The 72,089-nt window shown below is 41.1% G+C and overlaps 1 protein-coding gene and 1 long non-coding RNA gene across 4 annotated transcripts; one reads left to right on the top strand and one right to left on the bottom strand.

Moving 5' to 3' along the window:
• Positions 1–18,394: 18,394 nt before the first annotated feature.
• Positions 18,395–29,727, bottom strand: UCHL1 (ubiquitin C-terminal hydrolase L1). 3 transcript variants are annotated; one of them, XM_025384977.1, is made up of 9 exons: positions 29,571–29,727; positions 29,454–29,465; positions 28,847–28,975; positions 25,785–25,935; positions 24,781–24,866; positions 24,658–24,705; positions 23,298–23,364; positions 22,308–22,366; positions 18,395–18,836 (listed from the first exon to the last, which is right to left on the bottom strand). In XM_025384977.1, the coding sequence occupies exons 1-9, from the start codon at positions 29,601–29,603 to the stop codon at positions 18,750–18,752; spliced, it is 672 nt and encodes a 223-aa protein (XP_025240762.1). In that variant the 5' UTR covers positions 29,604–29,727; the 3' UTR covers positions 18,395–18,749. The 3 variants fall into 3 exon arrangements, with proteins under 3 accessions (XP_025240762.1, XP_025240763.1, XP_025240764.1); XM_025384978.1 differs by having other exon boundaries at positions 18,398–18,836; positions 24,781–24,827; XM_025384979.1 differs by lacking the exon at positions 24,658–24,705 and having other exon boundaries at positions 18,685–18,836.
• A 125-nt stretch (positions 29,728–29,852) lies between these two features.
• On the top strand, positions 29,853–68,620 carry LOC112625514. The gene is made up of 3 exons (XR_003119611.1): positions 29,853–30,022; positions 67,190–67,337; positions 68,324–68,620. It is a non-coding gene; the product is annotated as an uncharacterized LOC112625514 (long non-coding RNA).
• The last annotated feature ends 3,469 nt before the right edge of the window (positions 68,621–72,089 follow it).

The raw sequence follows: 72,089 nt of genomic DNA, 5'->3' as shown, positions 1-72,089 counted from the left end.
TCACTCTCCGATGTCTGCATACCTCATTCCTCTTGGTCATGGGACAAGAACCTGGAACCTGCTGAATGGAGGGTGCAAAAAGAGCTGTAACATACCTTCCTGCTCACAGAGCTACTGGAGTGAATAAACCACTTGACACCACATGCCCCCATTCACTGAGCTGCAGGTGGCAGAACTGAACAATCTGTGACACTTCCTGGGGGCTCAGACCTTGGGACTTCCCAACCAAAAGCTGTAACACCCTTTGGGGGCTCTATGGTTGCTGGCATCTCTGAGTTTTTGGGTACCACCACATCTCCCTTGTCCAGATACCAGCACCCAAGGCAGAAGTTGGTCACTGCACACCCTAACCAGCCACAAGCTGGGCACAGAGCCACAGCAGGCATGGGATCTGGGCCAGTAGCACGAGCAGAGCACAGCCTGCCGGGCAGAGTGGGTGAAGTGAGCCCAGCAGGCCCATGTGAATCCCGAGCAGAGGAACTGCTGACTGTGGAGATTTTTGGCTGGCAAAGTGGCACCAAAATAATCCTGTGTCAAAGCGATTAAGAAAATGGGAGAGATATGTAATCAGGGGGAAAGATTAGGAAGAAAATTAATGTATAACATATGCTGATTTTAAGTTTGAGAAATCCAGAGTATATTGTAAGGCAAAAAAGAAGGAAATGCTGTAAATACTTGAAGGCCCCTTTTGTGATGGCTAAACACTATCAGAAGATAGTCTGGTGGCAAATTCATGAAACAAGTCAATTGCACAAATAATAGTAAACTTATGGCCTCTATACTGGCACCACACATCATTACAAAAAGGGGCATGGGTCCATAGCATCCCATGGAAGCAAATATAGGCACGTGAAGTAGAAAAACCAAGCCTGGTCTCTGAGCCAACTGTTATTCTTTATTTCAAAGATGATTTTATGGGCTTTAAATTTTAAAATAATAATTGTCATGAAGCTCTCAAATGTGGCTTTCGTGTTTCCAAAAGGAACAAAAAAGAGAGCCTTCCAGAGTGAACTGGCTCTGTTGATGGCATTTCTGATGCCTAATGGCTACAAAGGGCAGTAGGGGGTGGGAGAACACAGAAAAAAATAGTCCCAGAGGGAAGTAGGCAATGGGTCATACCTAAGGGCCTGGGATTCTTTCCTGCACACAAAATGTGAAATATTTCAGTCCCATGCATGCTGAAGAACATTTTTTCATTGTTTTCATACAGATTAGATTTATGTGACCTTCTGCAGCAATGAGTAAAACATGCAGATCCGATTTCAATAAATAATTAAGGTTACACATTACTTTTCCTGTTTAGGTTTCACCAGCACAGTGCCTCATGATGAAAAGCATAAGCAGAGGTTATAAATGAGGCAAACATAGGCTGTGGGCTGAACCAGAGAACCCGAACGACCTTCAACATCCGCAGGGAGGATCTAGAATCAGAGAGTGTGGTCAGTTTTTGAAATTTCAGTATATGCTTTTCACTCTCATATTCAGAGAGCTAGAGAGGGCAAGGAACTGAGAAGAATCGATATGACTTCTTCCCAGTCCAACCATGAGGGTCAGTGGTAGGGATAGAGAATGGGTGGTTGACAGAGGGCGACAAGGGGGATGCCCAGTGTCTCAGTGAACGCATTGCATTGCCTTATTAAATTATGTGTGAGACCAGGTACAGTGGCCCAAACCTGCAATCCCAGCACTTTGGGAGGCCGAGGTGGGAGGATTGCTTGAGGCCAGAAATTTGAGAACAGCCTGGACAATACAGGGAGACCCTGTCTCTTAAAAGAAAATGAATAAAATTAAATTCTGTGTGAGTTTTCTGTTGCTGCACAACAAATTACCACAAACTTAGAGGCTTAAATCAACACTCCTTCATTAGAGCACAATTCTGCAGGTTAGAAGTCTAGCACAGAGTGACTGGGTTCTCTTCTTAGAACCTTAGAAGGTTGAAATTAAGGAGTTGGCTGAGTTATGTCCCTTGCTAGAAGCTCTGGGGGAAGAATCAGTTTCCAGGCTCATACGGGACGGTTGGTCAAGTTCAAGTCCTTGCAGCTGTAGAACTCACATCCTCATTTCCTTGCTGATGGTCAGTTGCGGGCCACTCTTAGCCCCTCAAGGCTGCCAATCATTCCCTTGCCAGAAAGAGCCCAGTCCTTTTTAAGGACTGGGTCAGGCCAACTGAGGATAATCTCTCTATCTTAATGTCCATTTATTTGGAGCCTTAATTACACCTGCAAAATCCCTTCAGTGCAGCATCTGGATTAGTGTCGGATTAAATACCTGGGAGAAGGTGTTTGTGCACCAGGGGCTGGGAATCTTGGGGGCCATTTTTGAATTCCGCCAAGCATAGATTACTTATGAAAGATTCTCCAGTCTAGCTAAGTGGTCCTTACGGGTGGTAGTACCAACCCCTAAGGGCTGCTTTGGAAATGTGTGGACAGATATGTTGTTGTTGTAATCATAGTAGGGCAGGTCCCACCTGCCTTTAGTGTTCAGGGCCCGAGTCACCAGAAGGCAGTCTCATACAATGAGGAATTTGTGCTGTGTCTTACACAGCTTTTGAATGTCCCCATGGGGACTCATGTAGATGAAAAATATGTGTATAATTGTCTGATCCTATATATGAAATATTTTTCACAGAGTTTTTGTACTGAAGTTTTCATAAGTGCAATTACTGGGTAAATCAAGGGCAGAATGTAGTATAATTGTGTTTGGAACTTTACCAAGATGGTTCACCATTTTGGAAACTTCCCATGGCCAATAATGAGCTGCTGTGGTATCTGAGTTGCCAATACACCACCCCTGATTACATCAGCTGCGTGTCTGTTCCTCTCTCAGGGATCTCATGTTTACGTACAAGTCTCTCCCTACTTTGTGCATCTTATGGAGTAATACCTGAGCGTTTACAGGTTGAAAAGCACATATTTTCTGTCTTTAAATCGATGTGTAAACATTATATGTGTAGGCAGGTTATATTAGCTATGAATTTTATTTTAGGAGAGTAAAGGGGGCATTACAAATTGCTTATAAGAAGCAGCTGTGGGGCTGGTAGAATTGAAAGTCAAAGATCAACCAACAGCATGCATTTGCTGAGGCTGGGACTGGCCAAGAGGTGAATAGCGGGCCCTGCTGCTCAGAAGTCAGGCAAGGTGAGGACAGGAAGGCATAAAAGCAGCTTAGGAATAAAGCACCAGGCAATCTGACTACACAGAACTTTGGGATAATCTATGGCAGCTGAGCAGTCCTTTGAACTCCCCCGAAGGAACATCAAAGTCCTTTTGCTCAAGCCAATCAAACATCCCAGGTAGAGCATTTGGGGCCTGGGCAAATGATTACGTGGCTGCCCTTTCTCTGGAGGAGTGAAGGATTTCTGATGAGGATGGTGAGCCCCTGACGTAGATTTCAAAGTCACCCCTAATCACCAACCCCCTAAGCATGCATTTTTTGAAGCAACTGTTGTACAATTCCCACGTACCTAAAATTGTTTTCTGTTATTTAATATAAAATATACCCAATCATATGTAAGTTAACATGAGGTGAATTTGTGCTACTAGGTTGTTTTGGGGTGAACCTCTGCTATGGGCTGAATTATATCCCCTTGAAATTCATCAATTGAAGCCCTAAGCCCCAGTGTGATGGTATTTGGAGATGGGGCCTTTGGAGTGATTAAGTTTAGATGAGGTCATGAGGGTGGGGCCCTCATGGTGGCATTAGTGCCTTTATGGGAAGAGACACCAAGGGGCTTTCTCTCTCTCTGTCCACTGCAGGCACCAAAGAAAGAACATGTGAGGGTGTATTGAGAAGATTGCTGTCTATAGTGTAAGGAGAGGGCCCTAACCAGATACTGACCCTGCTGTCACCTTGGACTATATTCCATAACAAAAAATGTAATACTGTTATAAAAAGAATAATTACATTAAATTATAATATTATATATTAGTATCATAGAGTATAACAGGGATTACAAACGATGAGAGTAATGGCTATGGAGACACATGGAAACTTATGAAAGGAGAACAATATTCTTCATATAGCTTATATTAATTATGTAAAAACTGTAGGCAGCAAAACAAACATCCAAAAATACAGGAGGGGAGGATGTGGTGGTTCATGCCTGTAATCCCAGTACTTTGGGAGGCCGAGGCAGGTGGATCACTTGAGGTCAGGAGTTTGAGACCAGCCTGACCAACATAGGGAAACTCTGTCTCTACTAAAAATACAAAATTAGTCAGGTGTGGTGGTGGGTGCCTGCAATCCCAGCTACTTGGGAGACTGAGGCAGAAAAACCACTTGAATCCAAGAGGCAGAGATTTCAGTGAGCCAAGATCTTGTCATTGCGCTCTAGCCTAGGCAACAAAAATGAAACTCCGTCCCAAAAAATAAAAAAGAGACGGGGGAGTATCTCTAGCTCAGTACTTGGCTTTAGTCTAATAATTCTCAAACTTTTTGGGTCTCAGGAAACCCTTTATCTCTTCAAGAGTACTGAGGACCTCAAATAACTTTTCTTAGGTGGGTTATGTCTATTGATATATATCATCTTAGCAATTAAAGCTGAGAATAATTTAAATATTTATTAATTAACTTTAAAATTAAAATTGTAAATATGGGGCCAGGTCTCACGCCTGTAATCCCAGCACTTTTAGGAGGCCAAGATGGTTGGATCGCTTGAGCCCAGGAGTTTGAGACCAACAAGGGCAATATAGCAAAACCCCATATCTATAAAAAATACACGGATTAGCTGGGCATGGTGGCTTGAGCCTGTAGTCCCAGCTATTTGGGAGGCTGAGGTGGAAAGATCACTTGAGCCTGGGAAGTTGAGATTGCAATGAGCAGTGATCATGCCACTCCCTCCAGTCTGGGCAACAGAGCAAGCCCCTGTCTCAAAAAAAAAAAAAAAAAATTATAAATATGGTAACAACACATTTTTTACAAAAAAGAACTACTTTTTTTACAATTAAAAAAATAGAAGAATGGCATTGTTTTACATTTTTCCATCTAAACTAAAGTACTGGCTTAATTGTGACATCTGATTCACCTATCTACTTCTACATTCAAGAGTGAAAAAGATACATAATGTCTTAGTATCATTATGGAAATAGTTTTGACATCACAGACTCCCTATAAGGTCTCAGGGATCCCCATGGGACCCCAGGCCATACTTTAAGAAAGGCTGGCTGTGATAAGTGACACTATCAGGAAGCTGAATTGATTATAAACTTCTTTTGAACTTATATGCCCCCCACTCTTTTTTTGTAAGACAGAGTCTCACTCTGTTGCCCAGGCTGGAGTTCAGTGGTGTGATCATGGCTCACTGCAGCCTCAAACTCCCGAACTCAAGTGAGCCTCCTGCCTCAGCCTCCTGAGTAGCTGGGACTACAGCCGCATACCACCATAACCAGCTAAGTGTTTTATTTTTTGTAGAGATGGGGCCTCACTATGTTGCCCAGGCTGGCCTTGAACTCCTGAGCTCAAGGATTCCTCCGGCCTTGGCCTCCCAAAGTGCTAGGATTACAGGTGTGAGCGATCACACCCAACCATATGGCCCCTTCCTTATAGAACTCTTAGACTAACAGACACAATAATATAAAAATATTTAAGTTAAAGTGGACTTAATGTATTCATGCCATAATCCCCTCTATTAGCATAAGATAATTAAGTTGCTTATGGATAATTAACACTATGTTGTTAAAAGTAAGTTTCTCATAAAACCTGTTTTGGTCCTCAGCTTGGTGGTTCACAAATAACGCACTTCTTTGAAGCACTCACATTTGAGCTTTACTAGAACTAGGGGTTCAAAAATAACCCACTGGCTGAATATAAAAGCAGAGAGGATTCATGTATAAGACAAAGGATTGAGTCACGTTCAAACTCTAAAAAATCTTACCAGGTTCTGAGTCTAGAAGAAAAACCCTGCTACTTCCTACACGTCTTTCAGCAGTTCTGATCCTTATCTCATCACCTCTTTCTTTTGAAAGCACCTGTTAAAAAGATTATCAGCTCTATTGTAAGAACCCCAAAAAAGCACTAAAAGGGAAATAAATGTGTATTACAATGAAAAAAATTACATTAAGTAAAAAAAAAAAGTAGATCATGGAAAAACTCTAAAATTGAGGATCTGTTCCCATCCTAAACCTGCCACATCAAATTGTCATTGTTGGAAGTATGACCACAAGGGAATGGGATTAATTAGGACTTCCGCATGCAAATGGGTATTTATCTCGTAAAATTGTTACCCTGGAAAATAATAACTATTATTTCATTGCTGCTACTATTTTCTCAAAAAAAAAAAAAAAGAACATTTTCAAAGCTTGTGGTACATAAACTCGTAAGATATGAGACTTTAGTAGACTTCAAGCCTACCTAATTCTTTTATTTTAAGATATAATTGAGGCCGGACGCAGTGACTCACACCTATAATCCCAGCACTTTGGGAGGCTGAGGTGGGCGGATCACTTGAAGTCAGGAGTTTTAGACCATCCTGGCCAACATAGTAAAACCCTATCTCTACTAAAACTACAAAAAATTAGCCAGGCGTGGTGGCACACACCTGTAATCCCAGCTACTCATGTAACGGTGGCAGGAGAATTGCTTGAACGCAGGAGGTGGAGGCTGAAGTATGCCAAGATCGCGCCACTGCATTTCAGCCTGGGCAACAAAGTGAGACTTCATCTCAAAAAAAAAAAAAGAAAGAAAGAAAGAAAGAAAATATATATACACACACACACACACACACACACATTTGAGACCAAAAAGGGAAAAGAGAATTGATTAATGTAACCCAACTAATGTTGGAACCAGATTCAGTTTTCTTGATGGAACAGTCAAACCGGTTTATATTAAACTACTATGTTAAGATAGATTTGAAAGCAAGGTTTTACTAGAAGTAGAACTGATTATATAATTGATTACATAAAATCAATTATATTTGGGATTATATCTAACTCGATGTAAGCAGAAGAGACATTCATTACAGTGAACTTGTGAAACTATTACTGCTTATCTCTTTCATTTTACTTTCATGAAAAAATAAATAAAACCTACCCATAAATATCAATGGACCAACAGGCAATTCCAGTTTTGGCCAATCTGTATCTGGACTAATTCATCCAGTCCGAAACACTGCGCTAAAATGAAGAATGATATGGGATATGCTATCAAACTGCTCCATCTTGCCTAAGAAGTGCAGTCACCAAATTGCTCCTGGTATTAAAATTTCTGACTCATCCTACCAGTACAATAGTGCCATAAGTTTTCCTATGCTGCCACCTACCGGATATAGTGCACATAGCTTTGAATACATCATCTGTCTTCTGTATTAGTCAGTGTGCTTGGGTGTGAAATGGGTTAATTCAGATATTAGCCACTCAATTTGGATTTAAACATCCAAATATTGGACATTTAAAGGTTGTTTATTTTAATGACTTAGAGATACCTTATGTCAACCAAAGCAAAAACCTATGAATCTGTTTTCAATTCAAAACACTTCTTGTCCTTAGAAAATTAGCTTACAAATTTTAAATTATATCATTCCCTTTTAAAAATTGGTACTCTCAAGAGGGTAAATACACTTATATTCTTCATGTTTTAATGTAAGGCAAAATGCATTCGTCTCATTGCAATGAACAAGGCATTGATGGGTTGGGCACTGTGGTTTAAGATAACTTTTAAGAAAACTTCTTTTAGAAATAGGGCATTACCGCCGGGCGTAGTGGCTCACGCCTGTAATCCCAGCACTTTGGGAGGCTGAGGTGGGCGGATCACGAGGTTAGGAGATAGAGACCATCCTGGCTAACACGGTGAAACCCCGTCTCTACTAAAAATACAAAAAATTAACCGGGCTTGTGGCGGGCGCCTGTAGTCCCAGCTACTTGGGAGGCTGAGGCAGGAGAATGGCGTGAATCCGGGAGGCAGAGCTTGCAGTGAGCCGAGATGGCGCCACTGCTCTCCAGCCTGGGCGACAGAGCGAGCCTCCGTCAGAAAGAAAGAGAAAGAGAGAGAGAGAGAGAGAGCGCGCCTTACACCCAGGGAATGAGGTCTAGCATGGCATTGAGCAGAAAAGGGCACTTTTTTCTTTTTTAAATTCTAATTTTTTTTTCTTTTTTTTTTTTTATACTTTAAGTTCTAGGGTACATGTGCATAACGTGCAAGTTTGAAAAGGGCACTTTGTACCTTGGGATTAAGACTGGAGAAAAAGGAGTTTTAATGTATCCCTGCCAAACTCCCCTCTATTAACATAGATAAAGAAAGGAGCTAAGTGGTGATAAAAAAAATAAAAACAATAACACTTGATACATTCCAGGAACATCCCCAAGAACTTTACAATGTTCTCATGTGCTGCTCACAACAATCCTATGAGGCAGATACTGACCTCACTCTACAGATGAGGACATCCAGGCTTAGGGAGTTCATCGGCCAAGGCACCCAGCTGGTAAGGGCTGGAGCTGGTTGCACAACCCAAGCTGTCAACCAGAGCTGTGCCGCGGCAGCGCCTCAGGAGATGAGGGACAAGTAGGATTGTCAGGAGACAAAGACAAAGCACCCTGGGTCACTGTAATTGGTTTTAGTAAAAACAAATCACAGGCCAGGGGCCTAAGGAAGCATGACAGCAAATGTAATGTGGTATCCTGGATAAGATCCTGGGACAGAAAAGGGACATTAGGTGACAACTAAAGGAATATGAATAAAGTATGGGCTTTGGTTAATAATCATGTATTGGTAATTAGCTCATTAATTCTGACAAATGTACCATACTAATGTGAGATATTAATCTTTTAAGCCTGCCTTCTGGAGAATGATTAACACTATGGAAAGTATCTGAGTCCTAAAAGAGGAGAAATTATTTTCTCCTAAAAGAGTTAAAAGACAGGTTCATATTTAATCTGAGTTTGCATCAGTTTAAGGATGTTGATTGTGAACATGACCAGAGAAAGGAAACTATCAACTGGTTTAAAGTGTCCAAATACAGATATTTTGTACTAGGAGGGAATATTATGCATTCTATTTATTCTGCTGAGACTTCTCTACAGCTCTTTCTCCTTTGTTCATAAAGATTCAAACATGTACCCAGACAGGCACACGCACACACACGTGCACGCATACGCACGCACACATGCGCGCACATGCACACACACGCACACACACACACACACACTTCTCAACCCTCTATTAACAGTGTATGTTAAATTGAGATAATTACTCAAGGTGTACTTGCTATGTGTGCTAAGCTCTGTATGCATTATCTCAGCTCAGTCCTCCTAATCCTGTGGAAGAGGTCCACCATTATCCTCCTACAGGATCATATGGAAGCTGTTGAAGCCAGGTTTGACACCAGGTGGTCTGACTACACAGGCAATTCACAGCAGCTCACTCTTACCTGCTATGCCAAGCCACGCCTTCTTCCTAAGTGAATGCCAAGCCCAGTCAAGAAAACAAACAGGTGAATAATTTAATGAATTTAAAAGATGGCATCGATCAAGGGAGACAAAGAAAGTAACTCTGCCAAATTAGCATGGCAAGTCACTATTTAACATAGCAGGTATGCAGGAAACTGAATGTGTTCCAAATAAGTTCAGATTTAGGAGCACATGAAGATTATTTTAATTTCTAAAGTAAATCTCAGCATTCTGGGAGGCCAAGGTGGGAGGATCACTTGAGGCCAGGAGCTCTAGACCAGCCTGGGCAACACAGCAAGACCTTGTCTCTACAAAAACAAATTAAAAATTAGCCAGGCATGGTGGTGCATCCCTGTAGTCCTAACTACTCAGGAGGCTGAGGTGGGAGGATTGTTGAGCCCAGGAATTTGAGGTTACAGTAAACTGTGATCATGCCACTGCACTCCAGTGTGGGTGACAGTGAGAACCTGTCTCTAAAAATTAAACAATTTTTTAAAAACAAATAAAGTAGCCCTATAATGGAGCCTGATAAGGTTTGGCTGTGTCCCCACCCAAATCTCATCTTGAATTGTAGCTCCCATAATTCTCACATGTCATGGGTGGGACCCAGTGGGAGGTAACTGAATCATGGGGACGGGTCTTTCCTGTGCTGTTCTTGTGATAGTGAATAAGTCTCACGAGATCTGATGGTTTTGTAAAGGGGAGTTCCCCTGCACATGTCCTCTTGCCTGCTGCCATCCATGTAAGATGTGACTTTGCTTCTCCTTTGCCTTCAGCCATGATTGTGAGGCCTCCATAGCCATGTGGAACTGTGATTCAATTAAACCTCTTTCTTTTATTAGTTACGCACTATCAGGTATATCTTTATTGTCAGCATGAGAATGGACTAACACAGAGCCTGTTGAAAAACATTTTAGAAGACAGGCAACTAAGTTTATAAGTTGCACTGACTTCAGTTATAAATTAAAGAAACTTTAGAGGGAAATTTATAGCACTAAATGCCCACAAGAGAAAGCAGGAAAGATCTAAAATTGACACTCTAACATCGCAATTAAAAGAACTAGAGAAGCAAGAGCAAACACATTCGAAAGCTAGCAGAAGGCAAGAAATAACTAAGATCAGAGCAGAACTGAAGGAGATAGAGACACAAAAAACCCTCCAAAAAATCAATGAATCCAGGAGTTGGTTTTTTTGAAAAGATCAACAAAATTGACAGACCACTAGCAAGACTAATAAAGAAGAAAAGAGAGAAGAATCAAATCGACGCAATTAAAAATGATAAAGGGGATATCACCACCGACCCCACAGAAATACAAACTACCATCAGAGAATACTATAAACACCTCTACGCAAATAAACTGGAAAATCTAGAAGAAATGGATAATTTCCTGGACACTTACACTCTTCCAAGACTAAACCAGGAAGAAGTTGAATCCCTGAATAGACCAATAGCAGGCTCTGAAATTGAGGCAACAATTAATAGCCTACCAACCAAAAAAAGTCCAGGACCAGATGGATTCACAGCTGAATTCTACCAGAGGTACAAGGAGGAGTTGGTACCATTCCTTCTGAAACTATTCCAATCAATAGAAAAAGAGGGAATCCTCCCTAACTCATTTTATGAGGCCAACATCATCCTGATACCAAAGCCTGGCAGAGATACAACAAAAAAAGAGAATTTTAGACCAATATCCCTGATGAACATCGACGCAAAAATCCTCAATAAAATACTGGCAAACCGGATTCAGCAACACATCAAAAAGCTTATCCACCATGATCAAGTGGGCTTCATCCCTGGGATGCAAGGCTGGTTCAACATTCGCAAATCAATAAACATAATCCAGCATATAAACAGAACCAAAGACAAGAACCACATGATTATTTCAATAGATGCAGAAAAGGCTTTTGACAAAATTCAACAGCCCTTCATGCTAAAAACGCTCAATAAATTTGGTATTGATGGAACGTACCTCAAAATAATAAGAGCTATTTATGACAAACCCACAGCCAATATCATACTGAATGGGCAAAAACTGGAAAAATTCCCTTTGAAAACTGGCACAAGACAGGGATGCCCTCTCTCACCACTCCTATTCAACATAGTGTTGGAAGTTCTGGCTAGGGCAATCAGGCAAGAGAAAGAAATCAAGGGTATTAAGTTAGGAAAAGAAGAAGTCAAATTGTCCCTGTTTGCAGATGACATGATTGTATATTTAGAAGACCCCATTGTCTCGGCCCAAAATCTCCTTAAGCTGATAAGCAACTTCAGCAAAGTCTCAGGATACAAAATTAATGTGCAAAAATCACAAGCATTCTTATACACCAATAACAGACAAACAGAGAGCCAAATCAGGAATGAACTTCCATTCACAATTGCTTCAAAGAGAATAAAATACCTAGGAATCCAACTTACAAGGGATGTAAAGGACCTCTTCAAGGAGAACTACAAACCACTGCTCAGTGAAATAAAAGAGGACACAAACAAATGGAGGAACATACCATGCTCATGGATAGGAAGAATCAATATCGTGAAAATGGCCATACTGCCCAAGGTAATTTATAGATTCAATGCCATCCCCATCAAGCTACCAATGAGTTTCTTCACAGAATTGGAAAAAACTGCTTTAAAGTTCATATGGAACCAAAAAAGAGCCCGCATCTCCAAAACAATCCTAAGTCAAAAGAACAAAGCTGGAGGCATCACGCTACCTGACTTCAAACTATACTACAAGGCTACAGTAACCAAAACAGCATGGTACTGGTACCAAAACAGAGATATAGACCAATGGAACAGAACAGAGTCCTCAGAAATAATACCACACATCTACAGCCATCTGATCTTTGACAAACCTGAGAGAAACAAGAAATGGGGAAAGGATTCCCTATTTAATAAATGGTGCTGGGAAAATTGGCTAGCCATAAGTAGAAAGCTGAAACTGGATCCTTTCCTTACTCCTTATACGAAAATTAATTCAAGATGGATTAGAGACTTAAATGTTAGACCTAATACCATAAAAATCCTAGAGGAAAACCTAGGTAGTACCATTCAGGACATAGGCATGGGCAAAGACTTCATGTCTAAAACACCAAAAGCAACGGCAGCAAAAGCTAAAATTGACAAATGGGATCTCATTAAACTAAAGAGCTTCTGCACAGCAAAAGAAACTACCATCAGAGTGAACAGGCAACCTACAGAATGGGAGAAAATTTTTGCAATCTACTCATCTGACAAAGGGCTAATATCCAGAACCTACAAAGAACTCAAACAAATTTACAAGAAAAAAACAAACAACCCCATCAAAAAGTGGGCAAAGGATATGAATAGACATTTCTCAAAAGAAGACATTCATACAGCCAACAAACACATGAAAAAATGCTCATCATCACTGGTCATCAGAGAAATGCAAATCAAAACCACAATGAGATACCATCTCACACCAGTTAGAATGGCGATCATTAAAAAGTCAGGAAACAACAGGTGCTGGAGAGGATGTGGAGAAATAGGAACACTTTTACACTGTTGGTGGGATTGTAAACTAGTTCAACCATTATGGAAAACAGTATGGCGATTCCTCAAGGATCTAGAACTAGATGTACCATATGACCCAGCCATCCCATTACTGGGTATATACCCAAAGGATTATAAATTATGCTGCTATAAAGACACATGCACACGTATGTTTATTGCAGCACTATTCACAATAGCAAAGACTTGGAATCAACCCAAATGTCCATTAGTGACAGACTGGATTAAGAAAATGTGGCACATATACACCATGGAATACTATGCAGCCATAAAAAAGGATGAGTTTGTGTCCTTTGTAGGGACATGGATGCAGCTGGAATCCATCATTCTTAGCAAACTATCACAAGAACAGAAAACCAAACACCGCATGTTCTCACTCATAGGTGGGAACTGAACAATGAGATCACTTGGACTCAGGAAGGGGAACATCACACACCGGGGCCTATCATGGGGAGGGGGGAGCGGGGAGGGATTGCATTGGGACTTATACCTCATGTAAATGACGAGTTGATGGGTGTAGCACACCAACAAGGCACAAGTATACATATGTAACAAACCTGCACGTTATGCACATGTACCCTACAACTTACAGTATAATAATAATAAATTAATTTAAAAATAATAAAAAAAAAAAAAAAAAGAAACTTGGAAGTAAGCTAGAATTAACCAATAGGCGCTTATGGCGGAATTCTGTCTTAGGGGAAAAACTTAAGCTTTTTTTATTATAAAAATAATGTGATTTTAGAAAGTTTACAAAATTAGAATATAAAGCTAAATCACCCATAATCTTAACACCCAGACACAGGCATAGACCCATGTTTTTTAGAATAAAAATACAATAATATCCTATTGTTGCAAATTTTACAAGGACACACAAGCCAGACTGTTACAAGGGCCATTAAAGTGTGGAGCAGTAAAGGTTAAATTTCCTTCATTCCTTTTAAGTTAGGTCCATGCCTGCCCCCAGAAGAATCATTAAATACTATGGGCTCTTAGAGCCAATTGGCTTGGGTTAGAATCTCAGGAACATCAGTTATTAACCCAATGACCTTAGGCAAGTTGCTTAAGCTTCATTGTGCCTTAATTTTCTATATGCAAAATGAGAATAATACCAACATCATATGATGACTAAGTAGAACATGTAAGGCAGTTAAGATATAGTAAGCACTTAGCTGTTATAGTCCTGTCTCTTCTAAACACATATGTATACACATTTTACAGATCTCACTAGTTTCATACATGAATATTTTTCCAAGTTCATGGGTGTTTAATTCAGTCCAAGTATTATACTGTATAGATGTATAACTTAGACTAAATAAGTCATTTGAGGTGTTAGTTTAAAAAGGGAGATACGGTCAGGCACAGTGGCTCATGCCCGTAATCCCAGAACTTTGGGAGGCCGACGCAGGCTGATCATCTGAGGTCAGGAGTTCGAGACCAACCTGGCCAACATGGTGAAACTCCGTCTCTACTAAAAATACAAAAATTAGCTGGGCATGGTGGCGGGCACCTGTAATCCCAGTTAGGAGTCTGAGGCAGGAGAATTGCTTGAAGCTGGGAAGCGGAGATTGCAGTGAGCCCAGATCACACCATTGCACTCCAGCCTGGGTGTCAAGAGTGAAACTCCGTCTCTAAATAAACAAATAAATAGGGAGATACTTAACATCAGATGGCTTTGGCTGTTGAAAGCACTAAAAAGTCACCTTCATCACCAAAGACTAGTAACATTTTAGGGAGTAAGTCAATTATACACAGACTATTGACAAATCCAAGGTGTCAAATAAGAGGGCTTGTTGGAGAAGCAAGGTCCTCTGGAAGCACTCTGCCTTAACATGGAATACAAAGTTGATGGCACCCCCTGAGGTTGTGTGTTGCTAAGGGCCCAGGGAAAGGAGATGAGACTGTGGTATTAGATGCCACCTTCTAGAGGCCAGGCCCTTCCCAGACATCTTCACTGTGTCTATTTCAACATGAAACAATGAAGATGTAGTAAAGCGTTATTCCTTTGCCCAAAGTTACTCAGGTAGAAGCCAAGTTCAAAGACAGATTTAATGAACCCTAAAGCCTATGATATTGACTACCAACATAGGATAGTTGCCCTGAGGTTCTGATATGGTTTGGCTCTGTGTCCCCACCCAAACCTCATCTTGAACTGTACTCCCATAATTCCCATGTGTTGTGGGAGGTACCCAGTGGAAGGTGATTGAATCATGGGGGCAGTTTCCCCCATACTGTTCTTGTGGTAGTGAATAAGTCTCACAAGATCTGGTTTTATAAGGGGTTTCCACTTTTGCTTTTTCCTCATTCTCTCTTGCCTGCCACCATGTAAAAAGTGTCTTTCACCTTCCACCATGATTGTGAGACCTTGCCAGCCACATGGAACTGTGAGTCCATTAAACCTATTTTCCTTCTCAGTCTCAGGTATGTCTTTATCAGCAGCATGAAAATGCACTAATACAGGTCCATAGCCTAAGTCCTGGTTTCCCTAGTGATTAGCTACAAGAACATGGGCATGTAACCTAATCTCTGTGCATTTCTTTAGTGAAACCAAAATTTATCTGCACCTCTGGGGTGGCAATCACCCACATACATGATCTATTGCATAACCTTCCATGGGGTGGCACATTAAGTTATGTTGGATTTTGAGAGCATTTAAATAAATATGTTTCTCATATATGAAGTATAAAGTCTTCCAGCTCAGTTTAGTGGTATAATTTACATTTCGGAGGCCAAAAATAATCTTTGTACCAGCGCTTATATGCAGGAAGGAGCCCTTTCTTTCTTTCCCCTAAGTCAACCTTCGAGATGATTGTATAGAAGTCATGCACCAAGTTAGAATTTAATATTTAAAGGCAAGTAGAATCACCTGAATCACTGTATATTTAGTTTTTACATTAATAGGATGTCAACAGAAGTGATCACTTTCTTTGAAGGAACCAAGATGTCCTTCATATAAAAGTTGGGGTCGGGTGCGGTGGCTCACGTCTGTAATCCCAGCACTTTGGGAGGCTGAGGCGGGCAGATCACTTGAGGTCAGTAGTTTGAGACCAGCCTGACCAACATGGCAAAACCCCATCTCTACTAAAAATACGCCTCCCCACCAAAAAAAATGGCCGGGTGTGGTGGCAGGCACCTGTCATCCCAGCTACTCGGGAGGCTGAGGCAGGAGAATCACTTGAACCTGGGAGGCGGAGTTTGCAGTGAGCCAAGATAGTGCCACTGCACTCCAGCCTGGGTGACAGAGTAAGATACCATCTCAAAAAAAAAAAAAAAAAAAAAAGTTGGAATTGGGCCAGGCATGGCAGTTCATGCCAGTAATCCTAGTACTTTGGGAGGCTGAGGCAGGTGCATCACTTGAGCTCACGAGTTCAAGACTGGCCTGCGCAACAGGACAAAACCCATCTCCACTGAAAATACAAAATTAGCTGGGTGTGGTGGCACATGCCTGTAGTCCCAGCTACTTGCGGGGGCTGAAATGGGAGAATCACTTGAGCCTGGGATTTGGAAGTTGCAGTGAGCCAAGATCTCACCACTGTACTCCAGTGGGAGTGACAGAGTGAGACCCTGTCTCAAAAAAAAAAAAAAGTTGGAATCAGGAGTATTACCACCATAATCAGGGCTAAGAGAACTGTGAATAAGGCAGCTGAGACCCAAGTTATCTGGATTCCTGGCACCAGACAGGACAGAGCCCTTCTGTGAGGATCACAGTATAGGCAGGAAGCATTGGGTTTCTTCCCCGCTTCCCTCACTTTGTGTAACTGGAAGTGAACTGTTACATTCCATGTCCATTGTTGAGAACATACATCCTCATTTAATCTTTAATGAAAACCTATAAATTACATAATAGTGTATCCTATAAAACAAGAGCACATTGATCTATAAAGTTTAACAACAAATGCCAAATAATTTTGCTTTTTTTTTTTTTAATTAATTTCTACACAGTAAGAATTGCTAAGAAAAACAAAACACACCACACTGATTGGGGTATGTCAAAGCGACACAGAAGCCAACTGAAAGAGCTCCCAAGAACTAAAACGGAACAGGGTGGGCAACAAGTAGTACTGGGTTATGATATAAATCCAAAGTATACGATATGAGGTCATACTGATAAAAATGGTTAAATAGGAGAAAAAAGACAACTCTCCCTTCCAAAAGAATTCCCAATAATTCATATAGATACTTGGCCCTCAAGGAGATAGAAGATACACCTCTGCTCCTTAAGTGTGGGCTTTGCATGGTGACTTCCTAAGAGTACAGCATGGAAAAGGCCGCGGGAGTGAGTTTACAGTGAAGTCTTTCAAACACAACCTCAGCCAGGTAAGAGGCCAGAATCAGTGATAAATTAGCTTATATACCCTTTATAGCATATGATGAAAACAGCACTTTGCCTCTGTGGTTTTCTTCCCCAAAAACCCATAACCCTAGTCTAACATTAGACAAATCCCCATAGAGGGGCACCTTACAAAATACTTGATGGTACCCAAATTTGTCAAGGTCGTCAAAGAATGAGAAGTCTGAGAAACTGACAGAGCCCAAAGGAGCCTGGTGAGACAGGGCAAGTAACAGTCATGTGGGCTCCTGGGTGGGATCCTGAAACAGAAAAAGGACATTAGGGAAACAGCCAGGAAATCTAAACAAGCTATGGACTTAATAGCAGTGTATCAACATGTCAATAATTGTGATGGTTAATATTGAACATCAACTTAAAGGATGCAAAGTATTGTTCCCGGGTGTCTGTGAGGGTATTACTAAAGGAGATTAAGATTTGAGTCAGTGGACTGGGAGAGGCAGACCCACCCTCAATCCACATGGGCACCATCTACTCAGCGGCCAGCGTGGCCACAATAAAAGCAGGCAGAAGAATGTGGGAAGACTAGACTGGCCCAGTCTCCTGGCCTCTATCTTTCTCCTGTGCTGGATATGTCCTCCCCTGGAATATCAGACTCCCAAGTTTTTCAGCTTTGGGATTCTTGGACCTTTGACTACAGAGTGAAGACTGCACTATTGGTTTTCCTACTTCTGAGGTTTTGAGACTCGGACTGGCTTCCTTGCTCCTCAGCTTTCAGAGGGCCTACTGTGGGACTTCACCTTCTGATCGTATGGGTCAACACTCAACTTCCCTTTGTATAATACATGTATCCTATTAGTTCTGTCCTCTAGAGAACCCCAATAGAGGAAACTGGATGGTGGGTCTATGGGACTTCTACAATGTCTTCAGTATTTTCTTTTTGTCTTCAATATTTCTGTAAATAAGTCTAGAATTGTGCTATAAAATCTGCCTATTTAAAAATCTTTAAAGATTAGTTTCTACAGGTATACATAGGGAATACAAACGCAAAAAAATCCAAAGACACACCAAACCTATGTTTTTATGCTAATTCTTACCAGCACTGTATGAGTTACCTATATGGAAGACATTCCTATATTACTACCAAAATCATCTGACATTTTGGGGAAAGGGTAAAAGAAAATGAGAATCAGCTGTGGCTACCTTATCAGCAGAAAAGTTTTATTCCTTTTGAGGACAAACAATTAAACCACATCCAAGGTCTTAACTTACAGACAGAAACCAAAGTAGCCATTTAAAGCGTTAGATATTGGATACAAGACATACACTGGGGAGAATGCTTCGCCATCTGAAGCTCACACCACATCGGCCCAGTGGACAGCTGTGCACTCTACTTGTGCTTAAGCGCCTGGGTGTGGCTGAGGGGAAGGCGTGTCTGCAGAACGGAACAGCTGTGTTTCACAAGTACTGAAGCATTGTAGACTGCATGGGGGGGGCTATATATTTTCACGTTGAAGGGAAGAGGGGAAATCAGCAAAGTCCCTCCCACAGAGAATTAGGCTGCCTTGCAGAGAGCCACAGCAGAGAAGCGGACTTCTCCTTGCTCACGCTCGGTGAATTCTCTGCAGACCTTGGCAGCATCCTGGAAAAAAGAAATGTCGTTAATATCCAAAGAGCAAGAGCTCAAAAATGAAAGTCACATAGGGAAAGGCTCCTAGGTCTATTAATGCTCAAAGTTCACCCTCATCAACTTTAATTCCATCATTAATTTGAAAACCAGGGCTTAAAGGAAAAAATCAGGTAATGGGAAAGACAGGGTTACATCATGGATTTGACTTCTTTATCACTTCCACCAAATGGATTTGTGCTTCTCTCACCTTGTAACTGGTTTTGGAAAAGTTTAAAAAAAAAAAAAAAAAAAACCAACAACAAAAACACAACCATTAATGCTATTTTCCTCAAATCTAAAGATTGGAAATCGATCTTTCTTCCATAAGGTGGCATAAAAGACAAGTTGTAACTCAGAAATTCCCAAAATAAAGACAATTGTCTTCTAAGAAACATTTTAAAAAACAGCCTTAATGTTTACCTGGTATTCTAGGTACACACAAGCAATGGAAGCTTAAAGAATGATGGTGAAGTGACATATGTTACTACTTTTAAAAATCTAGATGACAAAGACTGGTAACAGAAAATTGATCCCAGGGTTATTTACCAACTTCTAGGATACAATTGTTTGGGGATCAAAAATATTACTCTGTTGAATCTGTAACAAAAAGCCCAGAGGAAAGATACCTGAAGGAGAAAGGGAATGCTCTATGATACAGAACGGTAATGAAACATTACTCCTAAAATTTAGAAATCACCAACTCAATGAGTTTGGGCCACATGGCTCAGGCCTGCAATCTCAGCACTTTGGGAAGCTGAGGCAGCCGATGGCTTGAGCTCAGGAGTTCAAGACCAGCCTGAGCAACATCTCTACTAAAATTTGAAAAATTAGCTGGGCATGGTGGTGTGCACTTCTAGTCCTGGCTACTCAGAAGACTGAGGTGGGAGGATTGCTTGAGCAAGGAATTCAAGGAATACAGTAAGCCATGATTGCACCACTGCATTCCAGCCTGAATGACAGACCGAGACCCTTTCTCAAAAAAAGCAACCAAAGAGTATCTGGATTGACATCAACCTTTTATCTTCTACCAGGCTTTTTAATATATCAATATTCCAGACCTGTCTTCCCTGAATTGACTTTACTAGATATTGATTTCACTATTAAAGTTGTATCTTTAAAGAAGATAACCATCTTCTATAGAGCTAATGTGCAGGGACCTAATTCATCCAAGTTTAGGATATTTGGGTTAAGTGCATGTATCTTCTCACCAGTTTAATGATTTAGTGTGAAGTTTAGACAACCTAAAACATCTTTAACCATATAGAACCAGCCTTACCTAGGGTAAGAATTTTAACTAAAATGCTGGTTTAATTTAGAAACTCTTTTAATTTTAAATAAGTTTCTAATTAGAATAGTTTAAAAAAAAAAAAAAGAGGTTTTAGCCAGGTACTGTGGCTTACGCCTATAATCCCAGCACTCTGGGAAGCTGAGGCAGAAAGATCACTTGAGTCCAAGAGTTAAAGACCAGCCGGGCAACACAGTGAGTCCCTCCCGCCCCATCTCTATACAAAAATTTTACCTTCCCCACACCTTAAAAATGCTACTCACATGACACTTGTAAGTATCCCAATGGGGGGCACATTTTTATGGCATTAGTGCAGTGTTAGATGAGTTAGCATGTACTTTAAATGCTTCACTAGGAAGGATCAGGGTCTTTCCTCCAAACGGATCAAAGACCAGAAATTCTCCCTCTGTTTTCTTATTCTCACCAAGTAAATTCTGATTTTCTCATGTAACCCCTCCCTCCCATCCTGGCTCTCCAGGTCTATTCTTCATTCCATATTCCTATTCCCACATACCTCTTCAATACCAAGAATTAGCTTTAACTGATCTCAGGTGTGTCTGACAGACGAGAGCAATCAATCCTCCCTATTAAGAGTGGCATAATGTGGTCCACTAGCACCTTGGGGCTATCAGGTCTGTGAAGTTCCAAAGGGAGGTCTTTTCTAATCAAAGGTCCTATTGGTATTGTACAGTGGCTAAGAGCACAAACTCTAAATGCAGACTAAGTTTTCTTTTTTTTCTTCTTCTGAGACAGAGTCTTGCTCTGTTGCCCAGACTGGAGTACAGTGGTACAATCTCGGCTCACTGCAACCTCCACCTCCCAGGTACAAGCGATTCTTGTGCCTCAGCCTCCCGAGCAGCTGGGACTACAGGCATGCACCACCAGGCCCGGCTAATTTTTGTATTTTTAGTAGAGACAGGGTTTCACCATTTTGCCCAGGCTGGTCTTGAACTCCTGAGCTCAAGCGATCCTCCCACTCTGGCCTCCCAAAGTGCTGGATTATAGGCGTGAGCCACCGTGCCTGGCCAGACTATATAGGTTTGAACCATAGTTTGCCATGTAAGTCACTAACCTCAGGCCTTAAACTCTGAGTTTTCTCAGCTCTCAAATGGGGATAATACCTACCTCATTGTGTCATTAAAGGATTTCTATAAAAGACATACATCACCTAGAAGAGCACGTAAGTACAGTAAACTGCAGCATGTGGGCCTAACCCAGCCTGTGGTGGTGGAAAACAGCTACATACATTCATTTAGAGGGTCTATAGGCTGCTGAGTTGTAACAGCAGAACTGAATACTTGCAACGGAGCCATATGCCATACAAAGCCTAAAATATTTTGTTTGGCTCTTTATAGAAAATGCTTGCTGAGTCCTGGTCTGCACACAGCAAGTTTTTCAAAGATTTGATACTACTACTACTCAAATGAAGTATAGTTATATTTTAACAGCATTTTGTGTATTTTTCTTCAGCACAGCAAGCTAAAAACAGTATTTTGTATTATATCATAATTAAGCATTTTTCCTTTATAATAATAGTAAACTGATTCAACTCTAGACACTCATTTTTTAGTGAAAAGGCCTAGAGTCACCTACCAACCTTTGTCCAGAATCACTTTTCTGTCCAGGATGGTTACAAAGTGATCCTGGATATTAAGAGTTTTTGTCAGGTGCATTTTAAATCTGCTTCTTTTGTTCTTGTAACAGTAGACCATGTGGGAAGGAAAAACTCCTAAATTTAACCACCTAACTAGAACCTATAATACACTACCTCCAAGACTGACCCAAATCCAGTCGTCTTAGAGGGATTATGGAAGTCTACTGTTCCGTGAGTCTTTTAACTATGATGTAATCTGACGAGAGGACAATGGTCACCTTAATCCCACCAGGAAGCAAAGCAACAGCTTTCAGGCTAATTCTAACTGTGGACTAAAGACAGCACATGAAACAGATTACTCAGGGTGTCTCTGAAGCCCTGTTTAAAACCACTCACAATAAAATAAGGTAGACAGAATTACTAAGATGATCTTGCAGCCCTAAAGACTGCTATTAACCCAGGCAACTGATGCTGGCTGTCCTGGAAGAGTGTTAGCACTTTAGAATAGAAAATTTGGCCAAAGAATTGTGGGGCCCATTAGGAAGAGATGCATTCCAAAGATGACCTGCAGCAGGGTGCCCTCTGAACTGGCGCCATGGTTCACCGGAAAAGGCATTCGTCCATCTGTAACAAAAGAAGCCAGACACGTCAATTTTCTCTGCATGTTTTCTGGCTACCATGCTTACCTAGCCCAGATGGAAGTTTTAGATTCTTCCAAAAACCACTGCCAAACCCACAAAAGGAAGCCTGGTTATGAAGCAACAGGCTGCAAATGAGGTTCAAGTGTCCCTAGGCATCCATCCCAGGCAATTCTAGTCTACAAGATCGTACAAGCTCAAATCAGCTACCCTAATGGAGGGGCCTGTGTCCCAACTCTAGGAAAAGGCCACAGAGCAAAAGTCAGATGCAGTCTCTGGGGTATAGGAAAGATGGAGGCAAGAAGAGGAGACACCTGAGATTTCATCTGTCCTCCAATGACTAGACTGCCTTCACTATTCCCTTGCCTTTGTAAGCCTGTAGGTGGTATCTTGGCTTGAGACAACACAGTTACAAGTCTTTCTCCATTAATTCATTCAAAAGGAATGAATCTTACAAGGTAGGTCGTCTTTCTTGATGCCATAAACTAGCTAATAGAAATTATTCCAACATATCCAGATTCTTTTTAGACAAGTAAGGTCATATTCAGGCACTGATCCTTTTTCAGATTTATTCTTTGCCCAGAAAGGATGATACTAGGGTATGCTATAGGAGGAGATGGGAAAAGAAAGTCTGATCACATATACCTTCACCTGGCACTGATCCAATCTACGCTCTTCAGTGGTTTCTGACTAAAGCCACTGATTAGGTATTAAAGCCACTGATTAGGTCAGTTGCCTCAGGAAGTTGCTCTGGGGATAATAAGGGGTTAAGTGCCCTCATGAGAATACTTTATTACTGTGGCTTTATAAACGATGATATGCCAAGTGCCATAAAGTCACACAACAATATATCAAGAGATTCAGTCTGAAAGAGTGCATGAAACTACATTGAGTTCCAAAAACTGACTGAAACATACCCAGTTCATAGAGGTGGCCATCCACGTTGTTAAACAGAATGAAATGGAAATTCACCTTGTCATCTACCTAAAGAAAGTCAAGACATTTTTTTGAAAATGAGTGTAAGCTGAACTTATTTTAAAAATTATCTTGCAATTCAAGTGAAATATGCTTGAACTGATTTGATTTTAAAAAATTATAGCTAATACTTATGTATGTCTTACATTAGGCCCTACGCTAAGCCCATTAAGGTAAATATACTGTTAACTGTCAGAACAATTCTATGAGGATGCTATTACTACAGGACTTTTACTGAGGCTTAGAGAGGCTAAGTATCTCAAGCAAGGTCAATACTAGAAAATGGCACAGCCAGTTGTAGTTATAAAGACACTGAGATCTGGCTGGGCATGGTGGCTCACGCCTGTAATACTAGCACTTTGGGAGGCAGAGGCAGGCAGATCACTTGAGCTCACAAGAGTTCAACACCAGCCCAGACAACATGCTGAAACCCCATCTCTACAAAAAATATAAAAATTAGTAGGCGTGGTGGTGTGTACTTGTAATCCCAGCTACTCAGGAGGCTGAGGTGAGAGAACTGTTGCAGTGAGCCAAGGTCACACCACTGCATTCCAGCCTGGGCAATGGAGCCTGACCTTGCCAAAATTTTTTTTTTTTTTTTTATAAAAGGACACTGAAATCTGACTTAAATTTGGCAGCTGACTCAGAGGTTCTCATCAGATTATGGTACATTCAAACCTTCTAGAACTTGTCCTTTGTGGTGTATTTCATTCTCCCCAACAGCCTGTGAAGATTATTTGAAATGCTCACTTACTAGGAGAGGTGTACATTCCCTAAGACTCATTTCTGTTTTTGAGACAGGGTCACCCAGGCCAGAGTGCAGTGGCATGATCTCAGCTCACTGCAACCTCTGCCTCCGGGGCTCAGGCAATTCTCTCACCTCAGCCTCCCGAGTAGCTGGGACTACAGACCTCGCTACTCTTTGTATTTTTTGTGGAGATGGGATTTCACCATGTTTGCCAGGCTGGTCTCAAACTCCTGGGCTCAAGTGATTCACCCTCCTCGACCTCTCAAATTGTTGGGATTACAGGCATGAGCAACTATACCTGGCCTATAAGACTCATTTGGATCTAAACAAAATACTGTCAGTTTGAATTTACTCAAGATTTCAACAGCCAATACAATTTCTGAAGAGCCTTTTGAAAAGGTCTAGTCAAAGCATTATTTGCGTAGAACTTTCTGGTGTCATTTGGCCTTGGGTGGATAACATTTGCCGTGTTCCAGTAAGATATTCCTGAACAATTTCAGTGGAAACACAGATAGCACCCAGGCAGCCTGGCTCCGATTTGTATTTGCATTTACCCGACATTGGCCTTCCTGTGCCACGGCATCATGGGCTGCCTGTATGGCCTGCAAAAAAAAGAAAATAATTAGCACAAAAATCTCTAGAGTTATTTAAAGGCAATGCTCTGAAAGTTCTCTTACCTCATTCTTCTCAAAGCATTTTGCTCTGTCTTCAGGGGACATTTTCTCTGTTTCAGAAAGAAACTGTTTCAGGACTGATCCATCCTCTTAAAGAAAAAAATGGATGTTAGCACAGATAAAATAATACAAATGGGTACATATTTATTGTTGACTTAAGCCTTTGCCGAACATGCTGAGCAACGTGAATCTTTAATACTGCCTCCAGGGTTGTGGATGAGCTGTACCTTTTCCCCCAGCCTCTTTTTCTAACCCCTCTCTATTCACGAGTTTCAAGCCAGAGAGGTCGCTCCACTCCCCCAATATGCCAAGCTCTTTCTTGCCTCTGTTCTCTTCTACCCCGGACCCCTTTTTCCCTCCCACTTCACTCATCTCTCAAATCTCCGTCACTTTTTCACAGCAATTCTTAATCTGTAACACGTATTTGAGATTTCTACAGCCATAAAAGCCGGGGCTGCCTTGTTTACCTGCTGTATCTACAGCACCTACGAATGTACAGTTCACATCTATTATATACATGACACTATAATCATGTTCTAATCTAAAATGGTTCCCAAACCAAGATTATTATTTTGGGGTAGAAAATTCAACCTTAGTAATTCAGTTATTCAGATAGAAAATAAAGATCTTGAATAGAAATGTAAAGAAACACAACAGTCCAGCATAGAGACATCTGACTGGATAACCACTGACATAAGCATTTTGTTACTGCTCAGTGTGGACAAGCCCGAGGCACTAATTACAAACCTATAGCAAGAACAACATATTTCAAAAGACCTCAAAATTTGAACTTTCAGCTCTAAAATTTGTGAAATGGGACCATTTCAAAATTCAGAAATGCTAGGAATCCTTTCTGAGGAAGACTGTGAGTCAGTTTAAGCGTGTGACACCATCATTACAAAATGGGTTCAAAAGGTACAGCATCTCTGACCTCGGGAACACAGTGTTTCTGAACTCCATGTTTCAAGTTCAAGCTTAGGATGACTGGCCTCAAAACCCACACCTACCAAATCCCAGCTTATCTTGATTATTGGCCACTGCGTGTATAAGTCCGATTGTGCCACAGGAATTCCCAATGGTCTGCTTCATGAAGTACACTTTAGGACTAACTTCTTGTCCCTTCAGCTCTTCAATCTGTTTTTTCCTGAAGTTCTCATGCTGCGAATGTAAAAAGCGTTTTTACATCTCAGAATGAAAGTGCAAAGAACAGATGGTAGCACCGTGAGTTCTACCACCTAAATGGAAACACCAGGGGGATGTGTGACCAGGAGCCTTAGTTCTAGATGCTGGTCAACTCCCAGAGAAGGGCCCGTCTGTCTGCCTCCCACACCCACGCTGGCCAGTGGGGCTCTGAGAGGTTCGGAGACTCCACCCTGGTGCTGCAGTGCAGTGACTGCATTGGATACTGCCCAAGGCTGTGTCTAGACACCACTGCAACCTTTCAGCCCAAAATGGTGTCATGAAGTCAGAAAACAAACCAGTTCATTATTTTCTCTCTTTAACACTTAACCGTATTTCACATAGGCATCCTTAATCAAGCTTCAGTCAATTGAATGCCCAACAAGAGCACCAGCTGGTTTACATTTCACTATTCTTTCAAGTTCTACTTCTACTCGGCTCAAGTACACTTCACTCCAAAAACAAAAACAGCCTTAACTGCTGAAAAGAGCAAGTGAAAGAAATTAACCATTCCCCCTCCACCCTCTTTTTAAGGAAGGAAAGACAACTGGTCCAGGGTATTGGGCTGTGATTTTACAAGAGGAAGATGTGACACTAGCTTGTCCTTGCCAGCTAAACAGTTTACTTTGAGGACAGACTGGCAATTTGAGGAGGAGGATAGACACTGGTAAGTGAATGGGACTAGGAAACAGATTTCCTCAAAGCATCTGCTAGCTTTTTGTACAGTAATTTAGTAAGCCTATCTGGACTTTTCACTAACTAGCTTTAAAGACCTTAGAAGTTATCATTTCTTGAGCCAGGGTCAGTGGCTTGCACCTATAATCCCAGCTACTAGGGAGGCTGAGGCATGAGGATCACTTGAGCTCAGGAGTTCAAGACCTTGTCTCTAAAAAATAAAAATATAATAAATAAGTTAGGACTTCCCAGTTAAAGAGTAGGGTACTAATATAGAAACACTGATTTCCCATAATAAGCAAAACCAGACAGACCATCAGAAACATATTTCCAACTCTAGTAGCTTCGCATTTCTGTACACGAACTGAAGTTTAAGCTTGCTCTCTGGTACTAACAGAAGAGTAAGATCTCTTACCCCAGAAGATCAACTTAAACTCCAACTAGCAGAACTTTTTCGCTTCTATCTAACTAGATCCTCAATTTAGTATTCATTGACCAGTAAGAGTTTTTCTTTCATTTTCTAGGCTAATTAGATGAAATATTAAAATGGGGATAGCCCCATCTTTTAGGGCTACTTGAGCTCTTCCATGGAAATCATTCTGTAAATAGTTTACTAGCACTTAATGTTTCAGAAGTCGTCCATGTAGGGGGTCATAACATTCCCTTAGTCAAAAATTAAATGCCTTCCAAATTAACATTAGCATCTTTGAAGTCAGCCTATAAAATCTCAACTTTTCTTTCAATTGGCTTCAGTGTTTTTTCCAGTAGGCATTCTACGTAGCAGAAAAGGCGCTCGATAAATCTGATAGGTTGAATTGAAACTAAAGGACAAAGTATCGAGCTCTTTCAAACATAACACAAACTAGAATGTTCTCTAATAAGATCCAGCAAAAGGAGAACACTCAGCTTTTAAAGGCAAACATGCTGCACCACTGCCTCCCAGAGGCCTTGCCTCTGAATGCTGCTCAAAACCTCCGAGTCATCATGGTTGCCCTAATAAAAAAACCGCTGTGTGATGCTCAACTGGAGACAAGAGACTGATTTGGTCAACCAAGAAGCTAATTCGACTTCCAACAATATGGCAGCTCCCTTTTAGCCCGAGTAAAAGACTTTAGCAACAAAAACATGTCAGTGAGATCATCTTATTAGCTGTAATAAGTGTATTTACCCATAATACTTAGCTTATTTACTAGGAAGAAGGCCTGGAACTTCCCATACTCTTGATTTTGGCTACAGATGCTTCCAGAACACCTGGCCTTAGGACGGTGCTTCAGTTAACCTCACCTTTGGAGTGATGCCCCAAGTTTTGCTAAAGCTAATTTCAGTCTCTCCCACATCAGCAGTCAAGTGACAACAACAGGAGATAAGACCATGCCATGCTAATGACTGGGATTCCATACATCACAAGACAGCAAATATCCTATCCTTTAAAAAAAAAAAAAAAAAAAAAATTCTGATGCTGTCTTTGAGATACATCTATCCATACACATTTGGAGGAGGAAAATCATTTCAAGGGAAATGCAAAGGTGCTTTCAAAACTGAGCTAATAACCCCCATTTCATTTAGCTACAAGGTCAGAGATGAACGAGGTTAAGTGAAGAGGAAGGAGGTTCCCGCACAGAAGCCATACACAAATGATTAAGCTTTAAGAAATACATTCAAGAGGCTAAAAACCAAGTGAGCAAGTAGTGGGAGTGGAGAAGTGAGAAGAACGCCTTAAGACTATCAGAAACCCAGGCAATGGAGGCGGAGAATTAGCGAACCTAATTGTTTCCCTGCGATTTAGGATAGCCCTTCCCCCTCCATTCTACAGCTATGTGGGAGTCTGAGAAGCAAACAATGAGTTGACAGGTTACAGCCCTTAAAGGGAAACCAGCAGCCACTCCCTGGAACCGGAGGCTCGAAAAAGCCCAAGTTCGAGGGAACTCATGAGTAGGATGAATGATTTCCCTGGATAACGGGATCGATGGAACTGAGACACTGCCGCTCTTCCAAATTTAAAGCAGTTGTGGTCAGATGGGAGAGAAGGCAATAGGCACTGCTGGAACAGCAGCCCAGGGAGTAGGTACCACGAAAATGTAGGCTCCTCCCTTGCTTAGAGGCGCGCCCCGTATCACCTACAGGGGAGGTGGCGGGGCGGGAAGCCCCGGACGCCTCAAGTTGGGGAGCGGCGTGCACTACCGGGGGCTCGCGCATCCTGGGCCCCACGCCCTACCTGGGCCGTGAGTGGAAACAGCAGCAGCAGCGCGCAGGCAGGCGCTGGCACCGAGCCCAGAGACTCCTCTTCCAGCCCCAGCACGTCCACGAAGCGCCACTGGCCGGCGACCCCCAGCCGGGACAGCACCTGCGGAGAGGAAACAAGGCGGCCAGGGGCACGGGGACACGCGGGTCGCGGGCACCTGCCGGGGGCGGGGCCAGCAGGCGCGCGCCCTCCGCGCCCGCACCCGAGCCTGGGAGGAGCCCCAGTCCCGCCCTGCCACCCCCACCCTGGCGGGCGCAATGACACAGCACAAAGCGCGGCCCACACGTGGCGCCCGCGAAGCCCGTGCAGCCGAGTCTGTGCTGCCCGCGCCACGCCCTCGGGAGCTCCGCTCGGCGCTAGCTCGCCGAGCTAGACGGAGGGGCGCAGCCCCTCCGTCTCCCCGTGACCGGTTTCGCTAAATGCAGGGGCTCAGGAAGGGCGCCCAGCCCACGCCCCAGCCCTGCCGTCTCCGGTGTGCGCAGCGGACGGCTTGGTTTCTGCCAGCAGCCGCAGCCGGTGGGCGCCCCCGCCTCGGCGCTCGCGGGGGAGGGGGCCAGAGACGGCGCGAGACGCCACTCACTTTGTTCAGCATCTGAAAGGCAAATGCAAAGAAAAAAGCAAAACCGAACCGGTCAGCGACTCGGCTCCCTCTCCCTCGGCCTTGCGCTCTCCGAGCAGCGGTGCACCTGGCGCTCACCTCGGGGTTGATCTCCATCGGCTTGAGCTGCATCTTCGCGGCGCGCCGGACAGAAATAACCCGGGGAAGACGAAAAACAGCTAGCGGAGCCGCCCAGGCTGCAGCTATAAAGCGCCGGCCAGACGCACTGTGAGGCCTGCGCAGGGGGAGCAGGGGCAGAACCAAGCGAGGGGGAAACGGCCGGTCGCGGCCAGATGGGTACGAAACCCCCGTGCGCAGCGCGGAGTGGTACGGCCGGGCCCCCAAACCTTGCAGTCTCACTCGCCGGTGAGATAATCTGGTGGTTGTGGAGACGGGATTTGTTGGTGGGTGTTCCTTGAGTGTATGGAGCAGTCCTTTTGATGGAGTCTTTAATTTTGGGCGAAGTTTCTGGAAACCCATCCTTTCTACCATCCCAATTACCCTAAAGCTCGGGTCTCTGAAGCATTTGAGAAAAAGCACAAATTCAACAGGTATATATTTAATATGAATGAATGTAAATGTGTGCCCCCCACCCCAAATCTCTCAGCAGTTTGCGTTTAACCTTAGACAATTCCTCCTCCATGTTAAGTTAGACCAGTACCGAGGTTCATTTTTAAGTGACTGCCTAGAATAAAGCAGAATCTGGCAGATAACAGATACTGCATTAGGAATGCTGATGTAATGTGACTCCCGGGGAAGAAATGGTTGGTCCTGGGAGAGCAGTAGAAAGCTGGGGGATGTGAGGGTAATACAAGACACAGAGAAGGCAGGCGGTTGGAGACTTTAGAAAACAGATCCAGGGAAAAGAAGGGTATGATTTTGAGCGAGAGGCTGTAAAAGGAAAAGCATTTTTAAAAGAATGGGAAGCTTTGAAAAATAAAATTTCTGAGTTCACCGCAGAATACTCCCAATGAAGAAGAAAGGGAATGGTAACCAAGGAAACCACTGTTCTCTAGTCATCTCAGGTGGGGTTTTCCCACCAACACATTCAAAAGATGGAGAGAGAAAGCATATGCTGAAGAATGAATTTTAAAAGAGACCAAAATCTGTAAGAATTGTGCCAGGAAAGCTAAGCTGCAAAATAAAGTGGGCTTGCAGAAATACTTAGGTAGCGAAGGAAGCAAGAAGGTTGAGTATTTTTTAAAAATAGGCTCCAAACAAAATAATGATGATGGCAAAAGAATAGACTTTCTATTTAGGAAGTTGAGGTTAACAGATGACAGAGGGAAGGGAGGGAATCAACGTTTTTTGAGTTATTGTTTTTGGGGATCCTTTGCATGTGTCGTCTCATTTAATCCTTAGAGGAGCCCAGGAAGAGATTCATATTAGTGCAATTTTACAGATCAGAATCCCAGGCCTACAGAAGTTAATTTGCTTACAGTCACAATTGAAAAGTAAAACTGAGAAGTAAACCCTGCTAAACTGGGCTCTAAGAGCCCATTCATTATCTAAGATTCCACAACATTCTACTTCTATTTTCTTTCCATTTTTGCCATTAGAAAATGACCTTCACACACAAAAATGAGAGAGAAAAAAATTAGTAAGAAGAGCTTAATGGGTGAATCTTATGGTATGTAAATTTTCCCTCAATAAGGTTGTTAAAGAAAAAAGGAGGTGAAGGTCAAGACAAGTGACAAGGTTATATTGAATGAGTTATTGCCTTTTGACAAAGACAAATTACATTTCCAATTTACTTCATTTATTCATTCACTCAACAAATATTAAGAACCTGCTGGGTGCTGGGTGCCAAGCTTGGGAAGTTTGGAATTAGGGATACAAAGATGAACACAATAAACATGGAAATTTCCCTCATGCCATTTTTATCAGTCATAAGAGTTGTATGAAAGGGAGCAGAGATCAGGAGCACCTAAACTAGTGGAGGGGATCAGGAAGGCATCCTGAAGGAAGTAACATTTAAGCTAAGGGCTGATGGGCAAGCAGAAGTTAGCAGTTATAAGTGATTGCCAAAATAACTAATAAAAGCAGTCATGAAATCACTGTCAAATATTTGTTGAAGGCATTAATTCATTCACTTAACATACATATATAAATATGTATACATATACACACATATGTAGCCTACGTATACATATATATACATATACATATGTATATACATATATGTAGCCTACTGTGTGCCAGGAAGCATCAGAGCAGTGAATAAAACAACTCCTTGCTTACAAAGAGATGCCAGAGACTGGATATGAACAAACTTAAGCCTGATCTTTAAAAAAAAAAAAAAAAAAAAGAAGTAGGGGGTGATTGGGAATATATTGCTGAAACTGCAGGCCAGAAGTGTTTATATCAGTCATTAGCCAAATTTAGCCAAATGTTAGGACTCATAATTTTTTACTTTTAGAAGCAATAAGATGGATGCATTTAGAACAAGTTATGCCAACCAGAACTTACCTTCTTTTATTTGGGAGTTATTAACTGGATGGACAGGTAGAACACTGTCATTGTATTTCTTATGCTGCCAGGGTTGGCATTGGTTGATACCACAGTTGAGGTGGTTTTATAGCTTATTTAATTGGTTCTACCTTTAAAAAAAAGGGGTACTGGATGAGTTACCTCAACTTGTAGCCACCTGACAATGGTTTTAACCTTGTCTGGTGCCATTTTATTACAGCAGAGAAAAAGAGAGTTCACACATATAAGCAAGAATAAGCAGTCTAAATGGCAGAATTATTAGCCAGGTGTGGTGTTGTGTACCTGTAGTCCCAGCTACTTGGGAGGCTGAAGTTGGAGGATTGCTTGAGCCTAGGAATTCGAGGCTACAGTGAGCCTGTAATGGCATGACTGCACTCCAACCTGGGCAACAGAGTGAGACCCCATCTCTTGAAATAAATAATAAATGGCAGAATTTGGGGATTAAAAAATAAGTTTAAAATAAATGATGAAATTTAATAGGGATTTAGGTGATGATTACACAACCCTGTGAATATACTAAAAAACTTTAAGTGGGTTCAGGTATCACAATAAAGCTATTAAAAATGTAACAGGAATATGTGTAAGGCTCTATATTGTAGTACAGTTGTCAATTATCACAATATAGTTAATCTTTATATTAACTTTTTTCTTGATGCTATGATTGCAAAAGTATGAAATAATTTGGAAAATATCAAGTGAAAACATCACAATAGTTTGATTATAACCATTTGAAAATAAATACACAGAGACCAGAAGGAAAAACATTTTTTAAAAAATCATTTAAAGATGCATTAATGAGTTAGACCAGGCTTTGTGAACAGTACCTGAGAAAAAGAGTCAAATATTTCAGGTGTCATAATTTGACTATAAAGCTAGTGCAATCTTCATTTATACCAGGAATGAGAGACTCAATTTCATTTTAATCATAGTAGTTCCTGAAGGAAGAGTCCTGAATCCAGTAGGAGGGAAAAATGCTGTGATTGATTAGTGGTGTCTACCATGAGTATGGGAAAGTGGTAAGGATAACCAGGTATTTGCTAACCTTTGGCAGAATTGACCAGACTATAACTGGATTATGATGCCCAGCCTGGCATATAATGAACACTCGATAAATACCTTTCAACTGAAAATTCGAACTATCACACTTCAAAAGAGACATTGACATATTAGAGAGTTTACAGAGACGGAGTGCCAAAATAATGAACAAAGGTGGTTGAAGAAATTGAGAAGACAGTATATGATATGGAGAAGAGAACGGGTTTGTGTGTGTGTTTGGGGATTGGGGAGGGGAGTTACATTGATACCAATGCTCAAAAATACAAAGAGGGAGAGAGTAATCTTTATGATTAAGAATACAGGACAGACAGGTAGAAGTCAGAGGAAAACATTAGTTTATATAAGAAAGCACTTAATAATTGGAGTGGTTCAACATTTATGTAAATTATTCACATGTAATGGTGAGCATGCTTTTGGCAGCGTAATCATAGCTAACACTTATTGATTGCTTATGGATGCCCGGCACTACTTCTATGTGTTTTATATGTATTAACCCTTTTAATCAACGTAACAACCTACTAGGTAGGTTACTATTATTATTCTCATTTAGAAATGAAGATCAGAAAGGTTAAGTTCTTTGCCTATGGTTATTTAAATCTTGAGAACTGAAATTTGACCACAGACAGTGTGTACTCTTGACCACTGTACTATATTATACCAGGAGTCCTCACGTCCCAGGCTGAGGACTGGTACGGGTCTGTGGCCTGTTAGGAAATGGGTGGCACCACAAGAGGTGAGCGGCGGGTGAGCAAACATTACTGCCTGAGCTCCACCTCCTGTCAGATCAGCAGCAGTATTAGATTCTCATAGGAGCATAAAGCCTATTATGAACTGCACGTGCGAGGGATCTAGGTTGTGCACTTCTCATGAGAATCTAATGACTGATGATCTGAGGTGGAACAGTTTCATCCCAAAACCATTCCCACCCCTAGTCCATGGAAAAATTGTCTTCCATGAAACTGGTCCCTGGGGCCAAAAAGGCTGGGGACTGCTGTATTATACTATGTCTACCAAGGGCAGAATACCCAACTAAAACTGACTGAAAGCTTAGGGATGTTAATTGCCTCTCTTAACTCAATGACTGGAGGTTGGTGGTTCTAGGGTTGTCCATGTGTCAACATAAATAACAGAGAAATGTTTTCTAAAATAAGGTGATATTTATTCAGGAATAGGGAATTGCAATGGGAATACACATGCCATAGTAAACTGTGTGTGTATTAGGGAAGATACAAGAAGATAAAGGTTTTTTAAGGACAAACAAGGAATATTACATAATCGTTTTGAAATACTTATCCTTGGCTACAAGGATCAATAACAAGGGTGACACCAGTCTGAGGCTGGACAAGCAGTTTCTGGGCACATGTCCTTGTGGAAGGATTTTTTATGTAAAATTGTGATGGCCTTTGTACAAAGTTGCGGGTTTTGCAGTCTTCTGTGATAGTTTTTGTTATCAGGCATTTATGCATGAGACTCATTATGTTCCTGGCTTTCCCAGCTCTATTTGTCAGAGGCTTTTTGTGGTTTGTTTGTTTTTTGTTTCTGTTTTTGTTTTTTGAAACAGGGTTTCGCTCTTGTTGCCCAGGCTGGAGTGCAGTGGTGCAATCTTGGCTCACTGCCACCTCCGCCTCCCAGGTTCAAGCGATTCTCCTGCCTCAGCTTCCCGAGTAGCTGGGATTATAGGCACGTGCCACCACACCCAACTAATTTTGTATTTTTAGTAGAGATGGGGTTTCACCATGTTGGTCAGGCTGGTCTTGAACTCCTGACCTCAGGTGATCCACCCTCCTTGGCCTCCCAAAGTGCTGGGATTACAAATGTGAGCCATGGTGCCTGGTCTTATTTTTGTTTTGAGACAGGGTCTTCCTGTGACACCTAGGCTAGAGTGCAGTAGCAGGATCATAGTGTATGACAGCCTTGACCTCTGGGCTCAAGCTATTGTCCTGTGTCAGCGCCCTGAGTAGCTGGGAATGCAGGTGCACCACCACACCTGGCTAAGTTTTTCTTTATCTTTTTTTTTTTTTTTTTTTTTTTTTTGAGACGGAGTTTCACTCTTGTTGCTAGGCTGGAGTGCAATGGTGGCGCAATCTCAGCTCACCACAACCTTCCCCTACCGGGTTCAAGCAATTCTCCTGCCTCAGCCTCCCTAGTAGCTGGGATTACAGGCATGTGCCACCACACCCAGCTAATTTTGTATTTTTAGTAGAGACAGGGTTTCTCCATGTTGGTCAGGCTGTTCTCGAACTCCCAACCTCAGATGATCCACCTGCATCGGCTTCCCAAAGTGCTGGGATTACAGGCTTGAGCCACCTTGCCTGGCCTGTTTTTTGTTTTTAACACAAGTGACTCCATTTTGATTCTGACAAATTTCACACATGGCTCAATGATCTTATCAAGAATTTAGGGTTTTTCCATCTTTCCAGTCCATTGTCTTTATGTTATTGTTGAAAGTGTCATCCATAATGGTTGTAAGGTGCCTACAGGAGTTGTAAGAATCACATCCTCACACAAGGTCCAAAGGCAAGAAGGAAGATGATATTCTCTTTCACTCTTGCTCTTTCTCAAGTTTGAAGTTTTTGCAGAAGCCCTACCCTCCTGAAGAATTCCTTTTAGGTACCATTGGCCTGAATTTAATCACATGTTCATGCACTAGTCAAAAGAGAGGCTGACAAAGTAAATATGTAGCATTTTTAGACTCCAAGAAGTAAGGTGGGCTTTGCCACCAAGGAATAGGGTAGGGGCAAGGCTACTTGACAGGCAGCTACCAGTGTCTGCCACATCATGCCTGGAACTTTTCAAAGACTTGATTAATATCTGTTAATGATGTGGTAGAAAGAACTTCTGTTGGAGGGGGACGGGCAGGAAGCTTGAAATCTTAAGAATTCAGGACAAACGGATAGAAATCAGAGGAAAATATTAGTTTACATAAGAAAGCATGCTGAGCGCAGTGGTTCACGCCTGTAATCCCAGCACTTTGGGAAGCCGAGGCAGGTGGGTCACCTGAGGTCAGGAGTTCAAGACCAGCCTGACCAACATGGTGAAATCCCATCTCTACTGAAAATATAAAAATTAGCCTGGTGTGGTGGCATGTGCCTGTAATCCCAGCTACTCGGGAGGCTGAGGCAGGAGAATCGCTTGAACCTGGGAGGCAGAGGCTGCAGTGAGCTGAGATCCTACCACTGCACTCCAGCCTGGGCAACAAAGTGAAACTCTGTCTCAAAAAAGAAAAGAAAAAAGAACAGGAAAGGAAAGGAAAGGAAAGGGGGAAGGGAGAAGGGGGAAGGGGGAAGGGGGAAGGGGGAAGGAAAGGGAAAAGGGACGGGGAAGGGAAAAAGGAAGCACTTAAAATTACTGTGCTGACCAAGCTGGGGTGGGAGTGAGGGGGACCCCTAGAAAAGAACATACAAGAACGCCACAGACACCTCTGTTCTTGCCCAGAGTCCAGCATTTTTTGGATGGATATATACTCCAAGATCCTTTTTGCTTTAATATTCTGTGATTCTCCTCAGTAAGTAATTTTTTTTTTTTTTTTTTTTTTTTTTTTTTTGAGACAGAGTCTCGCTCTCTTGCCCAGGCTGGAGTGCAGCAGCACAATGGGCTCACTGCAACCGCACTGTGCCTCCTGGGTTCAAGCAATTTTCCTGTCTCAGCTTCCCGAGTAGCTGGAACTACATGTGTGCACCACCACGCCTGGCTAATTTTTATATTTTTAGTAGAGATGGGGTTTCACCATATTGGTCAAGCTCGTCTGAAACTCCTGACCTCAGGTGATTCACCCACCTCAGCCTCCCAAAGTGCTGGGATTACAGGCATGAGCCATCTTGCCCATCTAAGTAATTTCTTTTCACTGATATTGAGATACCCCCAAAGTACTGAGGAGAATATGGTTCTTTGTGTCTTCAAAGGTAAAAGAAGTAAAGATGTAATTTGGTGTGATGGTGAACCTTATAAACGATTGTTTAGAGGACCTTAATTCCAGTCTTCCCGACTCTGCCGCTAAAGAATGGTGTGAACTTTGGGTGCCAGTTTCCTTGTTTATAATCCTAAGCATTTTAGATTCCACTGGGTGTGTATACAGGCAGAGAAACAAAATCAATGGATGAATGTGGTTTTTTTTCTTTTTTGTTTGTTTGTTTTTTTGATAGAGCCTCACTCTGATGCCCAGGCTGGAGTGGCACAATCTCTGCTCACTGCAACCTCCACCTCCTGGGTTCAAGTGATTCTCCTGCCTCAGCCTCTTGAGTAGCTGGGATTACAGGCACCCGCCACCACGCCCGGCTAATTTTTGTATTTTGAGTAGAGATGGGGTTTCACCATGTTGACCAGGCTGGTCTGGAACTCCTGACCTCAAGTGATCCTCCCACCTCAGCCTTCCAAAGTGCTGGGATTACAGGTGTGAGACACCATGCCCAGCCTGAATATGTTGCTCTTTCTAAAAAAAAAAAAAAAGATGCCATTTCTGATTCACCAGCAATAGAATTTTTTATCATAAGCATTATTTTTCTTACAATAATGAAGATTTGGGATGGACCATTTAAAAACTACCTTCTGATGATTCTGATAACTAATAGACACTCATTGTTAAGTAGCTAAATCTGACCGTGCGTAAGGATGTAGTTTGAGGCTGAGAAGTAATAGATGAATTTTCTGCTCTGTCAAACATTTGATGGGTTTCTAGTCAAACGTATTATCTTCTCAGGTAATTGGAACACTTTTTAACAGCTTATTGAGGTACATTTGACATACCATAAAATTCACTCATTGTAAGTGTACAATTCAACGCTTTCTAGTAGAGTTATGCATTTGTACGACCATCACCACGATCCAGTTCTAAAACATTTCCATTACCCACAAAAGCTCCCTCTTGCCCTTTGCAGTCAATTTCCTCTCCCAGCCCAGCCAACTACTTATGTTTTCTTGTCTTTATAGACTGGCCTGTCCTGGACATTCCTGGACATTCACATACATGGAATTGTGCAATACTTAGTCTTTCATGTCTGGTTTCTTTTACTTAGCATACTTTTGAGGTTCCTTCATGTTCTAGCATGTATCAGAGGTCAATTTCTCTTCATTGTTGGATGGTACTCCATTGTACAGATACATCACATTTTGTTATCCATTCAGTGGTTGATGGATATTTGGGTTGCTTCTAGTTTTAGCTACTATGAGTAACACTACTATGAAGGTTTGTGTATGTCTATATGTAGACAAATATTTTCATTTCTTTTAGTTAGATACTAGAAGTGGAAATGTTGGGTTGAATGGTAACTCTGTGTTTAACCTTTTAAGACATTCTCAAACTGTTTTCCAAAGCAATTGTACTGTTTTACATTCTCACTTGCAATGTACGAGAGTCGCAGTTTCTCCACATCTTTGCCACACCTGCTGTTGTCAGTGTCTTTCTGACTAGAGCCTTTACGGAGGGTATGTGGTGGTATCGCTGCACTTTTAATTTGCATTTCCCTGATGACAACTGATATTGAGCATCTTTTCATGGTGCTTATTAGTCATGCAAGTATCTTCTTTGGTGAAATGTCTATTCAAATCTTTTGCCCATTTTTAATGAGTTTTTCATCTTATTAATGGATTATAATGGTTCTTTATATATTCTGAATACTAGATCCTTATCAGATATTTGATTTACAAATACTGTCTCCTGTTCTGTGACTTTAAATTTCTACTCAGTGTTTTTGAGTACGTTTCTGTTTTGTTTTTTAGAGATAGGATCTCACTATTTTGGCCAGGCTGGCCTAAGGAGGCAGAGGTGGTAGGATGGCTTAAGATAAGAGTTCAAGGACACCTCGGGCAAAATATTGGTGCATGGCTATTGACTATTGTCACATGCCACCACCCTAAGCTGTACTTAGTGTTTTTTGAAGAACAAAAGTTTTGAATTTTGATGAAGTTGAATTTATCAGTTTTTCCTTTATAGGTCATCTAAGAAATCTTTGCCTAATCCAAGGTTACAAAGATTTTCTTTTCTTTTCTTTTTTTTTTTTAAAGAAGTGTTAATGTTTTAGCTCTTACATTTAGGTCTGTGATGCATTTTGAGTTAATTTTTGTGTATGGAGTAAAGTAAGGGTTTAAATTCTTTTTTTTTGTATATGTGTATCTAATTATCCTAGCATCGTTTGTTAAAAAGGTTATACTTTGTCCACTCATTTGCCTTGGTATCGTTGTCAAATAGCTTTTGACTATGAATGTAATGATTTATTTCTGAACTCTTAATTATGTTCCACAGAGTGACTTGTCTATCTTGATTACTATCTGCCTTGATTAATATGATTTTATAGTAAGTTGTGAAATCAGGTAATGCAACTTCTTCAACTTTGTTTTTCTTTTTAAAATTGTTTTGGCTATTCTAAGTCCTTTGCATTTTTATATACATTTTTGGATCGGCAGACAGGGTTGTTAATTTCAACCCCCACCCCAAAAAAACTCTTTTGGGATTTTAATAGAGATTGGGTTAAATCAGTATGTTAATTTGGGTAGAATTGCCATCTTAACAATATTGAGTCTCCCTGGCCATGAACATGGAGTGTCCTCCATTTATTTAGAGCTTTAAAAAATTATTTCAGTAATATTTTGTAGTTTTCAGTATACAAGCCTTATACTTCTTTTGTTAAATTTATTTTTAGGTATTTTATTCTTTTTGATGCCATTGTGAATGAAATTGTTTTCTTCATTTCAATATCAGATTGCTCGTAGCTAGTATGTAAAATACAATTGATTTTTACATTCCTGCAACCTAGCTTAACCTTTATTTTATTCTAGTCATTTTGTTGTTGGTTCTTTAGGATTTTCTACATAAAGGATCACTCCAGTGTGTAGCTGCCTTCTTCTCAGTTTGAGTCTTAAAAAAAGGTCTCTTCTCAGTTTGGGTTTTAAAAAAATTATTATTTTCCTGTGTTACCTGTCTTTCTAAGTATGACCCTATGTCTTTTTTTTTTTTTTTTTTGAGTCAGAGTCTCACTCTGTCGCCCAGGCTGGAGTGCAATGGCGCGATCTCAGCTCACTGCAAGCTCCGCCTCCCGGGTTCACGTCATTCTCCTGCCTCAGCCTCCCGAGTAGCCGGGACTACAGGCGCCCACCACCTCGCCCGGCTAGTTTTTTTGTATTTTTTAGTAGAGACGGGGTTTCACCGTGTTAGCTAGGATGGTCTCGATCTCCTGACCTCGTGATCCGCCCGTCTTGGCCTCCCAAAGTGCTGGGATTACAGGCTTGAGCCACCACGCCCGGCCATGACGCTATGTCTTGTAGCTAAGTGATCAGCCAGTGGCTAGTGGGAGATTTTGCTCAAACACCTTGAGCCTGTAAGGTTTCCATGCTTTGCTGTGGATTTGTGTTTGTTTTGGAGAGTGCATTCCAAGTTTGGGAAGTTTTCAAGTCCGCCTTCACCTTTGCTTTCTCTTAGGCTCTCTCGGGTCTCTACTGCATGTGTACAGGCACCCAGACATCCGAGGATGAGAGCTTAGTGTCTGAGTTTTCAATGGCTATCTCATTTCCAGGAGCTTCCTCACCTGAGACTGCAGCCTCAGGCTAGGAGAGCTGAAGGCTTTTCTTATTCACCGCGGGGCATAGATTTCCTGCCCTTCCCCTCCAAATCAAGTCATCACTTTGCTACTGGCTTTCAAGGCCACCTCCACCCTGGTAAAATTACTGTGCTGACCAAGCTGGGGGTGAGAGGTATCAAACGAACATGCAGGACTGCCGCAGTCACCTTCGTTCTTGCCCAAAGCCCAGCATTTTTTGGGTAGATATATGCTCTTCAATTTGTTCTTTGCTTTTAATTGGTTTCCAGAACCCTAAAATGATACTCTTTGACAATTTTGTCCAGTTTTATAATTATTTTTGGGAGAAATGATTTGTCAGTGTCCTTACTCTCCCATAGCTGGAAGTCCAGCACCATTTATTGCACACATTCTATATTCCAGGCACTGGTAATTCCAATAACAGCCCTATGAGGATCATAATGTTATCCTCTCTATTTTACAGATGAGAAAGCTGAGGCTTAGCAAGATGAGCCTTAGTAAGATGAAGTACTGTGCTTAAGGTCACCAGAATTCACACCCCAGAAGGCTGACTGCAGAGCTACTTTACTTGACTAGTATATCATATCTCCTGCACTCCTGTCTTTGGCCTGGTATTGAGTGATTAATTATCTTCTCTAGCATTTGTTCTTTTTCTTAGACCATTTTAGGTTGACTTTGCCCCCATTTTTGTCACTCAGCACAAAATGTCAGTCTTTAGATTTTTCACTGAAATGAAAATATCAGTCTTAATTCTTTGTCACTTGAACAAGTGGCAGTTTATAACACTTAACAAAGAGTTTGAAATACAGTATTCATGGTTAGCAAGACAATTCCATGTGTCCAGTTAACTGGACCAATCTCCGTATTCCAGAGTAGAGCCAGAGCAGAAATCAGGGGCAAGCGTTCCCATGGTTAGATAACCAAAGCCTCTAGTCTCTTAAGACTGGTGAGATCTAACCTTTCATGACTGAGTTCTTTGTTTGGTTCACTGTTCTATAGGATTTTAAATGGGATCACTATTCAGAATGTCCACTGTCCCTCCTCCTGAGCTAATGGATTGAAGATTAATATAGAGTTCTCTCCAATCACTAGCAACTGAGATAGAGACAGTGAAGCTTATCAAAGCTGACCATGTACAATGTCAAAAAACAAAAAGATGGCTGAGTGTAGTGGCTCATGCCTGTAATCCCATTGCTTTGGGAAGCCAAGGCAGGAGGACCACTTGAGGCCAGGAGTTCAAGACCAGCTTGGACAACATAGCAAGACCCTTGTCTCTACAAGAAATAAATTAAAATTAGCTGGATGTGGTGGCATGTGCCTGTAATCGCAGCTGCTGGGGAGACTGAGGTGGGAGGATCACTTGAGCCCAGGGGTTCGAGGTCACAGTGAGCTGTGATGGCACCACTGCACTCCAGCTTGGGTGACAGGACTATCTCTAAAAACTTTTTTTAAAGAAGAGATAACTTCTGACTGATTCCTTCTCATTTTGGCCTTGAACACAATGAGAAAATTAATAAATGATGTTAAAAAGAAGGTAACAAGGCCGGGCCCAGTGACTCACATCTGTAATCCCAGCGCTTTGGGAGGCCTAGGCAGACAAATCACCTGAGGTCAGGAGGTCAAGACCAGCTGGCCAACATGGTGAAACCCCATCTCTACTAAAAAAAAATACAAAAATTAGCCAGGAATGGTGACACTCGCTTGTAATCCCAGCTACTCAGGAGACTGAGGCAAGAGAATTGCTTGAACCCAGGAGGTGGAGATTGCGGTGAGCCAAGACTGCGCCACTGCACTTCAGCCTGAGCAACAGAGTAAGACTCTGTCTCAAAAAAATAAAATAAAATAAATAAAATAAATAAAATAATAAAATGAAGGAAGCAAAAGAGCTATCCCCAGTCCAGCTTGGCAAATGAAGCCCTCAAGTAGTGATAACTGGCCAGGCAAAGAGGTATGGGAAGGCAGAGAAGAGTAAGGTTAGGGGAGCATGAAAGCCCTGCTCTCCAGCTTTTACTTGCAAGCTCCTGTGCCTTGAAACAACTTACATTCCCTGTGATCTGTAGTGGACACTTCAGACTGTTTCACCCAAGTGCCTTTCCAGTGTGCCTTCTTATATTTCAGAGGCTAGAGAGCTAAAAACTGTATTTTCCAGACTCCTGTCCAGCAAAGCTTCCTGATATAAATTCATTTCCATCACTTGTACATAATTGTATGAGCTTTGGAAGGGGGGCATGAAATAGAGACCATCTTTCTGCCTTTTTGGCTGTTTTCTGCTGGCAAGCATGGTCATGGAGTTACAGGGTTTCTCTAAAGCAACATTCATTCCAGTGTCTTTCCCTCAGCCTCCTGGTTGTTGAGAGGGAATCATGCACCATCAGATGCTGGACTCCACGTACGGTGCCCACTCACAAACTTTATAGATTTGGAGAGCAATTGTGGGAGTGACCATAGCAGTGGCAGATTCTGGATCCCTGGATTGCAGCTGCAATAGCATGCTCCTGAATTCAGCAGGGCCAGTGGTGCTCCCAGAAGTCAGAGTTCCCTTGGCAGGTCAGTTCTACAGTGTTAAGGGAGTCAATCCTGAAGGGCCAGCCCCAAGCTTCATTCTCCAGCATTTCCAGTGGTTTTGTCAATACCTAATTCCCTATATTAAATCCCTTTCTGCTTAAAATACCTGGAGTGGTTTCGGACTCCTGTATTGATATGCTGCATGCATACCAGTGTAGTACATGACATGATTCTAGGTGAATCACAAAAATAGGTAATGTTTTTTCATTTTAATACATATTATAAAAGTTGCATATTTATATATGTATATGTATATGTATACATATATAATCAGAACATCAAGTTTGTGATTTCACAGGTGTTAAACCATTGGCTAAGTCTAAAATATCCTAAGTAGGCTGGGTGTGGCTCACGCCTGTAATCTCAGCACTTTGGGAGGCTGAGGCAGGTGGATCACTTGAGTTCAAGAGTTGAAGACCAGCCTGGCCAACATGGTGAAACCCTATCTCTACTAAAAATACAAAAATTAGCTGACCGTGGTGGCAGGCACCTGTAATCCCAGCTACTTGGGAGTCTGAGGCAGGAGAGAATCCCTTGAACCTGGGAGGCAGGGGTTGCAGTGAGCCAAGATTGCAGCACTGTACTCCAGCCTGGGTGACAGAGCGAGATTCCATCTCAAAATAAATAAATAAATATCCTAAGTAAATAATATTCCTTAATAATGTGAGTATGGCAAAAATCACAGAAGTCATTCACAAACCCTGAAGATAGGATAGCTCTGCTCTAATGACAGGACTCTTGCTAAGTTGAAGGGGTAGACGATAGACTGTATTCATGAAGGCAGGATACTCAAGCTCAGCACTCCCCAAATATTTTATGGTGTGAGTAAGTATTTCTGTCTGATACCTTTTTTTTTTTTTTGAGATGGAGTCTCGCACTGTCGCCCAGGCTGGAGTGCAGTGGCGTGATCTCGGCTCACTGCAAGCTCCGCCTCCCGGGTTCACGCCATTCTCCTGCCTCAGCCTCCCGAGTAGCTGGGACTACAGGCGCCCACCATCACGCCCAGATAATTTTTTGTATTTTTTTTTTAGTAGAGACAGGGTCTCACCATGTTAGCCAGGATGGTCTCGATCTCCTGACCTCGTGATCCACCTGCCTTGGCCTCCCAAAGTGCTGGGATTACAGGTGTGAGACGCGGTGCCCAGTCCTGTACGACATCTTAAGTGACTCAAGGAAAGAGATGAGGAAGGAAAGAGTACTTGCTTTTTTGGGTTACACAAAGGGCATTGAACAAATTATCCCTACTGAATTCTCATGGCAACCTCTGATATCTGTATTTCTACCTTAGTTTTACAGATAGGAAAACTGAGGCCTCAAAGAGACCATTTAACTTGCTAAGTCACACAGCTACTAACTGTTCAAGTCAGGGTCTGAACCCAGCTTCATTGGATTTCAAAGCCTGTGCACCTTCAGTTCTCCTGCTTGCCTTCCATCTAAGGCCCAGCCCTACAGCCTTAGTCACTACCACTAGAAATACAAATTAAGCTTCCCTGCAGAGAAGAAAGAACTTAAATGATTTCTGTAATGTCCAGGGCCACAACAGGTCACCCAACTCTCTCATAAGCATGGTTCACCTTGAGATTCAAGAATCTAGTTTGAATTTATAATTAGCATGACATTAACTATTGACAAGTACTTCCTCAACATTTTAAAACTTGCTTGGCAATTCCTTTGTCAATAATGTTTCCCCAGAAGCAAGGTCTGACATCTAGACATTTTAAAGTTAAAAATAGCACAATAAAAATGATACATAATGTGAAGAAATTACTGCACTTAGTTCCCATGGTAAAGTCAGTTTTCCTCCTGTTTCCTATAAGCAGTTCATTAACTGGGTAGTCACAAGAATATGTGGAAAAAGGAAAAGATAAACGTGAGAGAGGGCAGTGCATGTTCTCATTAAATTTCATCTTACTACATATACTCATATATCATTCACAAATATATTTTGAGCACCCACTACGTGGCACACACTATGCTGGGCTTACCTGGGTTGGGAGTGGGATTGGCAAATGATAGACATAAGACATAGACCATGTTTTCTAGATTTTTAAAAAATGACTTCAATTTTAAGATAAATCATACATTTAAAAGCTGCTTTTTGGGGCTATCAAGAGGCAGGCAGGAAGACCCAGTGCATTTAATATATGTTTCTCTTTTCGAAAGCATTTAAACATAAAAAAAGTGCATCTAAGAAATAAGGAAGCACTATAGGAGTTATTTTTTTTAATAAAGCTCTTCCCAACCAATTTGTGTTCAGCATAGCTAGCAGTTTGCACTGTTTACAATGAAAGAAAAAATGTCTCGTATTCCTAAGGTACAGAGAAAGGGCTGAGGACATAGGAGAGATGACAAAACTAGTAGTAGATAATAAGAGGTACACTCAGTACAAGTGAAATATAGATCTTCCTCTATTGTCCCTCAGTTACTATCCTTGTAGAGTTATAAAACTGGAAATAAGAGGGCTTTGGCTGGATACAGTGGCTAATGCCTGTAATTCCAGCTACTTGGGTGGCTGAGGTGGGAGGATTGCATGAGCCCCAGAGTTCAAGACCAGCCTGGGCCACAAAGTGAGACCCCCATCTCAAAACAAAACAAAAAAAAGGCTGTGCACAGTGGCTCACGCCTATAATCCCAGCACTTTGGGAGGCCGAGGTGGGCAGACACCTGAGGTCAGGAGTTCAAGACCAGCCTGTCCAACATGGCGAAACCCTGTCTCTACTAAAAAATATAAAAATTAGCTGGGCGTGGCCAGGCACGGTGGCTCACACCTGTAATCCCAGCACTTTGGGAGGCCGAGGCGGGGGGATCACGAGGTCAGGAGATCGAGACCGTCCTGGCTAACATGGTGAAACCCCATCTCTACTAAAAATACAAAAACAAAATTAACCGGGCATGGTGCTACATGCCTGTAGTCCCAGCTACTCGGGAGGCTTGGAGAATTGCTGGAGCCCTGGAGACACAGGTTGCAGTGAGCTGAGATCGCACCACTGCACTCCAGCCTGGGTGACAGAGTAAGACTCCATCTCAAAAAAAATACTACTCATCCGTAAATCTACCACCATAAGAAATTTACAATTTAATGTCTCCATATATTCCTTCTAGTACTTGACCATTTGTGTAGAAAACTTCTGCTAGGTCAGCCATAATGCCAGAAGCAGATATCCAGCTTGGTTTTTTTTTTGTTTGTTTGTTTTGTTTTTTTCCCCAAGACAGAATCTTGCTTTGTCATCCAGGCTAGAGCGCAGTGGCGCAATTTCGGCTCACTGCAACATCCGCCTCCCGGGTTCAAGCGCTTCTTGTGCCTCAGCCTCCTGAATAGCTGGGATTATAGACGTGTACCACCATGCCCAGCTAAATTTTGTATTTTCTGTAGAAACAGGGTTTCACCATGTTGGCCAGGCTGGTCTTGAACTTCTGGCCTTATGTAATCCAACTGCATCGGCCTTCCAAAGTGCTGAGATTACAGGCGTGAGCCATCATTCCTGGCCCAGCTTGTTTCTTTTCATTAGCTACCGAATTTTCACCAACTGCCCCTACTGCTTGAAAACCGCCAGTGTCTAACTGGCCAGAACTGAGCCTCACACTTATGTGGAAAGGGTAATCCAATCACTCAAGGAGAATGCCAAGCACATTGTTTATCAAGAAGGAAAAATGAAAAGAAATCCACATTGTATCTCAAAAAGGACAAGTTCGAAAACCATGTTGCATCTCAAAAGTGAAAAATAAAAAGAAATTAATGTTTAAATATCAGCAGTGAAACTCAGAATACCAAGGACAAAGAGAAGATTTAAAAATCATTGATAAAGAAAACATAAATGAAAATGACATCGGTCCCCTCCACAGCAACCAGGGAGGCCAGAAGACGGTAGACTAGTATCTCCAAAATGTTGAGAGAAAACAACTGTCATCCTTGAATTTCCTATCCAGCAAAACTGTCTTTCAAAACCAGAGTGAAAATTTATATATAACTAGGAACTGCATTTGCTATCAAGAGACCCAAACAAAAGAAACGTCTAAAGGATGTTACTAGAGAAGAAAATGATCTAGTAGATGGGCTGAGAAAAAAATAAAGGATTAAAACAAATTCAGGTGGGGTATGATGGTGTGTATCTATAGTCCTAGCTACTTAGGAGGCTGAACTGGAGGATCACTTGAGGCCAGGAGTTTGAGGCTGCAGTGCACCAGATCATGCCTGTGAATAGTCACTGCACTCCAGCCTGGGTAACATAGTGAGACCCCATCTCTAGAACAAACAAACAAAAACCAATATTCAATGGAAGGACACAGGTAAATGCAAATAAATATTAGTTATGTATAATAATAATATCTAACTCTGGCCAGGTGCAGTGGCTCATGCTTGTAATCCCAGCACTTTGGGAGGCCCACGCGGGCGGATCACGAGGTCAAGAGATCGAGACCATCCTGGCTAACACAGTGAGACCCCATCTCTACTAAAAATACAAAAAATTAGCCAGGCGTGGTGGCGGGTGCCTGTAGTCCCAGCTACTCTGGAGGCTGAGGCAGGAGAATGGCATGAACCAAGGAGGCAGAGCTTGCAATGAGCCGAGATTGCACCACCACACTCCAGCCTGGGCAACAGAGCGAGACTCTGTCTCAAAAAAAAAAAAAAAATAATAATAATAATAATATCTAACTCATTGGATTAATACAAAGATAATGCTAGAATACTGTTCTGCATAATATGTTGGAAGGAAGTGTAATGAGCATAAAATATTCAAAGATTCTTTTTATTGTTATGGCAAAGGTTAAGAAATAATTTACCTTTAGACTTTTTAAAGTAAAACAGTCATGGTAATATTTCAAGGGAAATTAATCAAGAAAAGTAAAAGTATATAAATTCAAACAGAGATAAATAGAATAAGGGAAAAAATGCAAACACCACAAAAGACAAGATAAGAGAAAAGCAGCATAGAAAATCCAAGATAAATGGAATAAAAAGGTAAGATATATTATTTGGGCAAAAAGCCCAAATAAAGTATACTAAATATAAATTGGCTAAGGTTAGATTTTAAAATCAAATTATATTTTTAAAATCTAGATATGTGCCATTTTTTTTTAGACAGAGTCTTGCTCTGTCACCCAGGCTTCAGTGCCTGGCTTTGTCACCCAGGCTCAAGTGTGATCATGGTTCACTGCAGCCTCAACCTCCTGGGCTCTCAAGTGAAGGAGGCCTCAGCGTCCTGAATAGGTGGGACTATACTCATGCACTACCCCCCCTCAGCTAATTAATTCTTGTAGAGATAGGGTCTTGCTATATTGCCCAGGCTGGTGATATGTGCTATTTTAAAGAGCCATGCCTCGAGCATAACAATATGGCAAAATTGAGAGCAAAAAGTGGAGGAAAGCTTTCCAAGAAAAAGATCAACCAAAGAAATCTAGTATAGTTATATTAATATCAGCATAATAGATTGTTAAGCAAAAAGCATTCTTAGAGATAGAGGGCCTCGTTATGGTTACATTTTAAATTCACCAGGAAGATATAACAATTCTACAGTTGTATGCCTCTAATAAAGTACCCTTAAATGTATGAAGCGAAAACTGATCGGACCACAGGAGAAAGCTACCCGCCCCACACCAGGCTTGGGGCATAGCCAGGGCATTGCAGCTTCTGAGGGGAGTTGCTGTCAAGGTCTCAGACCCCCTGGCCAGTCATGCTTTTTTTTTTTTACATGTTTGCCTTTGGAGCCCTGGTACCTTCTTTTCTAGGTCTCCTTATCTGAGGCCCTGGGCAGAGGTCTTCTTCAGGCACCTTGGCTTAGGCTTCCTTATGGGGAGAGAAGGGGAAACCTTAAATTAGACACTTGTACCCACTCTGACTCCACACTTTTCCACTTCTAGCCCTTCCCCCTTGCCCTCACTTTGACCCCAGGGTTCATAAAGAGTCTTTTGTTGAGGACTCCCTCAACTGTGAGATAATCCCTTGACCCACCTCACCCTCTACTGGTGTGCAGTTCTATGGGGAAGACAGAATGGAGGAGTTGGTGCTTTCCTCAGTTTAGCCTCTTGCTTGTACTATTGCAGAAATTTACTAAACTTTAATTTTTGGTTTGCTGCTTTAATTGGTTACTCTGACACTTGGCAGCTCAGCTCTCTTTCCCAGCTCAACTAACATATGGAAGACCGACATAGAAAAATTTAAAAATTTTAAAAATTGAACGCTATAAGTAACAATCTTATATGTTGTTACGTATGTAAAACTCTGCATCCAACAATTTTAAAATGTGTATTCTTCTCAAACATACATAGAGAATTTACAAACATTAAATGCTTAGTTATGAAGCATGACTCAGCAAATTTTAAAGAATCAGTTTATGCAACCCATGTTTTCTAATTGCAACACAACTAATTTAATACCCGTAATAAAATGATAAATGAGACCTATAAAATTAACTTTGGAAATTAAAATTCACACTGTTTAGTAAATCATGGGTCAAAGTAGAAGTCATAATTAAAATTGGAAAATCTTGAGAACTGAACATTAATAAAACTTTAAATGTCTATATTTATGAGATGCAGTGCTATCATATTTATGGGAAATTCATACCGTTAAAAAGAAGAAGTGAGTTCAGGCCCAGTGGCTCATGGCTGTAATCCCATCACTTTGGGAGGTGGAGGTAGGAGCATCAATTGAGGCCAAAAGTTCAAGACCAGCCTGGGCAATGTAGTGAGCCCTCATCTCTGCAAAAATGAAATAAAAATTAGCTGGATGTGGCAGTGCATGCCTGTAGCCCTAGCTATTAGGAGGGCTGAGGCAGGAGGATTGCTTGAGCCCAGAAGCTTGAGGTTGCAATGAGCTATGATCGCTACACTGCCCTCCAGCCTGGGCCACAGAGTAGAACCCTGTTAAAAACATACACACACACAAAAAGAAGTGTAGAAAATTACCGAGCCAAGCATCCAACTTAAATAGTTACAGAAAGAACAACAACATAAACTCAAGGCAAGTAGAAAAGAATAATTATGAGCAGAAATAGATGAGAGTAAAATAGAGATAATCAATAAACGAAAGTTAGTTTTTTAAAACTGATTAATCAAATAGATAATCATCTGGCAGAATTTATGGAAAAAATAAATTGTATACAAATAGACAATATCAAGGACTTAATACGGGAATGTAATCACATACACTTTATAGATTTAAAAGACAATCAGAAATACTAAGAACAATTTTTTTCCAATAAATTTGAACCTAGAGAAAAATCTCAAATACTTAGAAAAAATAGAAAGCATGCACTGTGAATGAAAATAAAGCAGCAATCAAAAATCTTTCATGAAAAAATACTGAGTTTTAGATGCTTTTATGACAATCTTACCAAACATTCAAAGAAAGGATCATCCTATTCTTACATAAATGATTCCCCAGAAGATAAAAGAGGAAATGCTGGGTGACATTAGGAAAATGGCAGAAGAAGGATCTCCAAAAATTCACCCCTTTATAAAAGGAACCAAAAACAGTTGAAGACTCACTTGACAGGCTTTTCTTTATTTGTACTGACTGACAGATGGCCTATTGCTGAAGGCCTCTCCCACAGGAGCTTACACGGAAAAGCTGAGCAGTGAAATGTCTACAGGAGCTTTGGAAAGGTTTGACATATTCCTGGGAATCTAGAAGGCCACGTGCATATGCTCAGGCTGCATACATGCTCAGGAAAACATGAGAAGGCCCTATGTTCTCACCTGCAGCTGACCTTGAGGTTCTGCACAGTCAGGAAATGAAGGCCCAGAAAGAGTTGAACATGGCCTGGCTGAGTGCTGATAATGTACCCCAAAATACACTTAGAACCCCTTGCCAAAGATTGGGAGATGTACTGGTTTCAGGCAATTAAGAAAATCCTTGTCCAGGCTGGGCGTGGTGGCTCATGCCTGGAGCACAAGCATGAGCACAAGCAACACAACAATAACCCCTGAAGGTGGGTGCAACCTGACTTCCAGGGTAGTCACATTTCAGTTATTGTACTTTTCAGCTCCAAACATTTCTTTTGTGAACCCTCAAAGGGCTAATCTGTCAAGATGGACCTTGAGTGGCTAACTGGGCCTAAATTCAAAATATAGCCAAGTGGCCATTGTCTGACTAGAGGTCACATACTGAGAAATAAGAAAATCCTAAGCCCCCAACCAACTGAATGGACTCCCTCTTGGCCATGGGGACCCTAGAAGGGTTGATAACTGAATTCCCAGCCATGACAAGAAGAGAGGTCAGACACACCTTGTTAAACGCCCACCCTCACTAACCACTGTTAGACTTTCTTTCCTAAGGGTTAAACAGAAACCACCCCTTTTGAAAGACTCGCTCCACCACTGACATCAACTAACCATCTGACACTCCCATCCCTTTTTGGACTTTCAACACAACAGCTGACCAGCATTCCTTCCTAATAAGAAACCATTGACAATGGACTGGTTCTGGTCAGTTCACAGAGGCTGTGCACAAGATGCCTTTGTGTCCTCTGTTTCACCTTTGAGCTATACAGCCTAATTTTAATGCATCTAAATGTTAAGTCTCCACCCTAAAGTGAACATGGGACATGTGTAATAACACGCATGTTTGCTTACTATGCATGCACACATTCATCCCATGATAAATATTCATAACTCCTCCTATAACCTATTAAATATGTACACTTAGACGAACCATTTGGCATAAATTCCAGTCTCATTCTTCCCTCCCTCAAAGTGCCTGCTTCCAGTTTCTGCCCGAGGCTACGCTGCCCAGCCTGCAGATGGCCAGTCTACAGGCTGCAACCCTTTATTTATTTATTTATTTATTTTTTAATTATTTTTATTATTTTTATTTATTTATTTGTTTTTGAGATGGAGTCTCCCTCTGTTGCCCAGGCTGGAGTGCAGTGGGGCGATCTTGACTCACTGCAACCTCCGCCTCCTGGGTTCAAGCAATTCTTCTGCCTCAGCCTCCCAAGTAGCCGGGACTACACCATGTCCAGCTAATTATTTTTGTATTTTTAGTAGAGACGAAGTTTCACAATGTTGGCCAGGCTGGTCTTGAACTCTTGACCTCAGGTGATCTGCCTGCCTCGGCCTCCCAAAGTGGTGGGATTACAGGCGTGAACCACTGCACCTGGCCTCAACCCTTTATAAGAAATAAAGCTCTCCTCTCCAAATTTTTGAACCTTGTGATTCTTCAGTTGACAACACATATTCGGAGTTCCTGGAAAGCCCCCACACTTGTTTAACTTCGAGACTTACATGGCTGCTGTTCCCGTTTATGCTGCCTGAACCAACCAAAGACTGTAACCTGCAGCTACCAATCAGAACTCAGCAAGCATCAACCAAGCAGAACTAAGCAAGTCTGCATCCATCATTTCCATAAGTAGACCAGAGTGGTAGCCTGCGCAAAAACTCTATAATATAAAGACAAGCACTTTCTTTGTTCTGTCTGAACACACCTTCATTTTATATCTTTCTTTGTTCTGTCTGAACACACCTTCATTTTATATCAAAGCCTGTGTATCTCTGGTTTGCAAACCATTTGCTAGAATAAAGTCTCTCCTTTTTCTCGAAAGAAAACACTTTTGAGTGGATTTGTTGACACTTTTTATTTTTATAATATCTATCTCTTCATTAATAACCTCTATTTAGTGAGACTTTGCTCTAATACTTTTTTTAGTTCTTTAGAAATCAACTCCTTTTGTTCTTGGACCATATTTAAAATAGCTGACTTAAAGTCTTTGGCTACTAAGTATAACACCTGGAATTCCTCTGGGATAGTTTCTACTGATTACTTTCCCCCATCATATATGAGCTATATGTTCTTGTTTCTCTTTATGTCTCTTAATTTTTTGCTGAACACTGGACATTTGTTTTTTTTTTCCCAGTTTTTGGCTCTTATGAATAATGTTGCTATGAACATTCATGTACAAGTTTTTGTGTGGACATATGTTTTCATTTCTTTTGGATATATTTCTAGTAGATGAATTGCTGGATCATATGGTAACTCTATGTTTAACTTTCTAAGGAACTGCCAAACTGTTTTCCAAAGTGCTACACCATTTTACATTTCCCTAGCAGTGTATGAGGGTTCCGATTTCTCCACATTCTCACCAACACGTTATTTTTCTTCGGAATTCAGCCATCCTCAGGGGTGTGAAGTGGTACATCATTGTGGTTTTGATGTATATTTCTCTGATGGATAATGATAGTGAGAATCTTTTCTTGTGCTCATTGGCCACTTGTGTATCTTCCTAGGAGAAATTTCCATTTATTATAACCTTTTGAATCCGCTCTACCCATAGTGCCCTTGATATAACCACCCTTTGTTTTAAGAGCATGTTTTTCATTCTCCTCTTACTTGAATGATAAGCATCATTCTCTTCTACAAACACTTTCTTCACTTGGCTTCCCAAACAGCCTACGCTCCTTCCTCGTTGATCACACTCCTTTTCTGTCACCTTTACTGCTTCCTCCTCAACTCCAGGATCTAGCCATTAGGGGGCCTCCATGACTCAGTTGTTGAGCCTCTTCTGCTGTCTATTTATACTCATGCCCTTGAAGACCTCATCCAACTCATGGCTTTAAATATCATCTTTATGCTGGAGACTCCCACATTTATATCTCCAGCTGGACCTCCCCTTGGATCTCAGGTCCACTGCCTACTTCAGCGATGTTTAATACCTAACTTCTCCTCAAAATGGAAGTTCCCCACCAAAGCTGCCCTTTACAAATTCTTCCTTTCTCAGAAAATGTCAGCTTCATCAAACTTCCAATTGCTCAGGCCAAAAACTGTAGTGTCATCCCTGAGTCCTCTTTCTCTCACATCCTAAATTCAATCTGTCAGTAAATCCTGGCAATTCTCCCTTCAAATATATCAGGAATTCTTAGCCCTAAGAAAATCATGAGACAGTCATTAAAAATAGTCTGTGGGCCAGGCATGATGGCTCACATCTGTAATCCCAGCACTTTGGGAGGCTGAGGTGGGTGGATCACTTGAGCCCGGGAGTTTGAGACCAGCCTGGGCAACACGGCAAAAAACCATATCTACAAAAAAATACAAAAATTAGCCAGGCATGGTGGTGCAGGTCTGTAGTCCCAACTACTGGAGAGGCTGAAGTGGGAGGATTGTTTGAGCCCATGAGGTCAAGGCTGTGATGAGCTGTGTTCGGGCCACTGCATTCCAGCCTGGATGATAGAGTGAGGCCCTGTCTCAAAAAAATAAAAAATAAAAAAAAATAATAATGAAAAAAAAGGAAAAAAGTAGTTTGCAGACATCTTATATAAACCATGGAATTGAGAAGTAGCATGCAAGTCCTATGTAAAGTATGATTCCAACGATGTAAAATATGCCTCTAATAAAGATTTGGAAAAAAACCACAGAAATAATATCCTAAATAAGATGCAGAGGTATTTTCATATTATCCCATATTTTTCTTTGAAAATATTTATCAAGCTACAAAACTGCTAAGGAGATTTCAGAGTTCATGGATGTTTCTGAAGTAGATTACCATTTTAAATAGCCCTGTGACATAAATGAAGCTGGGGTTGTGGGGGTAGGGACTCATTTTTAGAGGCCTGCTTGTGCCATACAGCACTAATTGTTTTTCACATACTATCTCATTGAATTCTCTGACCCTTTTTTAAAAAGGTGTGATTGACATACAATAAATGTTTTAAATGTTTAATGTGTTATTTGATAAGTTTTGACAGATGTATATACCTGTGAAACTATCACCAAATTAGGATTATGGACATATCCACCACCTCAAGTTTCCTTGCCCCTTTGTAATTCTTTCCACCCACCCCTCTCTGTTTCCCAGGTCCCCAAACAATCATTGATCTGCTTACTGTCACTGTAGATTAGTTTGCATTTTTTGGAGTTTTATGTAAATGGAATAATACATTATGTATTATTTTTTGGCCTCCCTTCTTCCAAATATTTTTTTTAAGAGATGGGCTCTTGCTATCTGTTGACCAGGCTGGTCTTTAACTCCTGGGCTCAGGTGAGCCTGCCACCTCCTCCTCTCAAAGTGCTGGGATTACAGGAATGACCCACTGTGCCAGGCCCCAAATAATTTTTTGATGCCTTCCTCACATCTTATGGTTGAAGAAATAGATTCATAGATGTTATGTAACTTTCCTAAAATGATATAGTAATAAGAGATGGACCTGGGATTCCAACCCAGTTCCACCTGTCACTTCAATGTGTTGAAAGTGAAGCCCTCTGTGGTTAAGTGAATTGTCAAAGGTTATAATGCCAGCCAAATAGCCAAAGTAGGACAGAACCCACTATGCCACATGCCTCTTGGTTATTTATGTGGCTATTGGAAAGAGCATATGACTCATTTTACATTTCACTAATACTACATTTTCAGAAGTCTCAACCATTAACTCAACTTTGACAAAGACCTCAGGCAGAAGATCCAATGTGGTATGTTTTGGCAAAAGTTTCCTTCAACAATTTCTTTCAACTTGTCAGAATAGAGAAATCTACTTTTTTAGAAATTTCCTTTGATTTCCCTTGAATGATTGTCCTCTTTAGAAATATACTCGAAATGAGGTTAAAGGAAACCATTGGCTGGTTGGGCTTTTTCCCCCTTCAGTTTTCTCTTTTAAAATATTTGTTTGCAGTGAATTATCATCACCTTTGTTACCATTGCTTTATATTTTAGGTGGCCTAGATTATCAAGGTAATGCATGAAATTGCAGCAAAACAATTTGGTTTGTGATTTTCTAAAACTGCCACATTGTTACAGCTTGATTTCTAATGAATGTATTTATTAGGCTTATATTTAAGAGATCATATAAGTTTTATCTTAAACACTGGTTTGATATCTGCAAAGTTTGATTAGTGGGTTGGGAGTTGTTTACATACTGAAAAACAAGTTTAAAAATAGATATAATTTATATCATAAGCAATAAAAAGAGCCTTGAAAAGTATTGAAATTATGGAATGCTTATCAGAAAGGCAAGGGAAAGATTTTCCCACTGTTTTCAATCATCTTCTTTAAAAAATGATTTTAATTTCGTGCAACTACTGTTCTCTATGCATGTCAAGTTAAGTGTCAGAAACCACATGTTTCAACAAAGTTCCTGACTATTGTGGATAACTAACGTATGAAAAATAATGCTCTATATCTATTGGGGCAGAATATTTAAGGAGATGAAATGGCATTAGCTCCCATGCCACAAAAGCAAACTAGAACACTGTGGGGAAATATGTCAGTATGAACATTAGTTGATACATAAGCCAGATTTACCAGAGTGTAAGTCAGGGTTGGGTGCGGTGGCTCATGTCTGTAATCCCAGCACTTCGGGAGGCTGAGGTGGGAGAATCGCTCAAGGCCAGGAGTTTGAGACCAGTCTGGGTAACATAATGAGAAACTGTTTCTACAAAAATAAAATAAAATAAAATTAGCCCGGCATGGTGGTGCACGCCTGTAGTCCTAGCTACTCTGGAGGCTGAGGCAGGAGGATCACTGGAGCCCAGGAGTTCAAGGCTGCAGTGAGCTGTGATCATGCCAGTGCACCCCAGCCTGGATGACAGAGTGAGACCCTGTTTCAAAACAGAAAGAAACAAAGGTGGGGGAAAGAGAGAAACAGAGAGAAAGAAAAAACATTTAAGTCAGAAAGGAATAGAAATAATCTTTAGAGTCTGGCTCTATAAACCTCCTATTCCCAGCAACACAGTAGAGTAAGAACAAAGTACTAAAAGTACATTAAAAAAAAGATAATGCTATTGATGAGGCGTAGCCAGCCTTAATCTTTTCTCCTGAAAATTTCCAAGTTATAGATTTGAGCTTGTGTTTATGAGACACTGAAACAACATTGAAATTTTTAGAGGAAAATGAACTGTATATATGGAACCTAGAAAATTAATAAAGACATAAAAAATACAACCTTTATAAAAAGATTCTTTATGACCTCTATACTTGTGAAGCCTGCTTGTTCAGAGCTCTAATATTGTCAAACTTATCTTTTATTTATTTGTTCATTTGTTTCTTTCTTTTTATATAGCATACCAGGCCAAAGAGGTTATACCCAGGGCAACATTTATATAGATTACAAGAGAGAAATATATACGTTTAAAGCAGCCATCACCGACTCTGTCATCAAGCTCTTCGATCAGACTTTCCCACTAAACTACCGCTTACAGCAGAAGAACCTTGAACTCTGGAGGCCTTCAACTGCCTGCCTCAGAAAAAATGTGCCTTTTGAGATAGATAATTGGATGGATGGATGGATGGATGGACGGATGGACAGACGGACAGACAGGCAGGCAGGCAGACAGATAGATGTAGTAAATAAGTCAAAGTTTTCTATTAAAACATGCAGTTGAAAAACATGAAACCAAGAGAACAAAAGTATAAAAATGAACATTAGGTTAAGAGGTAGGAAATGAAATGTTCTAATTCAGGCATTGATTGTAGCTGTCTTTGACTTCAGTGACATTTTATTTTAGAGATAACAAGTTCCTGGATCTCTCTATTTTTGTATGTCCCACATTCTATTAGCACAAAGTGGAGAAGACACAAAATGTGGAAAGAGATGAAGATACCCACATATTTTTCCAGTTGCCTTGGGAAAGTTATTGTACCTCTCTGAATTTCATTTTTCCCATATGGAAAATATGAGTACTCACAGTACCCACCTCACAGAATGCCTCTGGGATTAAGTGAATTCATACATGTTCAACGTTTAGCAAATAGGAAGCCCTCAAGCATGTTAGTTACTATACGGAAAAGTACTAAAAGCTTATTAAGGTTTGTTTCATGGAACCATGAAGGCCCGGGCTTGCGTGCTTTCCCTCTAACCTACCCCTTACAGCAGAAGAACTTTGAGCTCTGGAGGTCCCCAGTTGCCTGCCTCCAGAGAAATGTGCCTTTTGGCATCTTGTGTTTCATCTAAAAAACTTTTGCCCATTTTTTAGTCTACTTCATTGTGTGTGTGTGTGTGTGTGTGTGTGTGTGTGTGTGTGTGTTTGAGACAGAGTCTCGCTCTATCACCCAGGCTGGAATGCAGTGGCGCGATCTTGGCTCACTGCAACCTTTGCCTCCCGGGTTCAAGCTATTCTCCTGCCTCAACCTCCTGAGTAGCTGGAATTACAGGCGCCTGCCACCATACCCAGCTAATTTTTGTATGTTTAGTGGAGACAGGGTTTCACCATGTTAGCAGGGTATTGAACTCCTGACCTCAGGTGATTCGCTCAGGTGATTCGCCTCAGCCTCCCAAAGTGCTGGGATTATAGGCGTGAGCCACCACACCTGGTCTATATATGTGTTCTAATATCAAGTATTTTCTCCAAATTTCCTAACACATTTGTCATTCCAGGAGGATATAGGTTTATCCTGTGATTTCCAATAACTCCTAGAATGTGTTGTATCTTCCCGTGGTATAAAGAACTCAGTTTGAGAAAGAGACTGACTCCCAGTTCTTAGGATCTGTTTAGTCAGGAAGAATCAAGGAAGGCAGATCTTTTGTCTCAAGTAGGAATTTAACCACTCTGAGGACCCAGAGGCACTGTGGGAAGGGGCCCTGCAAGAGGATGATTCAGCCCAGACGGAACAGAAAGGCAGGACATGGAGCTGGAGAAAGACCCAGTTCTGATGATATCATCTTGATCCACTAGTCCTTGTCATCACCAGCCTCTTATATTTTTCTTTTTTCTTTTCTTTTTTTTTTTTTTTGAGACGGAGTCTTGCTCTGTCGACCGGGCTGGAGTGCAGTGGCCGAATCTCAGCTCACTGCAAGCTCCGCCTCCCAGGTTTACGCCATTCTCCTGCCTCAGCCTCCCGAGTAGCTGGGACTACAGGCGCCCGCCACCTCGCCCGGCTAGTTTTTTGTATTTTTTAGTAGAGACGGGGTTTCACCGGGTTAGCCAGGATGGTCTCGATCTCCTGACCTCGTGATCCGCCCGTCTCGGCCTCCCAAAGTGCTGGGATTACAGGCTTGAGCCACCGCGCCTGGCCATATTTTTCTTATAAGAATACCAGCCATGGTCGGGCCTGGTGGCTCACGCCTATAATCCCAGCACTTTGGGAGGCCAAGGCGGGCAGATCACGAGGTCAGGAGTTCGAGACCAGCCTGACCAACATGGTGAAACCCCGTCTCTACTAAAAATAAAAAAAATAAAATTAGCTGGGCGTGGTGGTGCATGGCTATAATCCCAGCTACTCAGGGGGCTGAGGCAGGAGAATAGCTTGAACCTGGGAGGCGGAGCTTGCAGTGAGCCGGGATTGCACCATTGCACTCCAGCCTGGGCGACAGAGCAAGACTCCATCTCAAAAAAAAAAAAAAAAAAAAGAATACCAGCCATATTGGATTAGGGAATACTCCTGGACTCTTGAGTTGCATGTATCAGGGCATTTTCTCTTTTGCTCTGGTCTGCTCTGGCCCTATGCCTCGAGGTGCCCTAATATGGTGGGTCATCTCCAACCTCAGTAAAAAAAATGAGAATTACTTTCTAAGCATAAATTATTGTATGAACTATATACCTATGTTCTCAAATGCAGTGATGGAGCATTAATTATATATACATTTTTCCCAGCTTGGCTTACTTTTTACATTTTTTTACTTTTTAACATTGTGGTAAAATACATATAACAAAATTGGCTCTCTCTCTCTTTTTTTTTCTTTTTTTTTCATATGGAGTCCCGCTCTGTCGCCCAGGTTGGAGTGCAGTGGCGCGATCTCGGCTCACTGCAAGCTCCTCCTTCTGGGTTTACGCCATTCTCCTGCCTCAGCCTCCTGAGTAACTGGGAGTACAGGAGCCTGCCAGCACTCCCAGCTAAGTTTTTGTGTTTTCAGTAGAGATGGGATTTCACCGTGTTAGCCAGAATGGTCTCGATCTCCTGACCTCATGATCCGCCCGCCTCCCAAAGTGCTGGGATTACAGGCTTGAGCCACCGCGCCCAGCCTAAAATTGACTATCTTAATCATTTTTAAGTGTACAGTTCAGCGGCATTAAGTACATTCCTATTGTGCAACCATCACCACCATCCATCTCCAGAACTCTTTTCACCTTGCAAAAGTGAAATTCTGTATCCATAAAACAATAATTCCCTATTTTCCCCTTCCCCCAAGTTCCTGGCAACAGGATTAGTTATATTTGAAATATAGAAGATTGTCTGAGGCCAATACCTATGGGAGATTGTACTCCAAAACTTGAGATATGTATTGTGCCTCTTGTTATTATAATCACGTTTGAAGGATCCATTTATCAGATTTGCTGTCCACTCTACATATTTTCACAAAATCAATACTGAAATAAGTAGGAGGTAAAGTCACTCTTTGGACCTAGGGAGTTTTTAAAGTGCAGTCAATGTGTCATCACAGAAAAGGAAAATGACATTTTTCAAGAATTATTTAGACTTCAGTACTTTGTCTTTGACACCTCTGACCATTTCTAAAGTTTAGAGATATTAGTTTAGATTAATGAAAATTTTCCTGGCTGGGCGAGGTGGCTCATGCCTGTAATCCCAGCACTTGCAGAGGCGGAGGCAGGTGGATCACCTAAGCTCAGGAGTTCGAGACCAGCCTGGCCAATATGGTGTAACCCTATCTCTACTAAAAATACAAAAAGTAGCTGGGCGTGGTGGTGGATGCCAGTAATCCCAGCTACTCGGAAGGCTGAGGCAGGAGAATCGCCTGAACCCAGGTGGCAGAGGTTGCAGTGAGCCGATATTGCATCATTGCACTCCAGCCTGGCAACAAGAGTGAAACAGTGTCTCAAAACAAAATGTCCTGTATATTTTTTAACTATTTATAAAGGTATGTATTTGGAACAAATAGGTGTATTAGTTTCCTAGGGCTGCCATAACAAAGCACACAAAACAAAAGTCTATTCCCTCGCAGTTCTGCATGCTAGAAGTTTGAAATAAAAATGAATGTCAGCAGGTTGGTTCCTACTGAGGGCTCTGAGGTCATGTCTATTCTATGCCTCTCTCTTAGCTTCTTTTGACAGCCAGCAATCTTTGGTGTCCCTTGGCTTATAAATGAATTGCTCTAATCTTTGCCTCCATCTTAATGGGGGCATTCTCCTTGTGACTTCACATAGTTGTCTTCTTATAAGAATACCAGCCATATTGGATTAGGGGCCTATCCTATCTAGTGTGATCACATCTTAACTAATTTACATCTGTTTGGCCTTGTTATGAAATAACAAGATGAGATACTGGCTTAGGACACCAACCTATCTTTTGGGTGGATGCAATTCAACCCATGACAGTCAGCCGGGATGAGCCTGATTAATGGCTTGTGTCTTCCATAATACTCTGATAGTTTAACTTTTTTTGGACTAACAGGCCAAATAGCACAATAATCAACTCATTGCCTACTACTTACTAGGTATGCAAATATGTTTCTTAAATGAATGTTGCTACCAAAAAGTATAGGACTAACAAAAAAGAAGAATCTCAACCATTAGCCTGGTGAATGGGTCAAATCACTGTTGCTTGCCATATAGGAATTGGGCTTTGGCAATTCTGAGAAGAAGGAAACCCCTTCCCTTTCCAACTATTGGGATAAGTGTGCCTATTGGGGACCAGGTGCAGTGGCTCACGCCTGTAATCCCAGCACTTTGAGAGGCCAAAGTGGGCAGATCACCTGATGTCAGGAGTTTGAGACCAGCCTGGCCAACATGGTGAAACCCCATCTCTACTAAAAAGACAAAAATTAGCTGGGCATGGTGGTGGGCGCCTGTAATCCCAGTTACTGGGGAGGCTGAGGCAGGAGAATAGCTTGAACCCAGGAGGCAGATCATGGGTTCATGCAGTAAGACAAGATCATGCCATTGTACTCCAGCCTGGGTGACAGAGTGAGACTCTGTCTCAAAACCAACCAAACAAAAAAGTATGCTTATTGGGAAATTGGGTCTTTGGAGGCAATAATTATTTCCATGTTACAGCAAAGCTTCAAAAAGGAAAATGTTTTCCTTAAAGTATCATTTCAAGTAAATTTATGCTTAATATATATGGACAGCTTTTAGGCCAAGAACACAGAAGAAAACAACTTTCTATGTATTTGGACATAAAGAGTTAGAAAGGGAGGAAAGAACAACAGAAATACTGCATTTTGAGACTGATTTTGTGTGCATTTAATATGTTCCAAAACTAATAAGTTCCCATGAATCAATTATTTGCATTTCATTTCATTTCATACATGTTTACTTTTGAAAGAATACTCTTATTCTCTTTTTCCATTATTTTATTTTAGTCTATGTTTATCATTATATTTACACTGACTTTCTTGTAAATAGTATATAATTGGGCCTTTTATTTTTATTGTCAACCTGAGAATCTCTGTCTTTTAATAAGAGTGTTTAGACCATTTACATTTAATGTAATCATTAATATGGTTGGGTTTAAGTACATAATTGTCTTATTGTCTATTTGTTTCCAATGTTTTTGTTCTTCTCTTCTTCCTTTCCTATATTCTTTTGGATTATTTAAATACTTTTTAGTATTCTATTTCACTTTATGTGTTATATTTTTGGCAGTTTTTCTCTCTTTTTAGTGGTTGCTCTAGGAATTATTAAAGGGAAGTAGTATGAATACACTGGTTAACATAATTATTTTTTTTCTTTATAACTTCACTTGCAAGCCTGAGCAGATTTATGAGGCACTGTGAGTTTCAACCTCTTTGGGATTGAGGCTAATACTCCAAACCACATTGGATTTATATAAACATCAGCCACTCTGGTAAAAGCATTCTACTTGACTGACTCCATCAACTCACTGGCATTTTCTATGGTCAAATTTAGTAAAACTAAGGCGAGAGCAAAAGTCTTTTGTCCAGGAGATTCATGTCAGCTGAAGAAGTAGCAGCAGACTTAGGACAACATAAAAGGTTAAGCCATTTTACTAATACCATTCTTAACCTTGAAAAGTTACATAGATTTTCAGGAGCTTAGCGTTTAGCAGACATAGAGAATATTTATCAAAATAAAGAAGGTGGATAAAGAGAAACATAGTACATTTGGCCAGGCACAGTGACTCATGCCTGTAATCCCAGCACTTTGGGAGGCTGAGGCAGGTGGATCATGAGGTCAGGAGATTGAGACTATCCTGGCTAACACAGTGAAACCCCATCTCTACAGAAACTTAGCTGGGCGTGGTGGCAGGTGCCTGTAGTCCCAGCTACTTGGGAGCTGAAGCAGGAGAATGGTGTGAACCCAGGAGGCGGAGCTTGCAGTAAGTGGAGATTGTGCCACTGCACTCCAGCTTGGGCAACAGTGAGAAACTCCATCTCACAAAAAAAAAAAAAAAAGAAAAGAAATACAGTACATCTATCTATCCATATATATATATACACACACACACACATACATATACACACATACATATATATGATAATTCAATAGAGTAAAAATGTCAGTTCTCCTCAAATTAATCTATATTAAATTTAATACTGGCCAGGTGCAGTGGCTCACACCTGTAATCCCAGAACTTTGGGATGCTGAGGTGGGCAGACCACCGAGGTCAGGAGTTTGTGACCAGCCTTGCCAACATGGTGAAATCCCATCTCTACTAAAAATACAAAAATTAGCTTGGCATAGTGGCACGTGCCTGTAATCCCAGCTACTTGGGAGGCTGAGACAGGAGAATTGCTTGAACCTGGGAGGTGGAGGTTGCAGTGAGCCAAGATTGTGCCACTGCACTCCAGCCTGTGTGACAGAGTGAGACTCTGTTTCAAAAAAAAAAAAAAACTAACACCAATAAAATTCTAAAGATTTTTCATCAAAATTGATATTGTAATTATAAATTTTATGTGGAAAAGATGTTATGAAAGAAAAGCTAAGTCAGTCTTGATAAAGCAGGACAGAGAAGAGAGACCCACACTACCAGATATGAAGATATATTACAAAGGTATAGAAACAAAAATAGTGCAGTATTAGCACCGTCATAGAAGAAGTAATCTATGAAAGGGAATAGACAGCATAGGAACAGACCAATGAGAACTGGACATATAATAGAGGTGACATTATAAATAAATGGCAATGCAAAGATTGTTTGATACATTGCATTAGAACAGTTGGCTTTCTGCTTGCAAAGTTATATCCCTGTTTCACAGTGTATTAGAAAACAAATTAAAGTTTAAATGTAAGAACGAAGCAAAGTAAAATACACAAAACTTGTAACCTGTCAGACTGTAATAGGGAAAAATATTTTTATGACCTGAAGTAAAAAAATTTTTTTTAATTTAGACTATTTTTTCTAGTCATATTTTGAGTCATGGGAAAAAATAACACATTAAAATTTGTAGAAACAGCTTTGAAATATATATATATTTTTAAGATTTTAGATATTAAATATATATATATATATATGAGGAGAAAGAGATCTATCCCCTGCCTTACCTAGTATTTCCTCTTCTTTTCCTCTTTCCCTAAGTGTTCTCTTAGAAAATTCAAAGACTCCAGGCAAAACTTTTTCTAGTACATTTTTAATTTTGCTCTTTTTATGATAATAAATAACATAATTAACATGCATGTGATATTGTACCTCATGTTCTCAGAACTGTTATCTGGTATAAACTTTAACTAATTTCAACAGAATTAAGTGTTTTTCTATTAGTGATAACTTTCTAGAGAGGATATGAAGCTAGGACAAAAAGATAAAAACTGGTAGAATATTAGCCTGCTCCACTTTTCCTGTACCCTATTCCTTCACTTGGAAACTTTATTCCAATAATTTTGCCAGTGCATGATGGAAGAAAATACATGGTGATTTGTCATGTTTACTCATGCTATAACTTTGATTTTTAAGCTTTAATTGTCTAAATAAGAGAATTATTACTTACAAAGCCATTGGCTTGGAAACTATTTTCATGAGAAATCATATCTCATTTGATTAAAATAAAGACAGAAAATTCAACCTCAAGGAAAACTCATTTGTCTTATACAAATAGCATTTCAGAGAGTCAAAGAAATTAGAGGTGGAAAAATCAATTAGAGCTTATCTACCAGCTTGTCAGAAAAGATTGCTTTCTACGAAATATATTCTAGCTCTTTGTCCAGGTTAATTCTAAAAGTCTCATGGGATGGAGCACTTGTTATATTCTTTTGAAGTTTTTCCTTTTATCTAATTTACCTTACCAGGAATCTTTTTTTTGGCTAATATCTAATTTCCATGTTAGCTACTAATTCTATACTATTACTTTTAATCATACCCCTTCCTATACTAATGTCCCTTCCCCGCCAAGTTCAGTTTTTATGATCTCAGATATTTGTAAGGAGCTAGCTTTCTTTCGTTTAACCTAATGACAAATGTTTGCTTGTTATAATAATCTCTTAAAAGCAAAAGAAATCTTTAGATTTTTTTTTCTCCATCTTCCTTTCTTTTCTTATTTTGCAGACCTTATAATGAGGCACTTAAAAGTGAAGATACTGGCAGGAACAAATAGAGAAAGGAGACTTATAAATCCTTTGCTTGATCAAGGAGACTATCAAGGCCTTTGCAAATTAGCAATATATATCTTATCTATCTCTGGGATGAGCAAAGCATTTTCTCTTGTAAATGATTTCTAGTTCTTTTTAAATGTCTTCTCTCTCAGTGTTCTTCATTTCAGATTCCCCATTCCTATTTAATTATGTTTATATGAATTTAAAATGGAGTATTTTTTCGGGTTGGATGGTGTAATTTATATACCCTGTGAACATGAAGGTTGATGGTTTTCCTCTATTCACAAGATTTAAATTCTTGCCCTTATCATGCAGACAATTAATTGTGAGGCACCCTGCACATTGGTACTCTGGAGTCAAGTTTCTGCTGTTTGATGATAAGCAAAAGAGGGATTCTAGGAGGGGTGAGAGATATCATATAACCAGGGAAGGAGATTGCTGTGAGCATAAGAACATAAATTCTTTGTAGCCGGAACCAGTTCAATAAAATGCCAGTGTCTACACTAACAACTCCTGGTAACCTGAGGAAGGGCAGAGACAGAGTGTGATGAATTTTATTGTGTGCTTTTGTGCTCATTTAATTGAGTTTCTATGAATTTGTGTATAGAGCTTTCCATTACCATTGTTCAGGAAAGATGGAATAAGTGTTTATGAAATTTTCTAAATATGTTTTTCAATATTGAAAATGTACAGAAACATTTAATTAGCTTTCTCTGCTTACCAGGAGACTGTCAGCGCTTCAAATAACAAACAAAGATGTGGTAGAATTTTCTAGAAAAAGGGCCCTGTACTACCTTTCACAGAGTCATAACATCTCTTTAGATAAAAGCCTATGCTCTGGAGCGAGACTGCCTTCTTCAGATTCTGCCTCTGTCCCTTAATAGCTGTGTGACCTTTGGAAAGTAACTTCACTCCTCTGGCCTCAGTTTCTTCTGTTATAAAAGCGTAATTAGCCTATCTGAGGAGAAACTGTATTATAAATTGAGACTAAATTGCATTAACGTTTGGATGGTTTTGTTTGTTTTTTGAGTCAGAGTCTCGCTCTGTTATCCAGGCTAGAGTGCAATGGTGTGATCTTGGCTCACTGCATCCTCTGCCTCCTGAGTTCAAGCAATTCTCCTGCCTTGGCCTCCCTAGTAGCTGGGATTACAGACGTGCACCACCACGCCTGGCTAATTTATTGTTTTGTTTTGTTTTGTTTTGTTTTTTGAGACTGAGTCTCACTCTGTCATCCAGGCTGGAGTGCAGTGACACGATCTTGGCTCACTGCAAGCTCCACCTCCCGATTTCATGCCATTCTCCTGTCTCAGCCTTCCGAGTAGCTGGGACTACAGGTGCCCACCACCACGCCCGGCTAATTTTTTTTTTTGTATTATTAGTAGAGACGGGGTTTCACCGAGTTAGCTAGGATGGTCTCGATCTCCTGACCTTGTGATCCGCCCGCCTTGGCCTCCCAAAGTGCTGGGATTACAGGCGTGAGCCTCTGCACCCGGCCTAATTTTTGTATTTTTAGTAGAGAAGGGGTTTTACCATGTTGCCCAGGCTGGTCTCAAACTCTGTGAACTCAAGCGATCCACTAGCCTCAGCCTCCCAAAGTGCTGGGATTACAGGTGTGAGCCACCGCGCCCAGTGAGTTAATGTTTGTGAAGTGCTTAGTACAGTGCCTTAAAATCTAATTTAATTCTTTCTTCTTTTCATTCATTAAACAGATATTTATCAAGTGTCTTCTGTGTGATGTGGCTGAAAATAGGAATTTACAGCATAGCAACAAAGAACGATACAACATCTAACTGTACTATGTGCGAAGTGCTACAAAAACATATGGCAAGCTCTGGAATCAAGAAGTGAGCAGGCCAGGTGTGGTGACTCACGCTTGTAATCCCATGACTTTGGGAGCCCGAGGTGGGAGGATTGCTTGAGCTCAGGAGTTCGAGTCCAGCCTAGGCAACACAGTGAGCCCTCATCTCAACGAAAAACAAAAAAATTATCTGGGGGTGGTGGTGCACATTTGTGGTCCCAGCTACTAGGGAGGCTGAGCCAGGAAGGTTGAGGCCGCAATGAGTCATGAACGTGCCGCTGCACTCCAGCCTGGGTAACAGAGTGAGACTATTCCAGGCAAAGGGAATGGCATAAGCAAAGGCACCAAAGCTTGTAAGTGCAAGATTTGTTTGCCTGTGAGTGACCAAATATAGGTAAAGATCACGGGGTGGGTAAGTGGGAGAGGGGATAACATGCTCTTCCTACTTTAGCTAAGTCGCAAAGGTTCAGGAACTGTGGCTAAAGCAAGTGGCCAGTGGGGTTGTGCCATTGGTGACACACTGTGCCGTGGTCTTGTCTGTTATTTGCTGCCAGCCCTCCATGGAGCCCGACCCTTTTCTTTACCTGATTCTCCATCTTTGGGTTGATGTAGTGAGATGCCTGACAACTCTCCCAGAAATTATTTTTTCTGGATAAGTTAACCAGAATGAGTTCCTTTTGCTTGTAACCAAGAGATGTCTCAAACAGTAGAGAATTTAATCTTTTTGGCAAGCCATTTGAATTTCCTAAATGTTAATCAATAAATATGGAGTACTTCTGTAATAAAATACTTATATTTAATATAAAAATCAAATGTAAATGTAAAATATAAAAAATTTAAATTAAAAAATTATTGAAAATGTTAAAAAAAATTCACATTGAGACAAAAGAATAAGATGGATAATCATAGTGGGAACAATCTGAAGATAATCTGTATTGAGTGCTTGCCTGTGGGCCAGATACATTGTTATGAGCTTCATGTGCATTATCTCACATGCTTGGTAACAACAATAAGATATTCATGCTATGATTATCATTGTTTTCAGATGAGGTAACTGAGGGGTGAAGCGCTTAAGTCGGCTGCCCAAAACTAGCAGTGGGAGAGTGGTGTAACCAGGATTTAAACCCAGGTAGCCCAAATACAGCATCTACAATCTATCTCAAATCTATGACATCACAGATGAGCTGGTATCCACCTTTCCCTGAAGGAGTTGAAGGAGCTTTTATAGAATAGGTGATATCTGAACTGGACCTTAGAGAGTAATCTGAACTGGACCTTAGAGAGTAAGTAAAATCCTGCCAGATAAAGAACATGCAAAAGCGTTAGTCTAGCTTGAGGTTTGCGTGCAAGGGCAGAGTCGGGAAAGGCCGCTATGTGTTTCCAGGAATGCCTCATGGGCATAAGTTGCTGCGGTGTGGCGGCTGGGTAGAGGGAGAGGTACGAGCTGGGGATGGAGTGGCTGAAAAAAGAGGTTGGTAGTAGAGGAATCCAAATAAATTTTTGAAATGGAATAAGGGTTGTTATATTTTTAATTTTCTTTTTGTTACCAACCAAACAAGCAGCAGTGATGGAGTGATGGAGTTTGGTTATGTGAGTCCTTCAGTTTAGTAGTTAAGATTTTATCTTTAAGCAACTGGACGTCATCAGCGGTCTTAAAGGAGGAGAATGACGTCATCAGCATCTTTTTTTAGAAGGATCACTCTGGCAGCGGTGTGGAGAAAGGGCTTGGATTGGGAGTGATGGGTGTCACCAAGGTTGGTTAGCACGATTCTGAAATATTAGGCATGAAAAGACAGTGAGGACAGTGGACAGTGAGGACAGAGAGGTGGGCCCACATTTGACAGGCATCCCTGAGTTGGGAGCAAAAGGGCTTGATGATTAATTTAATGCGGGTGGTTGAGGAGGAAGGAAGAATTGAAGATGATTGAGATTTCTAGTTTAGAAACCTGAGTAATTGGGGAATGTCATTAACTGAAATAGAAGTGGAAGGAAGGAAATCTTCCCATGTGAGGCCTACCTGAAGCTTTACATATGTTATTTAATCTTAAACAAACCCATAATGAAAAAATTAACATGCCCATTTTGCAGATAAGAAAAGTGAGGTTCAGTGAGGTAAAGTAGCTTGCCCAAGGTCACCCAACTAGTAAGGGCTGGGATGTGAAACAAGGTCTTACTCCAGTGCCCCTATTCTTCCCATGATAATAGGGGACTTTGTGCTTTGTACCTCTTTGTACCTCTCTACACTCTAATAATAATTTTAGTTTGGAAAAATAGGACTGAAACTCAATGGGAAGGGAGACCATGGAAACATGGTCCTCCCAGCAATAGTGCAGTATGAAGAGAGATTAAAGGATTGCCCTAATGACATTAAGGACCAGAGCAGCACTGTCCAATATAATTTTCTGCAGTGATGCAAATGCTTTTTACTTACATTATCCAATACAGTAGTTATTAGGTCAGGTGCTACTGAGCACTTGAAATGTGGCCAGTATGAATGAGGAACCGAAGAGTTAATTCTAATTGATTTTAAGTGATTTCAGATTAAATAGGCATATGTGGCTATGACTGCCATATTGGATGGTTTAGGACAAGATAGACCAGTCAGGCATAGAGGGTTCATCAGAGAAGAGGCCTTGCTGGTACCCCTGAAAAGTCACTTGGTATTTGATCACCTGCCTCACACCTCTGGGTAATATTGGTCCTACATTTGGGGACCATAATTTGTTAGCAAAAGGTTTTTTTCCTAGTGTGGACCACAGACTTATTTTACTATGTTTTATCTGTAGGAGAGTAAGTACAATGCTCCCTCTCCTTTCTTATCTGAGAATCATTATAGTCATTTTATCTGTATTTACATTTTTCTGTATAGAGTATTATTTAAGAGTTCAAGCTCCAGGAAAACTGCCTGGGTTCAAATCCCAGTTCTGCTACTGAATATTTTGTGCCTCGAGTTAGCTATTTCACGTTTGCAAGCCTCACTTTCCCTATCCATAAAATAGGGATAACAATAGTGCTTCATTCATAGGGTAGTTGTGAGGATTAAGTTAAATAACCTATGGAAAATGCTTAGCCAATGTCTGGCACATGCTAAATACTCAGTAAGAGTTAGCTATTCTAAAACTAGTACTGTGTGATAGTGTGTACTTTGTACCTCTGCATTTTGATATTTACTCGACTCTATTTTTGCTTCAATAGAAGGTCTTCCTCCAGATCTCTGTCAGAACATTCCAAAAAGAAATACACATTCCTCAAGATAAGAAGGTAGACAAAGTTTTGAAGAATTTATTGGAGGCATGAGTTTTGAGTTGTTTTTGATTTCACTTTGATTTCCATATTGTTAAAGTATTTAAAATCATTACAGAAGAAAATCATGACCATGATATTTTGTTGTGATCATTAAAATTTCCTTGGTTTAAGCTCAAATCATTGCACATATACCACACAAATAAAAATACTGAAAGTTCTAAATGTTGGCACAGAAGATTTCTTGATGTTTTGTAGTTATACCGTTTTTTGTTTTGTTTTGTTTTGAGGTGGGGTCTTGCTGTGTGGCTCAGACTGAAGTGCAGAGGCTATTCACAGGCAAGATCATACTGCAACCTTGAACATCCGGCCTCATGTACCCTCTTGCTTCAGCCTCCCCAGTAGCTGGTACTACAGGCTTGGGCCACTGCACCCGACTCATACCTGTTTAATTGAAATATTTAATGCCTAGACTTTGGCTATTCAGTGCCACTTAGAAGTGGCTGGATATTTGTTGATCATGGACTATTTAAAGACTAATGACGTCACAGGTAGGAACAAGTAATAGGATCCCTTTTGTTGTCACCAATTTTGTATTTTGTAATCTTTGGATTGTAAAACTGCATTGTAATATAGTATTCACTCCCTACGGTGTTTGTGCAAAAAAACATTTTTTTTCCCATTAGATTGGAATTTTGAGAAATCTGGCTTCAAGTGACAGTTCTGCCTTTGGTTTGTCTAAGAAGTCATTTATTTCTCTGGGCCACAGAGAGATAAATGTCATCTGTAAAGTCTAAGAGTTGATCTTGATTTGATTCTAGAATGGTCTCTGAAGTATCCTTCCAAATAAAATTCCTTGGATCTGCCTCCTTCCCCCAACTCTCTAGAAAGACTTTCGGCCTTAAGGGACTTAAGAGAGGTCATTTTTATGTACTGTTCACAGCGTTTACTTCCATGCTTTAAAAAACATGCTCTTGGAATATTCCTGGATATTTCATTTTCTTGGAAAACAATTAATGAGTCAGCATGAAGAAAAAACCCACTCACAATATATATAAAAATTGCATAAAGTGGTGAAACGAGAAATGATTTTCTTTGTAAACTTAAATGATGAGGTATGGAGAAACCAATTATTTATAAAAGGAGTGCGCAGTGAGAAAGCTTTATGTAGCAAAGCTAAAGTGCTGTTACATATTTAGCAAGACAGAGGGCATGGGGAGTCCTCTCCATACTGCCTTAAAACTGCTGTTACAATAAACGTTCCTTTCAATGAGAGAGACAATGTGTTGGGAGAAGGACGAAGGAAGGAAACAACGGAAGGGTCAAAGCCTTCCCGCCAGCCCCGATCAGTCCCCTCTGTAAATTCATAATTAAGGGAATTTCCTCCTGCAGCTGCGGAACGCTTGATGGCCGTTTCGACGTCACTGTAAGGGTATTTCAGGGATTTTGTGTGCCCAGGCGGTGACTTCCCAACTCCTCCAGCGGATCCCCGGTGGGACGCAGAACACCGCCCGTGGCGAAGTCGGGCCGGGGGAGTTTGGGAACCCGTCCCCGGGGGCGCAGCGGCC

The sequence above is a fragment of the Theropithecus gelada genome, chromosome 5 (genome assembly GCF_003255815.1).
Source record: "Theropithecus gelada isolate Dixy chromosome 5, Tgel_1.0, whole genome shotgun sequence".
NCBI classification, from domain to species: Eukaryota; Metazoa; Chordata; class Mammalia; order Primates; family Cercopithecidae; genus Theropithecus; species Theropithecus gelada.
The sequence above is the reverse complement of the archived record's forward strand: the minus strand, read 5'-3'. Positions and strand labels throughout refer to the sequence as shown.

What these genes read in the sequence shown, in the direction of transcription:
- UCHL1 (XM_025384977.1), bottom strand. Translation starts at nt 29,603, where the DNA reads ATGCAGCTCAAGCCGATGGAGATCAACCCCGAG. An exon ending in TCAAGATAAGCTGGGATTTG is followed by an intron (nt 24,867 to 25,784) that starts GTAGGTGTGGGT and finishes TTTTTCTTTAAG; the next exon opens with AGGATGGATCAGTCCTGAAA. An exon ending in CAGAGGGCACCCTGCTGCAG is followed by an intron (nt 18,837 to 22,307) that starts GTCATCTTTGGA and finishes TCTTTTTTCCAG; the next exon opens with GATGCTGCCAAGGTCTGCAG.